Genomic DNA, 72,089 nt, shown 5'->3' with positions numbered 1-72,089 from the left:
TACCAAATGCGGTTTCGTGCAGTCAACGTACAACCAAATCATAGTAACAACTCATATCTCTAGGTTTGAAGAATATAAGATATTATCGTCTCATGATCACTCGTGATAAAATCCATGAAGTGACTCCAATGAGCGTGGGTTGAATCCAATACTCAGAACTTATGAGCACTCATGAGTGTTGTAGCCCTTTGTCCAACACCTTAGACCTCTACAACCCTACCCATGACAGTCTTAATTCATATCTACTTCCAACATATGACCGACTGTGGATGGTTTGAATAACTTAGTCATTCCGGAAGGATAACCCAGTTTATTCGGGAAGTCAAAACATGCAAAGTGAAACACAATAATAATTGAATCCAATATGGTATGAAAACCTATGAACATAAATAAAACACCTTTTATTTATCACCATATGATTACACATTATTCATTGTATACTGTTTCAGCTATCAACTTTATTCTTGAATTTAAAACAATAGTTGTCCCATGCTCCAAGCATGTACACTATGTTTTCTAAACACTAGTCATGCCATACACCAAGTATGCATACTGTGTTTGTCTATGATCTTTACTTTGTGAACTAGATCAATTGAACTTAACTTCAATTATTCTCTTTTCACACTCCCAAATCCTTACTACAAATGCAAGAATTCCAAATTCGTGTCATTTACTGAAATCTGTTAGATTCTAAACTTATATGCATTAATCCTCTTGTAATGATTATGCACAAAGTCATAAAGACTTGACAACAAACATTACAGAGCATTCCAAAGGAGATCAACTCCTTGGAAACATCCTTCTTGCATTAAGTTTCCTTAATCTTACACAGATTGAAAAAATTCTAACTTTGAAATATTTCCAGATTCCATTTTGACTATCACTTCTGAGCAAGAGTTGCCTCCTTACAAATTATTTCAATATGGACCTTCCAGAATTATCACTATACTTCCAACTGTCCTTGAGCAACCAATCTTTGGTAAACCTTAGATTGTCCTCGACAATTGTTTAATCCTTTTAGTCATATCCAGTTCTAAACCTTTTCCCTTCTTAATGCCCCAGGCATTTGGAAACTTTTAGAAAGGATGAATATAGCACATGTAATCGATCCTATATCCGAAGCATATGGGACACGATTCATGATGTCTCACATAAAGACTAAACCAGTCTTTTGCTATAACATTTCCATTTCTATTTGCCAAGTTCTCATAATTCAGATTATGAAAAGGGATGCCGTAATCATAATCGAATTTAAGAACGCAAATAATGGACCCATATACAGAATTTCCTTATGTTGAGCCATTCCAACATGAAATTCATATATATATTTCCTTGACTAAATGATTAAAACCTCACGATCTAAGCTTATAGATTTGAGATGAAGTATAATTTCCTCTCCCTTAATTATAGCAAAACAACTTTTCCCAATTGAAACCTTTTGTTTTCTATAATTAACATTGCTAACTTGCAATCCTTATCATAATTATCATGCTCCCACTAACATGATGATCATTAGCATAACACTTATGCTCCCACTAGCTTTGACATGTACTCAGAAATCAGCTGGACTTCTAGAAATCAATACTTTATTGACTTTCTTACCAAAGTTCAGATTTCTAATACTGGATTGTTTTGATATAACTTTATCAAAATCATACACCTTCCCTTAGATAGCACACTTGTGTGTCTACACAATTATGAAGAGGGATGTCGTAATCATAATGGTTAGACCTTTTTGCCACTTCTCACAAGTCCAGGTTAGTGTGCCGGTAAACCACACACACTCCACTAACGACTTTGAGAATGCAAATATCACAATTGCTATCTAACTAAAATCTACTTAGTGAAAGTGTTTCCTCACCATCATTTTCATGAATCGGAGAGTAACCTTATGACACTTAGATTTAATGGTGTATGTGTTCTTATCCATGTGAATTGTCGAAACCATAGTCACAGGACAAGGATAATGACAAATCCAAACTCATATGGACTGAACTCAATCTTAACTTCTTGCTACCTGGCAGCTCAAGGGCCTACCATTGCTTCCAAGTTGTTGTGCAACCAATTGAGAACTCTAATGTAACGCCCGCAAATCCGGGCTAGTCAATTTAGAGGCAATAGGGGTCGAAAATGAATTTTCGACAAAAGATTATTTAGAATAAATAATCTTAACCAAATTGTAGAATATGTCGCAAGGTTTCCGTACATATAAAGAACGCCGAAATCCGAGTTATAACGAAGAAGTTATGGCCGCCGAAGTTTTACGGCAAAACCGGCACGGCACCGGAAGACGTAAATAGTGAATTTACGATAGAAGACTTTTTATCCTTAGCAATCTAAACAAAAGTCGTAGAATATGTTAAACTAAGAGCGTTGATAAAAAGAATGCCCAAATCTGACTTCGTATGAGGAAGTTATGATTTTTCTAAGATTCGACTTAGCAGTGTAACCCGAAACTCGAATTTTAGTTCGAGCGGTTTTTGGCTTACGTGAAATAAATGAGAGTTGAAGATCTAATTAATAGGAACTCAACGGTAAAAAGACAGACGAAAACGGAGTCCGTATGAAGGAGTTATGAATTCTTCGCGGTCATTTAACAGTCTAAATGCCTCGTACTGTTAAATTTAAGATCGGTCGAGAATTAGCCGACGGAGTCAAAATGAAAGTTGTAGATATTATTTTTACCTACGCGTGGATATAAAGAACGTCAAAATCGGAGGTCGTATGTGAAAGTTACGGAATTTAGAAGTCGGAAGTGTGTTGTGCGAAAATGGGTGATGTGGCACAATCTTAGCCATTGCTTTCTCCCCAAGTCTTGCCACTAGATGGTGACATGTGGCACCAAGTTCAGCCATTTTCACCCTATAAATACCACCTCTCCCACCCTCATTTTCTTCACACCTTTCCCATTCTTTCTTCTCTTTACTCTCTCTCTAGAACCTCTCTCTAGCCCCGAAATCCCCCGAAAAGCCTAGGGAACCTCCCTAGCACGAGGCGGAAGCCCCGGAGTGCTCGACGGCTCCGAGAAGAAGAGCTTTTTGGCTCGGAAACGCTGCTCCAAGCAAAGCCTGGTTTTCTATAAAACCCGCTTAGGTTTCGTCGAAAGAAATTATTTTAAAGTAAACGAAGCGCTGTCCGAGTACCGAGTCACCACCTTCTCAGGTGAGTGCATAGTCCCTTTCATCTTACACATAGATATGAAGTATTTTATATAAACTACGTGCTATGTGTGCATATTATTTGAATACTTGCTGTCTATGCTGGATGAACGTTTTATACATGTTTTAAAGGATTTAAACTGTATACGTATTTTATATATACGAATATGTTGGGTATGATGATGGGTAGATAAATGACGAGAGATAGAAGATGATGTGAGTATACATTGGCAGCTATAGACTTAGTGTCTATGGGACAAACACCGGTAGCTATGGACTTAGTACCTGTTAGACGTTGGTAGCTATGGATTTAGTACCTGTTGAACATTGGTAGCTATGGACTTAGTACCTATTAGATAAAGACTGGTAGCTATGGATTTAGTACCCAATGAATAGACTATAGCAGCTATGGAATTAGTGCTTTATGAACGAACATTGGCAGCTATGGATTTAGTGCCAGTCCTAGAACCCTGGAAGTAAGGGACTTCGGAATAAACGAATGAAGAATAGATGACTCTTAGGATAAATCCTTAAAGAGTAAAAAAAGATAACGGGGATGGGTAATTGGGTTGATTCTTTGATTGAACATAATAATTATATTATTGTGGGTTGAAAACCCTATGTACTCACCAGGTTTCCCAACCTGACCCACTCAGTTTATTTATATCACAGGTGTTGATACGAAGTCACTTTACACTGAGAGATTTAAAGAGATGTAGATCACTAGTGTAAATACATGTAAGTTCTGTTTATGCTTATGTTTCTGTATTAACGATGACATCCCAAACGTTTTAAGATGAATAAAAAATACGTTTCTTCGAAAATGTTTTAATAACATATTTATCGTGTTTTTCTGGGAACAAATTCCGCAACCTTTTTATAAAATGAAGTACTCTGATTTTTATAAAGCATAAACAAAATCGGTCTTTTCTGGCCGTGAAAATGGGGATGTCACATCTAAGAACTCAAGTTTAACTGGAATGGGCACAGATTATGTCAACACGATAGGTTATAAACATCAAGTCGTGTGCTAGTGAAGAACTTTAGGTTTTATTCTTGATTAGTTCTTGAGACTTTCAAGACCTTTAAGACTCCCACTGTCCTCTTGACCTATAAGAGTCCCTTGTCAAACATCCAAGAGATAGTGTGGATTCTAACCAAGACAAACACTTCACATAGTTGGCCTAAGTTGGTCTTTGTTTTATCCAAAACATCACAACTTACCAACTTCAAATGAACACGAGTAGGACACTTTTACTCTTACATTTGACACGTGTTTTAAACCCTCTTAAAGACATATCACTCAAATTACAATCTTGGAGTATGACTCTAAGACTTGTATTGGAACGAAGTATGACTCATCTTCTTGATTTAACCTTTTCAACAATTCAAGATCCCTTCTTCTTAGTCATAAGAATGCACTAAGACTTCCTTAGAGAACTAATTTTGATATGGTTTCTTAATCATTAAGATGATCACAAAATTGATACTAAAGTACTCTTCCATCTTTTCAGATTTGAGGAACTTTTATCCTTCTGCCTAATTTGATTCTTCTTATTCGCTCTGCCATGCATTGGAACTTTTTCCAATGTCTCAGAGTTACACTTAAGCTTGTAAGTATAATCATATTTACTGAGGTTTAGTAAACTATGACGAATAACCTTATATCTTTTGTGGTGGACTTAATCAGTGCACATGACTATGTACTCGATCCCTTAGTCCATTACTTGACTCACACATCCATGTGAACAAGTAATTAGTCTTAATTTTCCAATACTTGAAAGTTCTCATTCATCATGCTATACAACTTGCAAGATTCCAAGTTCCGGTCCAATTGAGACTTGGGTGATGAGAATCTTTCCTTATTTGGTAAGTTTAGACATTTCCACAACTGAAAGAATCAATTTCATATTTCCACTCTTGCTCTTAATGGAATCATATAAGCAACAATTTCTCCTCAAATGCCATTGTAAGGATATTTTAAAATAAATAAAATCAAAAATTTCCTTTTATTTTAAAACTTTGCGGAAAAACTTATCCTTACAATCCATATGAAATCTTGTTGTTATCTATTCCTAAGCAATATCTCATAACTCCTAAGAAGTAGCTCAAGAATCCGATCTTCAAACTACACGATAGAAATCCATCTACTCGATCAGATTCAGCATATTCTTTCTTTAAGTTTCTTCACTTTTATTTCATTCTTAAAACATCACCATGTGACCCAGTCACATCATGTATCAAGAATCTCATAATAGAAACTTAACAGAGTTAGATAGTGGACTTTACCTGAAGTAGAGTCAAACTTATTGACTTTAACATCCTTAGGTAAATTTGGCAACTTCGCAACCAATGCCCCTTCCTTTGGCAATATAAACATATGGACCCTTTTGATAATGGTACACGAGACTATCACAGACTTAGCTTTTCTCTTTACCATTTGGTCAATCCCTTTCCACTGGGAAGAGAGAGCTTTACTAGATATCCAATGTCATCATTTTCAATGTCCATAAAGTTGTAGGAAGTTGATCTTAGCAAATAGATAATATCATTAAGGGTCTTGTCATAGTCTGTTTCATAGGTGTTCCAAAAGAACTCACTATGTAACTTAGAAAGTAGTTAAACCTACAACTTTCTCAAAACTTTGACACCCAACTCTCCCAACTTGTCAATATGTGACTACATCTCCAAGATGTGATCACACCTAGACCTTGCCTTGCCAATAGGGCTTGAGTGACCTTAAACTTTTCAAGAACTTGTGGGTTAAGGAGAATAATCGGAGGAGGTGAAAGAAGTATGATTTCCAAGGGACATCATCTTCATTTAGGAAAGCTTGTTTCAAGAGATTTGGGAAGATCATAAATGTCTAAACCAGACATGTTATGGGAGATATTCAAGATAGTTTATTTATAGTCCTTAATATGACACCCAATATTAAGGCTAGGACCCAACAAACTATTTTATAACTTAGAAGAGGTATGCCGTAATCCAAGCTATAAAATATTTGAAGGTAGGGGAATGACGATTCACCAATTTCCACCAAAATAAACGAAATGTATTATTAGGTTTTAATTGGATTTGAAACTCCTAGATCTTGAGATTCATTGAACTGTTGAATGGCATGTTTCAATCTCGAGTGTGCCCTTCAGGTTTTGTGACTGGGATGCCGAGGATCACAAAACAAGATGTGAAGTAACCATGCAAATTACTTGGTACCCTTAAGTGTTTACCCCTCAATCGATGTGCCGGTTAACCACACACGCTCCATCGATACTATGATAAATATTAAGTCACCCTTTACCTACCTTGTTAAGTCCAAGTTAGTGTGCCAGTTAACCACACACGCTCCACTAACAACTTAGACAAAGTGTAAAGTGTAATTTCATGGATTAGCACCTTATTCACATTTTTCCTAAGTAACTAAGATTGGGAATTATTAAGAGTTCAGTTACTTAGTATTTATCATTAATACTTTTAATGAAGGGAGAATTATAGTCCTATCAAACCCGTTCGGCTAACGACCCTCCACCTGTCAAGCAAGCGGTGGGTGGGAGTGGACACCCATTAAGTTGCCATTTTATAGGCAACAACCTTATACCCACCTTATAGACCGGCTTCGTGAATGAGGCGTACTAGCGGTAAGACTGACTTTACTCTTATACATATATATATTATTAACTTATAATATTATAAAGTATAAGGGTTGAATTTTAACTTTTAAAATTCTAAGGGCTTACTTGGAATTAAAGTATTCATAAGAGAAAACTTTACAAATTCCAAAACTTGAGGGAAAGTTTTGAAACTATTCAAAACTAATTAATTCCATAACTTATGTGTTTAAAGTAGTTTTAATCCAAAAACTCTTCAAGTTCCATAACTTGAGGACAAGTTATGGAAGACTTTAAACTAATAAAAGAATTAACTTTTCTTTATTTTATAACTTATGGAATTAATTAAGGTTACACTTTATTTTATAACTTATCGAGCTAACCCTAGAATTGCTAATATACATAAACTCGTCAGCCTTGGTGCTTTATACCCGTTCCTACTGGAAGAGGACTCACCTCGCAAAGCTGACTGCTGAAATCTCGAGTGAAGAATCTCCGAAGGCTGCTCCCACGATTCCCCGACTATTATTACCATAATAACACATAGTCAAAACCTGATAACTCTTCTTAGGGTAAAATGACCATTTTACCCCTGGTCAAAGTCAACACTTTGGTCAAAGTCAACCTTCTGGTTGACCCAAGTCGCTGATTTGCTCCATCAACTCGTCGAGTCCTAGAACCTAAAATTGTGATCTGACTCATCGAGTTCCCATGCTACTCATCGTCGCGATCTACCGAATCAACTCGTCGAGACCCTTCACCAACCCGTCGAGTTCTAACTTAAGCTACAACGGGACAAAGCAACTCAACTCATCGAGTCCCTCTATGGACTCGCCGAGTTCCTTTGTCTGATTGATCTAACTCAATGGATTAAGCTCTTACCCTTCAGATCCAAACTCCATACTTCATATAAACATTGGGAATACACTTTTAAGGGTAAAGTTTCCAACTTTGCCCACTATTAGTCCTTCTTAAAGGGTTTAGCTCAAACCCTAACTCTCTAGGACATAGATCTTGGCCCACAAGACATAATACTCTAAACCAAAGCACATTATATTAGATCTAGGCCTTGGACATCAGTTGGGCATGTAAAGTTCCTAGCTTTCCTTCCATACATGGCCTTTTAGGGCTAAAAAGGCCATAATAACATTGTTAAGCTTGCATGGGGCTTCCATGGTCATAAATTTTGCACCTTTGTGCCATGGAATCCCCTTCTAGATCCTATATCTGAAATGTAAGTCACTTGGGACGTCCAAATCCCAAGGACCAAGGTTCTTGAACCAAAACCCTCATAAAATGGAAGTAAGTAGATCTAATGACTGAATGATCAAGTTAGAGACTTGATTACTAGAAAGTGATGAGGATGGAAGGAATCTCTAGATCTATAATCTTCTCCTTGAACCTTCTAGCTCCTTCTTCTTCTTATAGCTTCAAGAGCACACAAAATCACTCAAGAATGGCTCACACACTCACAAAATGCTCTATGGTTTCGTGGATTAGGGTTTAGGACTTGGAGGCTGGAAATGAGCTCAAATGTGAGGATTAAGATGCTAAATAGGGTGCAAATCCCCAAAATTAGGGTTTCACTCTGGCAGACCTACTTGCCTAGTCAAGAGCTCTTGACCCGTCGAGTAGATGGTTGAAAACTTGTGTCCAATACTCGATTCTACATGACGAGTCTGGGGCTTCCAATTCGCTGAGTAGCTCTATAAAAATGAATTGTTTATAAATAAATGTGTACCAGCAACCAAGCGTTACATTTTTGGATAAAAATAAACTTAAATATTAAAAAAACTAACAAAATGAAGTGGGTTTTTTTTCGAAAAAAGTTTGTTTTTTATATATCAATGTAGATCTCTATTGAAAGATGATGAAAAATTGGGAACAACCGTATATTTTGTGTTGATGAAAATGTGGCCTAAAAAAATTTTAAACGAAAAAAAGGTGAGTTTTTTTTTTATAAGGAGGTGGATTTTTTGGTATAATCTGATGTGTGTGCGTCTAATGTACAAGTGTACATCAATTTCCTTGGCTATTGATCATTATGATTTCCGACGCTTATGGTTGGTTCCTTGCTTCATTGTTACTTATAGTTCTCTATTGAACCTCACCGTATATATATAAATGACATTTTCCCGAGTTCAGATCACACCAAATGTAATTCTCTATCTTTTTATATTCTATCAGAAATGTGTCGGAAACTTCCAACGAAATACCTACAGAATCCAACTCTTACTTCTTTTCTCACTAACCTAGCTGTTTTTAGATCCGACCAAAAAAAGCACTCGGTAATCGAATATCTATTGCCTAATTTTCGTGAAATTATTGAAAAATAGAGCCTTTTCCAACCCAATTATTTGACGCCTTCTATCTTCTCTTCTTTTTTCTCAACTTAAAATGAAGAGAAAGCCGTAGTTACCATCGTCTTTGCTTACGACCACCACCACCGGAGCAAAATCACTGTCGTTCTCTTTTACGTCGCACCTGCACTTCACTTTCTTGTATCTCACGTTGCTCCTCTGCTTCCACCACCATTTCAATTGCCGTCTTCGATCACCATCAAATATTACTCATTGCTATCATCTACCTACCATCTCCACACCGTTGCTCACACCTTTGGCGTCAATCCCCTCATTCGCTCACACCTCTAGCGTCGCTCCCCTCCGACGCTCACACCTACGATCGATCCCCTCAGGTGATATAATCAGTCACATGGATTCTTTCTTGTAACTTGTCTCGGATTTCAATTTTTTATTATGATTCTTGTAATTTGTCTATGAATCAGTGATTTCATTTGTCTGTGTGATTTCGAATATGAATATGTGAGTTCGATACATGTTATGACGAGTTTGTTACTTTTTTTACAGATTTTTGAGTTTGATACTTTTGTTACAGATTTGTGATTTGGCTCTTGATTCTACTCTGAAATCAGATTGGAAACTTATTTTGGTGTTTCAATTTGTTCATAGTGTTATCCCAAGTACCCTGCTTAGGATTAAATGTTGGATTTTAAATTTTAGGCACCGATATTTCCAAGAGATGTTGAGCGTCCAGCTACGAAGGTGAGACATGTCAAATTATATCTTTTACTTTATTTTCAATTTCTATATGGCTACTTATTACTTTTTTCTAATTAAATATGTTGAAGTATTATTGAATTGGTTGAGCTTCAAGATAAAGAAGTAGTAGATTGCACTACTATATAGTTACCAAAGGTATTGTTCCCTAGTTCATAGATCTTTGTTTTGGAAAATGTATTAGAATCCTGATGTAAAATTCTTATTAATCTATTGTTTTGATAATATTTCAGATAGGAAATGATCTTGTTAAAAACAAGATTCACCCCACATTTGTGATAAACTAAGTGTTATCAATCCTTGGGGAAATTACAGTCAAGTCGAAAATTTTGATGGTATTGGGTTAACTGCAAGATTGAAAATGGGGTCTATGTCTTAGATTCATGTGCAAATCCAATTTTTAATCTAAAACACCACTTTGTTTGTGCAGATCTAATGGTGGAGGTCATTTTGTTCTCCAATTCTAGGAAAGCAATGGGTTATTGGATTTGTTTTTAATAGATAAATGTACTGGATTTTATTTAGAGTATGTAAAGTATTCGACTTGTATTTTTATAGGTTAATGTATTGGATTTGTTTTATTATAAGTGTAACGTATTGGTTTTGTGTTTTTATAGGTTAATATATTAGATTTGTATTTTTATAAGTGTAATGTATTGTATTTTTATTCTTATAGGTTAATATATTTGATTTGTATTATTATAAGTTTAATGTATTGGAAAACCCTGAATTATTTTAATTTTTTTACAATTAAATTGAATATTTTGTTGGAGTTTTGTTGAAAATATTCCATCGGAAATAGGTTGGAAACACGATATGTTGGTATTCCACTGGAAATATTGTGTGAGGAAGCCTTGTTGGACTTTTTCGGAAATGTCCTACCAAATATTCCGTCAGAAATTTGTTAGAAATTTTGTTGGAATTTTCTTGGTACCCAGTTTCCCACGGCCATTTTTCCAACAAACCAGTTTTGTCGGAACTTTGTAGGTAAACCCTGTTTCCTACTTATTACCAACGCAGTTGCTTGTAGGTATTCCTCCAATTTTCTAGTAGCGGTTTTTGAAAATGAATATAATATTCTGGAGTAGTTATGGTCATTCTAGACTTGGGGTCGTTTGAAGATATCGGGTCCAGACTCTGATAATCGTACGTTCCGGACTGATACAATGGATTCTGGAATATGTGTTACAAAATACGATGTTCCGAAGTATTTATGTTTATTCCGGAGCTAGTGGTGGTTGGTATCTGACACTCATACATTCCATACTGGAAAAATGTATTCCGGACTTTACTCCGGAGTATTTGTGCAACGGATCAATAATATATATATGACTTATTTACGAGATCAAATTGTTGAGCAATTAATACAAAATGTAGATAAATGTCTCCAAAAAACTTTGTTATGACAGTTATATGAATCAAATTCAAATACTGTAAAACTAGCATTATTGAAATACCTTTTAAGTTTAAAAAAATAAGTTATTTTCATGTAGCTTGAAGAATTTAAAAAACAAACAGTTTTTCTTATATTCTGCAGACTTCTGATCCACATCTTTTGTTGATAAAAATAAAGACTGCATATCTTTTACCTCTTTAGAAACAAATAATACCTAAATATCTAAGTTGAACATGCACACTTGGATTGATAATTTTTCTACCACCCCTGTAGCGAATTCAAAGTGTGATGCTACTTTTGGTGGGATGATCAAAGGGCATTGCTATTTTTGGTTTACAAGATCATTGACATACTATGCTTGTGGAATGTTTAAAATAAGGGTCTACTATGGTGGTGGATATTCAAATTCAAAATCATTGATCTTTATAGTTCCAGATTGCTAGTATGGTTTCTTCCTCACTATATCAGTCTAGTGCTCGATCTATAATAGAGCTTTGGTGTAGTTTTGTATTTCCTAAGTGTTGATTTTTGTTAGTTTGTTGAGGGGCTTTCCCATGTTTCAACTACATTTGCAACTCTCTAGCCTTTTGCTAGTTTCATTTAATAAATCTTTGTTGTTCCAAAAGTAAAAATGCAACTCAGTTTTTTAGAATTAAACCATCAATTATGTAAGGACTAAGGAGTGAGAGAGATGACGAAAACCTTGAGTTTTATATGTTCCAACTTGCAAGGCGGTGCAAAATGTGCTACTCATTATTTTAACTATAAATCATCACTTTTAGAGAGAGAGAAAGTTGACTAATATTTACGTTTATATAATGTTTGGCTTCAGTGGGCGCAATATCACATCTTTTAAAGCTTTTATTCTTGGAAAGATTTACTATAGTTTTGAATTTGCGATCTGAGTCTCTTAAAGTACAATCAATATCGCTCTGTATTGATTTCTCACAGTATAGTCGACAGATATCTTCTTTTTATTGGGATGATCTATTCAGTTAGTTGTTATGATTGACTGATTTTACTTAAAGGTCTATGACATATCGTGAAGAACTTTAATCTGGTAATTAAGTAGTATTTCTGGTTAGATTGAATCCATGTACTTCGATTAGTGTGTTCTTTACTACTGAAGAATCTGCCATCTGTTTGAACTGCATGCATGCTTGACTTTACGGTATTTGGAGTTTTTTTTTTTTTTTTTTTTTTGCTATATATAGTATCGTTGTAGGAATATGTTTAGCATGTAGATAATGATAATTCCATTTTTGTGCATATTTCTTGCTAAACAAGTTGAAAACTACTGAAAGTAAGTCAGAAGATTTTCCTTGTAAACTTATTCTATATTTGACGTTTGTTGCAGGTTTATAGAAATACCCGAGTCTAGGATATTCAGTCCCTTGTTTGTTACAATGAAACTTGAATGATGAAGGTTAGTATAACTCTTCTGTTCCTCTGTCCTAATCATATGGAATTCGTTGATTTAGTTCTATTCTTTTACTTTGGATTTATTAAAAAATAAAAAGTTAAATACGATTTCATTGATTTAGTTGTATTCTTGTACTCTGGATTTATTAAAAAAAAGTTAAATGCTTGTTTATGTATTGAAACATCATATATATTTTTCTCCATTATGCAACATATTAGTATTTTGGACGAAGTATGCAACTACGTTCATTCTATAGCCTAAATACGCATTTATCTTATGAAAGCCTGTTTTGTTGGGTTAATCAGTTTATCACCAATCAACAATTTTTAGTTCTAGGGGTAAAATATGAAAGTTTCCTTTTGTTTAAGTTTATTCCTAGTTTTTGTATTAGAGTCGAACTTATTATGTGTCTAGTATAAATATAGGTTTTCGTTGCATCTTTATTTGGATGCAAAACTTGTTTTGATTAAATAAGAAAAGTCTTTGGCATCAAGCAACTATCTCTTGGTTCTTTGTTATTCTTTCTTCCTTGTTCTTGTTTTGCTTGAGTTTAAAGAAGATCCTACACTTCTAAACTTACATGTTTAACCAATTCAAACATGCTTGCATAATTTGTAAGAGTTGCATAAATTGGTAAAATTAAGTATGCAAAGTTATTGCGTTACTTGGTACAGGTGTTAAACATAATTGTTAGTTAAATCGCTAAAAAAGTAAAAGATTTTCAAATAAGTATTTAACCATTTTTTGTCTATTAATTAGATTTCTAGAAGAAATATGCAACTATGTTTCTTTCTATGACCACGATATGCAACATTTTACTGTTCATATGTTTTGAAGGTTCAAAACTTCAAATGTAGCTGCCTAATTCATTCAAGTTGCATAAATTGGTAAATAAGGGAAACAATAAATAAATAAACACCGTATAGTTTTGATGATATATATGGGTAGACTTTTTCAATATAAAATGTCTTAATAAGAACTAGAGGGTTTCCTGCGCGTTGCGCAGGGCGGAATGTGTTCATCTTCGGATACAAATAATAAAGTACATTGCATAAATCGGTACCCGTATTAAACTACATTGTTGTTCTGTGTAATTTGCCATCAATCGGATGAGTGGAAATGTAATGATAAATCAAGCTAGTAAAAAGTACAATGCTATATTTGAATAGATTTTCAGGAACAATGAAAATACGATATTATATCCGGATAGTTTTAAATGAAAGTACAATAGAACATATTCATAGTTACCCCAATCCTTACCTGTCTTCTTTGATTTCATTTCCTTGAATGATCAAATCAGGCACCAAACATTAGAATTAAAGTAAAACGTTATATGTTTCAATAAGAAAAAAATAAAGTAAACTTAAAAAGTTTACAGATATAGAAACCAAATGAACATGCTATATTAGAGCTTATTTTGATACAATTGATGGCTTTAACTTTGATGACTTCGAAGATCACCAAACCTTATAGCTTGCAATGTGTTGTAATTAATTCTGCAACAAATTATCTATTATTCATTGTAGATACGTAAATCAATATGAATTTTTTTTGGTATTTATATGCAAGAAGTAGCAATGTACTTTCATTTTACAGTCTAACATGAAACAAAGTATAAAGTGAAAGTACATTGTTATTTCTTGCACTAACATATCATTTTACTTTGAAAAAGCAAGACATATAAATGTATTTTCATTGCAAAGTGAAAGTAAGTTGTTGTATTTGCTATTGAAGTAAATTTAAAAGAATAATAATAGCTAACCCTTTAGATCTATTCCATGAGCGTTTTTAGGACAATCCTTACTCAAATATCATTGTCCTTTACATATAAAGCAAGTTGCATATTTCGTTCCCGGTGCATCATAAAGCTAGGGATAGTTAGGTTAATTTATATTCATCTCAACCATCATAATAACTTTAAACAAACTCTCAGAATTGACATTACAATAACGTTATTATTAAAGCTTGCATCTCATGAGATGCTGTAAAAAATTTATGTATCTACAATGAATGATAGATAATTTGTTGCATAATTAATTATAACACATTAAAATTTTGATAAGGGTTTAAGGCAAAAAATAAATTGATAAAAAAAATGACTCATATATTAAAAATCCAACGTATACATAATAAAGAGAAAATTACAAATCTAGCAAAATATGTTAATGACCTTCTTAAAAATAATCAAAAAATTAGTTTTTTCCATAAATAGTTACTGAAATTGAAATTGCAGTTGGTTAGGCTCACCTGCTATTTAGTACCCTCTAGCTGCGATTTCATATACTTAGGTTGTGATTCGGCCCATTCATATGTTTCTAGTGAACAAACACTAAGTCGACCATCTTGCGGTGTAACTTCTTAGTCTTACGGTCAACAATTGCCTCAGGCTCTTCGATTAGCCTCTTATTCTCATCCATCCTTAACTTTGATATTGGAATTATGTTGGGAATGTATCCCATGAACTTCCTTAAATAACACACATGGAAAGTGTTATGAATACCATCTAGTTCTTTAGGTAATTCTAGCTTGTAAGCTTGGTTCATAATCCTCTGAAGAACTTTCAATGGTTCAATAAATCTTGGACTTAACTTTCCTCGTTTTCCAAATCTTATAAGTCCTTCCACGGTGATACTTTAAGCAAAACTGAATCTCCAACTTCGAATGTCATTGGTCGTCTCTTTTTGTTAGCATAGCTCTTTTGACGATCCTGAGCTGCTAACATCCTTTCCCTAATCACCTTTAGCTTTTCAGCAGTATGATGGACTATCTCGGGGCTCATAAACTGCTTTTCTACAGCCTCAAGCCAACAAGATAGCGTACGACACTTCTGTCCATAAACTAATTTTCTAACTAGCACCGCATACTCCCATGGAAGTCCCTTTGCGTACTTGTCAATTTTTGCCAGCTCGTATAGGACAAGGCACAAGGAAAACTCCATCTTGTTTGTGAAGTTGTTGGTTTATTCATCAATGGACATGCTCCCTTTCTTCAAAGTTAGGAATTGGTTCTCTAGCTTAAGCAGGTTTTAGGTTGAGTCGTACTTGCACTTGATTGCACCAAAAACTATGCCCACGTTAGTTGCAGGGGCTTATTAGGGCTCAAAGTCTTCCCCAAGGTGTTCCGCCAACAAATCATTCCTCCCCTGAACTGGCGTACTGCAAATGTGGTATGTAACTTTCCTCTACAACCACACGTCATGAAGGCCAACTCCATCTACGAGATCCAATCCATAACTCTGATCCAATCTTCTTTCCCAGTGAAGGTCGATGGCTTGCAAGTTAGAAAATCTTTGTACTTGCATACATTCCTTTCATCTCCGCCATCTTAGTTGCTTCATCGAGCTATTGGTGGGTTGACTTGACTAACAGTCCCACTGTAGTTCCCTCCTTCTGACTGCCCATCGTTCAATTTGGGTTGTTCAACTGGCATTGTATGTTTGTCCCTATCATGTAGTAGTAATCGCCTTGTCTCCTCCATTTGACGATCCAACATCATCTGGATCAATGCTTCTACCCCGTCCATTGTGATTGGCTCAGGTGAGGCTGCTACAATAGGTACTTGCTCATTCACATGAGGTTTCGGCTATTGATTCCTATTTCCGTTTGCGTTTCCACTTCGGGTTCTTGCCATCTTGATCTATACACCAAATAGGGTGAATTAATATCTTTATTTAGGATAGAAGTTTAAATCATCCTTATCTCTCTGAAACGTTTACGTGTTAGTTCTAATATCGTAGTCGTACGTTTAGAATCATGAACACATAAGGTTTCCAAATCCGGTCGGCAACAGACCATAGATCTAAACAAATAATAGCATATAGCACATAAAAGCATTTTAGGCATATTTCCTAAAATAAACTAGTGCTTGTGTCTAGAATATAGTAGACACTCATCTCACAATCATCGCTTAGCATTCTAAGTTTAAGTCTAGAAATCCTACAAATTCCGAGTTCGCTTAAACTAATGCTCTAATACCAACTGTCATATCCCCATTTTCACGGCCAGAAAAGTCTGGTTTGTTTATGCTTTGTTTTGAAAATCATAGTAACCTTTTAAAGAAAAGTATTATAGAATTTGTTCCCAAAATATAAATATAATAAAGATTTATCAAGGCATTTCCGAAGAAATGTGTTTCATTATATTAAAACCTCAGGGTGTCATGTTCGATACAGATCAAAAGCATAAACAGAACAACATAGGCCTTAATTTCTTTGTTATAAATCGGATTTCGGCGTTCTTTATATATCTGGAATCCTTGTTTCGACCACTACAACTTTATATATAGATATTGGGTTTATCTAACACTTTATTTTTGACGCTTATTTTTATTATATCTTTACAAACCAATTTATAAGCACATAAAATCACATAATTCACATAATAGTCAAGTAATTCATCTATATTACTTTAAAATAGGTTACAATGGTTGACCGTGACTATTACATCATTATACTAATGCGTAGCCCAGAAACACGGGCGTTACAGTGTAACCCCTTTGCGTCCGCCAGCAGATGTGGTGTAGAGTTTCCTCCAAAACTTTATCTTTGTTCCTTGATAAAAGTAAGCATAACCAAATTGGAAAACGGGTGTTACAACTCTCCCTCACTTAAATATGAGTTCGTCCTTGAAATCATTCCTTACTTTCTTCCAGACACTGCAGATGATTCGGTCCTAAAGTCGGCACATACATACGAAGACCTTCCAATACTACAATCAAAACCCAACCTTAGTACACTCACATTCCCTAGCGAAGAATGTATACTTGACCCACTAACCTTAACCAATGAAGAATAACTATCACCACTCTACCTGAAATCTGGAAATGTAATACCTTGTTTGTCTTCCTAACAGGCAGAAGCATTTTGGAACACATTCAATATGACCTCACTCCGTAACCCGAATCAAACAAAACCCTCCTGAACTTGAATTATCTTTTTGATACCATTGTAAAAAAGAATCCTTGACTATTCAGTACAACTACAAAGCTTTCATTTGAAAACAAGGGTGATTTGCCAATACGAGTCTTACCCTTAAGTGCTAAACCAATATATAACTTACATCCTGATAACCAAATATTTTTATATTCATTCTATCTGAGAAATTTTGATTCCATGGTGGCCTTATACTAAACTATGATATGGAATCCCCAACCGTCCACTGAGACTGACAACTTATGACATCCCAATTTTCGAGGCCAAAAATTTCATTTTAATATAACGATTTAAAAGAACATTTATAAGAAAACATTATCAAGTTACATCATTCACAAGCCATAATCTTACGTCTAAAAAACCATATCATAAAAAATAGTATCAATGTCAGAGTACAATCCCAAGAATCTCATAATGCGGAAATCTTATGTGTGTGATGCGTTCCTACCATGCCGGCTCCTTCCCCTTCGATGAAGAGGTACCTGAAAACAAAACTGAAAACTAAAAGCACGAAGCTTAGTGAGTTCCCTCATCATACCACATACCATACATAACACATACTTCCAGCCATATCTGGGTGCCTGACCTACCCTGCTGAGCATATCGAGGTGCTCAACCTACCCCTGCTAGGCATACCGGGGTGCCTAACCTACCCCTTTCAGACATATCGGGGTGTCTGACCTACCCCTCCGGTTTATCTCAACCGGTTATGGTGACTATTTCACCCCTACTACTACCACATAAAAACATAACATAATTATACTGTCAGGCATACCGGGGTGCCCAACCTACCCCTTGGCCCTATTGACCAAATATGGGGACTATTCCCACCTACGACCACTATCATGTAATGTCATATCAGTCTAGTACATAATCATAATAGATAAAAACATACCAGAAAATTATCACGAAGACAGTTGTCTCTACTATAACTCTTACTAGTGGGCCAGTCTTGGTATCTTTGACCCACTTCTACTGGAAGGTAACTCACCTCAATGTCATGTAGTAACTAAATTGTCCTTGATGCTAGGATCAACTCCTCTCAAGCTCTTACACATAACAACCTTCCTTAATTACCATTTCATACTCTTACCCCTTTCAAGGGTCAACTCAGGTCAAAGTCAAAGTTAAGGTCAACACTTTGGTTAAAGTCAACTTTTGGTCAAAGTCAGCATCTGGTTGACTCAACTCGCCGAGTTGATCCACCAACTCGTCGAGTTCCATAATCCTTAAAAAGCTAAAAGCTTTGACCCTACTCGTCGAGTCTTTCAAAAAATCGCCAAGTTTAACTCGTCGAGTTCGGCTTCATACTAGGTGGGACGTTTAGCCCTTGACTTGTCGAGTTCTCCATGAACTCATTGAGTTCTTCTTCATACAGTTGGGACATTGCCTTGAACTCGCCGAGTTCCATGATCTTTAAGTCCATAAACGAGCCCAACTTCTTGTGTCCTCTTCAAACTCAACAAATTGCTCACTATCAGAAAAGCATGGGGAAATTGCAACCTGACTCACCGAGTCATATGAGCGACTCGCCGAGTTCTTCCATGTCCAAAACTATCCAATCGGTTTCAGTCGGGCTTAAGGCATCCAGAACATAAATCTAACCTCCTAGAGTCCATATTACACATAAAGTCATGAACTTTACGTCCATGCATTGGTCTTCAAGCTCAAAAGACCCAAAAATGAAGTCCACAATGTGCATGGGACTACCATGACCATAAAGTTGGCACCTTTTTTCCATGGGAACCCTCAAAAGTTCAAGATCTGAAGTTACACCCCCCTTTAATTCACCAAATCCCAAAAATGGCTTCACTAAGATTTAGAAAATTAGAAACTAGCCCTAACTAGAGATCTAAGAGGTAAATGGTCTAGGTTGAAGCTTTTTACCTCAAACAAGCTAGAAATGTGACAAAACCTCTAGATCTACTTGCTTTCTCTTGATCTCCCAAGCTTCCTCTTTCTTCTCAAGCTTCAAAGACAAACAAAATGGCACAAAAAGCTCAAGAACACTCTATATTCAATTGGGGTTTCATGAAGAGGGTCTGAGGGTGATGGAGGTTGGAGTGGAGACCCTATAAGTTGTTTAAATAGGGTGCAAACCCTCAACTTTAGGGTTTCATCCAGATAGGTCTACTCGTTGAGTCGGGGCTTCCAACTCGGCGAGTAGATCCTTCTACCCGCGTCCATGCTTTGCCTTGACTCGATGAGTTGGGGCCTCCAACTCGTCGAGTCCCAGAGTAAAAGTGCAAGAATTCATATTTAGAATACGTACCAGGAACTGGGCGCTTCACAACCTTACGCTTGGTCGCACCACAAGACTCCACCAAAGAGTCTAATTGATAAAGGTTATCCTGGCCTAATTACCATATGGATTTAATTCATTGATCACATAATCTCTCTACTCTAATTGTGATCTAAGTCCTTCACTAAGCCAACTACTACTGGATTCCACCCTTAGGAGTCATGCACTTACTGCTTCACGAGCAACCGAGATACCATCTACTTCACTAGTACGCTAAAGCTCGCAGTTCACCCTGATCTCGCCATCATTCTATTACTAGTCGAGAGGCTTAAAACCATCACTACTTATCCTATACATATCCTTAAATGTTTGAAGGGCCTGCTCACCCAATTTACCTAACCAACTAGGCCTTGCCTATGGGTTCCACCCATATTGTTATAACCAACTGGGCGTCACCCATGAATTTCAATCAATCTATCATACCTAAACAAGCCTCGCCCACCGGTCTAACATAATCTACATAATCGAACATGCATCACCCACGAGTCTCACCCATTTAAGGCTATATAAGACTAAAACACTGACGCAACTGCAAAAATCATCATCCCATCAAAGAGTGCTTATCCAACAATAGTGGTCCAACCTGACCCACACATGTATTGTGATCCTCCTACAGTTCATCAACCACTCCTGCAATGGTTTACTTCATCCTGGTGTGTAACAACGTAAATCATTCAAAACAATTTTTCATTTCAAACATAACATTTCTCATAAAATAATCTCAAAATTCAAATATATCAAATGTTAACTTAGTAAAACATATCCCAGAATCTCAAATACATAATACTCCATCAGTGTGTACAGACCATGCCTGCGCCTTCCCACGATCCTCACTAGTACCTGAAATACATAACACATAACACGGTAAGCATAAATGCTTAGTGAGTTCCCAAAATACCACATACAGCACATAAACCACTCGAGGCTATAACTCGGTATGACCCTCCGGTCAATGTGTCTCAGTGGGACCCTCCAGTCCCGTAGCTCGTTGGACCATCCGATCTGGTCTATATCCTTGGACCCTCCGGTCCGGTCTATATCGTTGGACCCTTAGGTTCGGTCTATATCGTTGGACCTTCTAGTCCGGTCTATATAACACATAGCATACATATAACACAATGCACATAAATCTCAAACATACACATACACATAAGACCCTCCGGTATTCACATATATACCACTCTAGGTAGTGTATAGTGAGAAGACTCACCTCAGGTAATATCGGAAAGTCTCAAACTCGAAATCCTGATCTAGCCTCCGCCTATTCACATAAAGTAATTTACCTCTAATTAACAACGATTCTCAAAGGCTAGACTAATCCCTTCCTTTAGTCTCTCAGAAGGGGAAAATACCATTTTACCCCTATAATGGTCCAAATGTCCAATTGTTGACCAAAGCCTAAAAGTCAACGAAAGTAAACTCTAGTCAACGGTCCCACTTTGACCAGACTCGTCGAGTGCACTCGGGTGACTCGGCGAGTCCATGCTTGTCCTCTGAATCCTTATAAGGCCTCACTCGACTCATCGAGTTAACCTTTCACTCGACGAGTTACCACTAATCACGAATCGCAGGGCAACCCGGTCCGACTCGTCGAGTTCTTTTATGGACTCCGCAAGTTTCCTCCATGGCAACACTCATATGACCTTCTGAGGTCAGGTCTGTTTCTCTAACTTATAGATCTAACCTTCTAGCACCCAAAAGTCACGTAAAGGTTCAATCTTTATGTCCATGCACCACATAACAAGCTCCATTTGATGAAATAACTCTTGAAATGACAACCTAGATTCAAAACTCCAATGGGACTACTTAAAGCTGGATGATTGGGACTCTTTGGACCTAGAAGGGTCCAGATCTATAACAAAACTTGCAAGAGGGGTTTGAGGCATCCAAAATCCCAAAAATGAAATGATTCAAGCCCTAACCCCAAAAATGAAATCTACACAATAGGGAAGACAAGGGTTCGATTTGGTACCTCATGAAGAAGCTCTTTGCTTGAATAACTTCGAACCACAACCTCCTCTAGTCCTTCTTGCTGGATCTCTTCTCATCTCTTGCAAAACCACACCAAAAAGCTCAAGATGGCTCTTTCTCTCACTCTACACACTCAAGCTCATTAGGGTTCTCTCTTCTGGAAAGGTAGCCGCAAATGAAGGCCATAAGTGCCTTTAAATATGGATCAGGCCCAAAGATTTAGGGTTTCTGTCAACAACGCGGACTTGTCGAGTTGACTCACCGACTCTTCAAGTCCATTCATTAATCCGAGTCATCAGTCGCGATCCTACTCGACGAGTTTAGGCATCAACTCGTCGAGTCCCTCTTCTTAACTCAAAAGCAAATACTTAAACTATGATACCTGGAAATCCGGATGTTACATGGTGAATGCTATGACTCCATCACAAACTTATAACACTTCCACGAATGACTATTAACCTTGTGTATGCTATGGATACATGTAGTCTTCCAACACTTTCATAACAACCATCCTTCTACCATACCAAGCCATAATCAAGCATGAGTCAAAACCTCATCCAACTATACTTCAATCATGTATTCAGATCATGCTTTGAACCCCAAAGCCTTTATCATACATAAACAGGCAGAGAGGATCTATTACAACCCTCAACTTGAACCTAAACACATATCCATCATGTGCTACTATTGATTCCATATAAATTCGGCAAGATAAACTGAATCCTTATTCCTTATGCAATACTCAATCCATACTGCAACTAGAATTGGCCCTCCACCTGCCTAGGGTATGAAACTTCTTCTTGTTTCACGCCTGGAATTATTCCTAATAATCTAAAAAATTATCCTCCACTTGGTTTTAACTGCAGTTTGTCAACCTTATATTTGATGGATGTCCGAACCATGTAACAACCTTACTAATCCATTCCTATCATCATAAGATTACAGGAACTAAGATTCCAATACCATACAAGCTAGGATACTTACACCCTCATACCAGATTAAATGCTTCGCTACCCAAGTAGGAAGACATTGAAACATCCAAAGCATTTCCCGGAAAATAATTCCAAATCTTTGAGCCACTTTAGCTGATACAAGGAATAATAAACCCTTAATCGGAAAAAATAGATCACCAATTCAACAATATAATTGCCAAAAAATCTATGTATAGAAAACATCAACAACCAGATACAGTTTGAATCCTTTTGACAATCCCAATGGGTGATCAAACTCATGCAGACAATGCATCACCCACGCCCAGGAGTGATAGGTCACTATCGCTCTTACCCCTACTAATGATAGTGAGTGCATCAAAGAGCTAATTATCAATCAACTTACATCCACCCTGAGCGACACAAGCACCCATGTACTCTAACTTCGTTATCACAGTGGGGAAAACCACTTACCATGAGATCTTTCCTAAAATCTCCTGATACGAGAACCACACTTACATCTATGAAATCAAGAATCTAGAAGTAACTTACCCAACATCACATTCTAACTAATCCCTTACACCTCTCAATCATGGAAGATCTTCTCCATCTCGAGTTTCAATAATCACATGAACTTACTTACAACTCTCTCTGACCCATTGTGTTGAATCTAACACATCAATCTGGCTGTTGTTCCTCCGACAGGACACTCAGTTCGCTTCCACCTAAGGCTCGTACTAACAATGACTGACGTCCTAAGACCAACTCATCTAAATACATTCCAACCATGGCTCTTGATATGTAAAATGACATATAACAATAATTTGATAATAATAATAACCAGGCAATCATAAAGAACTACGATCCTTGATGGGTTTTGATCCTAAGAACATCCTATGTGCTCATACAAACCCTAATGCTTGGATCTAGGTTTCTCTATTGTACATGCAATTTATACAAGACTATAAACCCTAGATCTAGCATATGATAATCAATATAACATATAATTAGGGTTTAGATCATACCTTGATTGTTATGTAGCAACAACAATCACAATTCCTTCTTGTAATGACTTTAGAAAGCTTAGAGTCACAAATGTCACTCCTCTAATGGTTCACAAACACCAAGAGCAAGAGGATGAATAGGATAAGAGAAGGAGGCTGCCCAAAATCATCCAAAACCCTAGAAGGAAGCTTGTCCGCGTTTTTGAGGCATAATGGTTCTATATATAGAGAGGCTATCAGGGTTATCTAACAAGGAAACCCTAATTTGGATGCTTAAGCCCTAAGCAACCCATGGACTCCTTTAATTAAAGGCTTTGGACGATTTCTTATGGGTTTCCCGATAGAATTCGTCCAACCTTATAATATAAGGTAATCCATAGCCCAATTGCAATTATCTTATAATTACAATTTCAGTCCCTTAAGTTTAATTAATCTCTTTTAGTCACAAACTTAATTCTTATTAATTCTTGACTAATATTAATTAAATAATATGATTTCTCTTTTAATATATTATTCCCATAATATATTAATAAATCATATTTAATCTTTTCTCTCCATAATTCATCCTATCAAGTTGCTTTGGTGAAGGCAACCCAAAAGGACCATGCACCATTGAGTCAAGTACATACCAAAATAGTTATGGACTTAGACACTAATCCAACAGTTTCCCACTTGGATAAGTCTAATAACTATTCCACGTATGACTTCAGATCCTGATCTGCAATCGTAGCTTTCCAAAGCCGTTGTCAACTCTGATCCTATCAGATACGCGTGTCCTTAGATAAGGGATCATATATTCCTCCATTCTAGATATCGTATAAGACATGATTCCTAATCATTCTCTTTGTACTATTTCCTGACTTTCGATTTATGATGACTGACTAATTGAACAAATGAAATTAGCCCTAGCCCGGCCGAGCATTTACGTTTGTCATCACTAAATCATCGAGGGGCCCAAAGATATCGCTTTTATCCTACTTTGGATAAAAGGAACGGATAAACTTTGACTCAAAGTTCGCTTGCACTCACTTACCGAATCACACACAACAATATGTTTTATGACACCGAGTTACTGGTGTGTTTACATATTATCAATGTGCAACCGACTCGCAAGATACAACTCACACATCTCAGTTTCAAGAACATAAGATGTTATCGTCTCACCAATCACTCGTGATAAAATCCATGGAGTGATCCAAGTGAGTGTGGGTTTAATCCAATGCTCAAATCATATTCATAAGCACTCATGAATGTTGCAGCAAACATTTGCTTATGTCTAATACTCTTTTAGATAATCCACACACCAATTCATGACAGGCTTCACTCATACCTACTTCCAACATATGAACGACTGTGACTCGTTTGAATAATTTGACCGTTCTTAACCAATTGAAATTATTCAGGAAGTCAAAACATTCAAGGTGAAACACAAGAATAATACTAATCCCATATGGCCTCAAACCTTTTGAGTATAAATAAAACACCTTTTATTTATCACCATATCAATTTCTCATTATTTGTTGTTTCGGGTAATCAACTTGTTACTTGAATTATTACTACACTTGTCCCATGCTCTTAGCGTGCACACAATGTTTACCTATGGTTCTTACTTTGTGAAATAGATCAAATGAACACATTTCCAATCATACTCATTTCACAACTCCTAATCTTTTCCACAAGTGATAGAATATCAAATTCTTGCCACTTATAAAATATGTTAGATTCTAATATTTTATGCAATGATCCTTTCGTAATGTCACTGCACTAAAGTCACAATGACTATCGCCAATGAAATTACAAAGTCCTCTATCGGGGATTGTTACAACACAACTCCATATATGTGATGTCTCTCACTCAAAGTACATTTCTTTGAACATCCATTTGCATAAAGTTTCTAATCTAGACATAGATTCTCAATATCTAACTCCCAATATGGAAACCTTTCCATACTTACCATATGACAACGTATTCTTAATATAATCTTATCTATTCATAATAATGTCGATATACTCCATCCAATACTATACTTCCAACTACTCACAAGCAACCAATCCTCGGTGAACTTTGGATTGTCCTTTGATAGTTGTTTAATTATCTTAGTCAAAACCGATTCTTGTCCTTTTTCCCTCTAAATGCGCTAGACATTTGGAAAAATTTTAGAATGGTAAAATACCATAGCATTTACAATCAATCCTATACCCGAAGCGTATGGGATACGATACGATACTTTATCAATCTTTTGCCATAATTTTTTATGTGTCACGTTCTCACAATTCGAACTATGAAGAGAGATGCCACAATCATAATCGAAATTTTGAGAATGTACTATGTACTCTTGACTAAATCTCTTAACATTTCACAACCTAAGCCTTTAGATTTGAAAATGAAGCATAATATTCTCTCCCTTAATTATAGCAAAACAACTATTCAACCCTTACAACTTTGCAAAGTATGACTATTGTTTTCTATAATTAATATTGCTAACTTGAAATACTTGCCTTAATAATCATACAATCATAACATTTATGCTCCCACTATCATGATGATTATTATAAACATAACGCTTATGCTCCCACTAGCTTTGACATGTATTCCGAAAACAGCTTAACTTACAGAAAAAAAACAATACGTATTGAATTTCTTAAGCTCATGTTTCTAATACTTAATGCTTTGATAATCCTTTATCAAGGCTTCTTCATCTCATACACCTTTATCCAAGATAGCTCATATGTGTCTTAAACAATTAAGACTAATTGCCAAATCTCACAATTCGAATCATGGAGAGGGATACCGTAACCACAATCAAATTTGAGAATGCAATTTTACAATTGTTATCTTCTTAAAATCTATCTTAGTGAAAGCATTTTCTCACAATCATTTCCATGAAGGAAAAAATCTTATGACACTTAGATTTTAATGGTGTATGTGTGTGTTCCTATCCATGTGAATTTGTCAAAACCAAAGTTTGCGACAAATCCAAACTCATATGGACCGAACATTCTCAATCTTGATTTCATGCCTTATGGTAACACGGCTGCCCACCATGTCTTCCAAGTAGTTAAGCAGCTCACCTTTTCCTATCAATATACTTTTCATTGATTAAGGTCTTTGTCTTTTATGCATTCAAATGAGAGCTCATAGAACTCACATGCATAATTAACTCAATTGGAATGGCACAGAAACAAAATAACATCAACACGATAGGTTATAAACCTCAAGTCGTGTGCTAGTGATGATCAATAAGGTCTATTTTGATTTGTTCTTGAAACCTTTCAAGACCATTAAGACTCCCACTGACTCTTTGACATATGAGATTCTTTTTGACAAATATTCAAGAGTTAGTGTAGTTTTTATCAAAACACTTCATAAATTGGTCCTACTTGGTCTTTGTCTTATCCAAGACATCACAACTTTCCACATTGGATGAATGTTATAAACCTTCTTATCACTCAATGTCACAATCTTAACTCTAAGACTTGTTTTGTAATGAAGTATGATTGACTTCTTGATTTAACCATTTCTTCAATTCTTGATTCCTCTTCTTAGACATACAATTGTACTAAGACTTACTTAGAGGATCAATTGAGATATGGTTCTTAATCATTGAGACCTATGATAAGGCATAATAAAAGGTACTCTCCCTTCTTCTTAGAATAGAGAAACTTTTATCTTTCTGCCTACTCGATTCTTCTTATTCGTTCTGCTTGTTGATTTAAAACTTTTACAATCAATTCAAAATTACAATTAATCTTATAAGTGTAATCATATTTGCTAAACTTTTAGGTGTTGTTTGTTTTTTCGAAGCGAAAATTCATGAAGTCTACAGACCACCTTTGCAATCATCTATAGCAGAAGATGTGGAACAAATGGCTGCAGCTTATAATAAGAAGCATGTTTGTTTTTTAACATCTGCAGACTGCTGCAGTAAACTAAAATTTAAATAAACTAATTTCACTGAAACTTAATAATTTTAGTCTTAAACATTGAAATAATAATAACAAGAACATGTAAAAAAAACAAAAATATAAAACTTAAAAAAAAAAAAAAAAAAAAAAACCTTAAAAAAATGTAAAAGAAGCTAATAGTTTTCTTCTAGAAAAAAAACTAATTTTAAAAAACATTAAAAAAGAAAATAATAATAAAATTAAGAAAGTATTGCAAACGTTGTCTACAAAATTCGTAAAAAATTACACACGTTAAAAAAAATGCAACTGAAATTGAAAATATTATTAATAAAACTGTAAAAAAAATTAAAAAAAAATCAAGTTAAAAAAAATCATGGAAATTATAAAAATAAATTGTATCACATCCGTAAATAAAAAATTTAAGAAAATCAAAGTTTAAAAAAAAAAATTTAAAAAGTTATACAAAAATTCTTAAAGAAACACTTAGAAAAAAATGAAAAGTAAAGAGGTTAGAAGAGGCAAGTCAAGTGCTGCGCCACGCAGCACACGCGCAGAGGTTTTGTAGTCTGAAATCTTCCAAAAACAAACTGCTGCAAGAGGGAAAGTGTTGCGCATGTGCTGCGCCGAGCAGCAATAAGTGGTTTGAAGAGGTTTTTATAGAAAAACAAACAGCACCTTAGTAAATCATGATGAATATCTTTGTTACTCTTGTGGTGGACTTGATCGACACATAACCTTGTGTACTCGATCTCCTAGTCCTTCACTTGATACTTTGTCAACGAATTAGTCTAATTTCAAAATATGAAAGTTTATTCATTCATCATACAATTCTTGTTGTACGATTCCAAATCTCTATCCAATTGAAACTTGGGCGATGAGAAACTTTTCCTATTTGGTAAATTCTCGACATTTCCACAAACAACATAATTAAGAATCACATCCATTTGTTGTAAATATACGAACATCAATTTTTCATACACACCAATGCAAGGATAAATAAATAATATAAAGTCAAAATGTATTTTATTGCGGAAAAATTTTGTCCTTACAATGCAATTCATTGAAAAACTATGCTAATACATATTTCTTAGCAATCTAATTTTAACTCTAAGTAGTAGCTCAAGAATCTAATCTTCAAGTAATGCGATCGAAATCCATTTCTTCACGGTTAGATTCTGCTCACTTCTTCCCTTAAGCTTCCTCTCCTTTCTTTGATCCTACAAAACATCAATTGTAATCTTATCACATTATGTATTAAGAAGCTAGAATAGGAGCTTAAAAGAGTTAGTCAATGGATTTTACCTAAAGTAGAGCCATGCGTTTTGACTCTCCCATCTCTTAGATCTCTTAGGTAAATAGGGCAGCTTCGTCTCCAATGCCCCTTCTCTTGGCAATAAAAGCAAATTGACTCTTTTGAAACATGACATGGAACTACTTCAGACATTGCCTTTCTCTTATGATCGAACTTTTCGATCATAGCATGTCTTTCATTGCCATTGTCTATATCCATAGAGGCCATGAAGGCAGATTCACCAATCAACTTTGCTTTTCTATTACGCCAAACCATTGCTGACTCAGCAGCAATAAGCATATAGGTGAGATCTATAAGGGTCACGTCACAGTTCATCATATAGTACTCTCTTACGAACTCACTATACGAGTTAGGAAGTGACTGAAGAACCCAATCAACATCCATCTCCTCATAGACAACGGATCCCAACATTCTTAATCTATCAATGTGTAACTTCATCCCTAGGACGTGTGCACACACCGACTTTCCATCTTCATGTTTACTTGCCAAAAGGGCTTGAGTGAGCTTGAACTTTTCAAGCCTTCGAACATGTGGGTTAGGGAGAATAATTGGAGGAGGTGGAGGAAGTGAAGCATGATTTCTTGTTCCTCGATCGAATCGTGGAATATCATCTTCATGTGGAAAGCTTGTTCCACGGGATTTGGTAAGACCATAGTTGTCGAACTTTGACATCTACAAAACGGGAGAAAACAAATTCAAGTTAGTTGATAGATTGAGTCCTTAATAAATCACCCAAATGAGATATTAAGGCTAGGACCCAACACAATACGCTACAACCTAGAAAAGGGATGTCGTAATCTAGTTGCATAATATTTGAAGGTAAGTGAATGACGATTCACTAATTTCCACCACGAAAAACGAAAAAGAAATTTAAGTTTTAAATCTATGAAAACTCCTAGATCCTTTGAGATTCATTGAACATTTCAATGGCATGTTTAAATCTCGATATGCCCCTCTTGTTTGTGACTGGGATGCCGAGGATCAGAAAGCGGGTGTAAATAACCATGCAAACTTACATGGTGCCCTCACATGTTACGGTCACCTATTCGATGTGTCGGTAAACCACACACGCTCCACTGAACTATGACAAACATTAAGTCACCCTTTGCTACCTTTTCTTAGATCCATTTAGTGTGCCGGTAAACCACACACGCTCCACTAACGTCTTCGCAAGGGCACAAAGTGTAATTTCATGGAATTGCATCAATTCACTTTTGCCTAAGTAACTAAGACTGAGAATTTTTTTTTAAATATTTAGTTACTTTTGTACTTCATTATACGTATAAAGGAAGGTTTTGTCCTATCCTACCCGTTCGACTAACGACCCTCCACTAGTCAAGAGTGCGGTGGGTAAGAGTGGATACCCATTCAATCGCCATTTTATAGGCAATTTCCTTAAACACCCCTTATAGACCAGCTTCGTGAATGAGGCCTACTAACGGTAAGACTGACTTTTACTCATACGTATATATATATATATATATATATATATATATATATATATATATATATATATATATATATATATATATATATATATATATAATGTTAGACCTTTAATGTTATATATAGTATAGGGTGTATTTTACACTTTTAAAATACTAGGTGGTCAAATTTAACAATTATACTTTTAATTCAATTAAATGTAAACCAAAACTTTTATGGATTTATTAAACCTCTTTTAATTATACGCTTTAATTAATTGATAAAACCATAAGTGTGTGATTTGAACTTTTCAAAACAATACTAGGGTTAAAGAATTTAACATTTCCAAATTAAACTTTTAATCAACTTTTAAATTCCAAAAACTTGAGGATAAGTTTTGAAACATTTCAAAACATTAGGGTTTTAACTATTTAAATTTCAAAACCAAAACTTTTGAGTTCAAATTTAAACTATAAAACCTAAAGGGGAAAATTGAAACTTTTCATAATACAAGGATCAAATAACAAATAATATAAATTAAACAATTAATTTCATCAGTATCTATATTTGACCTAATTTCAATTTCTTGCAAAATAAGTTACCCAATTAATACAAATAATTCAATCTTTATCATATAAGGAGTTATTATCTAATCAATTGGTAATTATCTTGTGTTTTGGCAAGGATATTCATTAAGAAACAATAAAATTCGTATTTTATAGGTTTAAAACGAATATGGTAATTATCCTTAAGCAAAATAGCAACAAAATCCGAAAATCCCTCTGTCTGACGCTCCGACTCGCCGAGTCACACTCTGGAACTCGCCGAGTAGGGCTGACTCGCCGAGTCCAGGTAGTGACTCGCCGAGTCAGGTCAAACAGAAGGCCAGAAAACGATTTTCAGCAACATATAGCATCAATACAATAGAAACCAATCTAGGCTCTGATACCACTGATGGGTTTTGATCATAAGAACATCATATGTGCTCATACAAACCCTAATGGTTGGATCTAGGTTTCTCTATTGTACATGCAATTTATACAAGACTATAAACCCTAGATCTAGCATATGATAATCAATATAACATATAATTAGGGTTTAGATCATACCTTGATTGTTATGTAGCAATAACAATCACAATTCCTTCTTGTAATGACTTTAGAAAGCTTAGAGTCACAAATGTCACTCCTCTAATGGTTCACAAACACCAAGAGCAAGAGGATGAATAGGATAAGAGAAGGAGGCTGCCCAAAATCGTCCAAAACCCTAGAAGGAAGCTTGTCCGCGTTTTTGAGGGATAAGGGTTCTATATATAGAGAGGCTATCAGGGTTATCTAACAAGGAAACCCTAATTTGGATGCTTAAGCCCTAAGCAACCCATGGACTCCTTTAATTAAAGGCCTTGGACGATTTCTTATGGGTTTCCCCATAGAATTCGTCCAACCTTATAATATAAGGTAATCCATAGCCCAATTACAATTATCTTATAATTACAATTCCAGTCCCTTAAGTTTAATTAATCTCTTTTAGTCACAAACTTAATTCTTATTAATTCTTGACTAATATTAATTAAACAATATGATTTCTCCTTTAATATATTATTCCCATAATATATTAATAAACCATATTTAATCCTTTCTCTCCATAATTCATCATGTCAAGTTGCTTTGGTGAAGGCAACCCAAAAGGACCATGTACCATCGGGTCAAGTACATACCAAAATAGTTATGGACTTAGACACTAATCCAACAATCCTTAGGTGGGGATCTAACTAAATCGAACTTAACGTCTTACACATACAAACATATGATCAAAAGCAAAAATAAATTAAGGCATGAAGAAAATAAAAATGAAACATACCCGTAACAGCATTCAGTGGAACTTTGGTCTCTTCGGCCTACAGTTGAAATGCTCGTCTCCTCACCACTGGAGCCTCTGTCCTACCCTCACAACAATTGGTAATCCTTAATGTAGTTGGAACATGTGTTCTCACTTCTCCACCCATTAGTCTCAGATAGTCGGCCTTCTTGTGGCCCACTTGATTGCAATGAAAACATATCGAAATCAAGCCTCAAGGAAAATCGTTGCTAAAACGATCAGTCTGACCGCAATTGAAAAAACCCTTCCTTTATCACGAAAACTCCCCTTGTAAGTCCTCCCACACTTGGCATAACGACCCCGAACCTGATAGCCTCCCAATCACGAATCCTGAGTCTTGAGCATCTTCTCCTGACCCACTGTGGTCGGAACCTGCTCTGGCCCATGCTTCAATCCTGATAGCCTCCCAATCACGAATCCTGAGTCTTGAGCATCTTCTCCTGACCCACTGTGGTCGGAACCTGCTATGGCTCACGCTTCAATCGAGGTTGCAACTCAATCTCCCGTTCCTAGGCTCTAGCAATCATGTCCTCTAGGGTCTTGCAGATGGACATGCTCATAATTTACCTAATATCATCTCACAACATATCATGATACCTTTTCTTCTTCATCTCCTTATCCGCAACTGCGGAACCAATGAGGCCCTCTCCCTAAATTTTAGGTGATCTACGCCATAGTCTCAGTCATTTGGTGAAGGTCTTGGAACTCCTTCGTCAACTGTTGCACCTCGATAGCTGGTGCAAACTACTCTCTGAACCAGTTCACAAACTCATCCCAAGTCATCGTCTCAATGGCCTCGCCTACCGAAGTGAAATCTACCTCCTCCCACCAATCATGAGCTATGTTTTTTAGAAGACCCCTCGAGGTAGAAGCTTATCCGAAAAGCATTCATCATATCCTCTAACCACCACCTACTAGCAATGGGGTCCTTCTCCCTGAAGAACTCGGGATCCCCATAAGCACAAAACTCGTGGAAAGAAAAAAGAGTGCGAGCTCCCATAATAACTATGATCTTAGTGTAGAACATGTCCAATGCTCGTATAAAATCTCCATAACCCCCTTGATTGTACCAAACATCACAGGAGTCTGCTCCAAATACCGTGGGTGATCTCTGATGAGATGAACTCCCGCATCTGCTCATCAATCGGCTCAGCATCAACACTTGAGCCTGAACCAGAATTTGAACCTCCTCCATGAGTGCTCATCATCATTCTGAAAAGAAACCATACAATAATCAAAACATACCCACAAAATTCCTCATCCTACAGGCTTCCTAGAATCTCCGTGACTTTCCTTGATTTGAGTATAGATCCTATGCTTTCACTAGTACGAGCCCAATACTACCTTCCACACCTATCTATAATTTCCTTAAGAATTATCCCGAACCATCTAAGTCACCTTCTCAAACTGGTACTCCAAGTACCTGCTAAACAGTGCATACAACCCACTAAAACACTTCCTAGGCTCACTTAGGTTCCTAACCTCACCATACCATCAGTTGCTAAAGGACTCCCACTTATGTATGCTAACTACTTCATGAACATAATTACATGCAACAAAGCTTAGATAATCCTTTGACTAAAAGACACAACCTTACAACGGTTAGACTCAGACGAGAGTTGCGTAATAGGGCCAAATCAATCACTCTGATATTATTGAACCTTTATAACATGTAACTTAACGTATTCACTTAATAACTAACTCATATCAATAAGATTATAGTAAAGCACAAAGAAAGCAACATTCATGTAGTAACACTCAGAAGCCACAAACAATCAAACAACATCCCTTACTCACTTGTTGCTATGATGTTAGAAACTTCCACTAACACTGTCAGTTGCCTTATGCATGCAAATTATACACAATATAGGATCAGATAGTCTGTAGAATAAAAGATTCTACCCTAAGACCACAACCAGACAAGGAACATAAAATAAGACTAAATCAGTCATTATAGGGCTACATGGTTCTAATCGTATACGATTTTTAAAGCATACACTTAGCAAACACTTCCACTAATATAGATTCCAAATCTAACATAGCATCCAATTCCTCCTAAGCTACAAGGAATCATAAATCAGGCTAATCTATCATGAAATTCCTGAAGGTATCCTTAGCCTTATCCTACCATGCAAACATTCCATATCATATAACATATCAACATGTATGGGTATTCTGGAAATCACTTACTTGAGCTCGGTTGATTACACGCATCATACCCCCTTTTTCTTTATTAAAATCTTTTTAGAAAACTTACCTTCTTTCAAAAAGATTACCAATCCCTCAGTTTGAGTCCAGACACACCCGGGAGTGTGCCTGAATCCCTCAAACCAAAGCTTTGATACCAACTTGTAACATTCCAAAAATTCATAGTAAAAATTTCATTTTAAAAACCATAAACAATACAAACAAGTTGTTCCAAAACCAATCCAAGTGAATATATCATTTAAATATCTGAGTAAAGATCAATAATAGCTAATGCGAAAAACTCTAGTCAATGTTGTGCAGTCATGTAGGGCCCTTCCCTTTGGAACCAGAAGTACATGAAACCATAAACATAAAACCGTAAGCATAAAGCTTAGTGAGTTCCCCAAAAACCCACAAACCATACATAACATCTGCCCTGGCCCGTACATTAGGACTAACCCGACATATAAGTGGCCCAACCCACTCCTGCAAATGGGCCCATCCCTACATGCATGCCAATAGGCCCAACCCAACACAATAATGTAAGAGTCACAAAGACAGCTAGCATCCTACATAACACATTCCAGTGGGCCGGTATTGGTGCCTTCGACCTATGAGTATAGTGAAGAGACTTACGTGACTCACGAATAAGCTAAACCACAACTCAAAGCCTCACAATTGCTGCTACAACATCCTATCACATCATACAAGGTCTAACCTTAATCTAGATACTAAAACTAATTATCTTACCCAAAAGTCAATGGTCAATGTTGACTTAAGTCACTGGCCACGTCGTGGCCCTCATACGATTGAACAAATGGGAAAATTCCCAGTCGCCACACCGTTGAGATCTATGGCCATGCCATAGGCGCTAAGTTTCCAACAACTTAATGGATTAGGCCGCTTTCATTGATTCCAAGAGCCCTAATGCTTATATCTGGTCTATTCTTTGGTCTAAATGGATAAACTTTCCAACTTTATTCATTAAGACACCCAAAGACATCAAAATCTCCAACCCTAGGTCCAATAAAGCTAACTACCATAATGTCTTAACCATTAGGCCCTTATTCTGAAAAAGGTTTTAACCCAACCACTCAAGAAGGGTTTTTAATACCAAATCTATCATAAAGGCAGAATGATTATAAACATAGATATCCAAAATATGTTTAGAATACATTTTAGGTCATAATAAGCTAAAAATGCCCAAAAATTCATGCAATGATAAGAATTCCAACCAAAGTCTAGATCTATAACATATGTTGCTCATGGGAGAGTCATAAAGTCGCCAACTTTATGTGTTCCTACCTTTCAAACTTGCTCAAACAGGAAGATTACAGGACAATATTCTAGATCTAACCACTTTAATCCATAAAGTTTGAGCCTTTGACACTTACAAAGGTCCAAAAGCTATGTGAGATGCTAATGAAATTGGTTTCTTGCAAGTTCCACCAATAGAGGATATTCCTCTCCTTTTTCTCTTCTTTTTAAAGCCAACAATGCTCCACAAAGGCCACAAATTACCAAGGGAATGAGAGATAGGGTTTGTCTAAGGTATAAGAGTGTTGGACGCGGGTAATGAACCCTAGAAATGTCTTAGAGGGGTTTAAATATGAAGCAACCCCTAAAAGAATCATGAGCTTGGGCAAGAACAACTTCCAAGCCATGGAAATCATTGGCCACATCATGGTGGCCACTACGTGACACAATCCTTCTAATCATTTCCACGTCGTGGGCATCCTTGCAGCACATAGTTTCCTCTAGAACTTTATCTTTGGTCCTTGATAAATGTAAGGTTAACCAATTTGGAATACGAGTGTTACATTATTTGTTCTATTAAAACCACCATAAGTTTGAAAAATTTTACTACAACCCTTGTGATTCGACTCTCTATTATCAGTTCAACATGTTACTATGATAATATGGCATTTTGTTTTTCAATAAAGTCATATAACTTTAAGATATTTTTTTAGATTCGCTCACTATAACCTGTTTTTGTATTTTTTTTTTCATTTTTTGTTAAAATGTGGCATTTTTTTTGTAAATTTTTGTTAAAAACATTCTTTTTTTGTATTTTTTTTATTAGTATTAGAAAAAGAAAAAAATGTTTTGGTTAGACTTAGGGTATGTTAGTATCGTTAGTATCTTAGTATCGCTTAATGAATTCTTTTGGTGGTATATAGCTAGATCTAAGTGTGTAGTATGCCAATGTACAATTATTAATATGAGAGCCCTTACTTTCTGTTTGTTTATTTAAGGTGAATTCTCATTTGTTTGAATTTGTTTGTTTATGAAGCTATGAAACTAAAAAAAAGTTTAATATGTAATTCATCTTCAACATGGATGAGAAAAAAGAACCAGAAGAAGGATTTGAAAATATTTATTACACAGTGGACCCCACAATAAAACAATGTTTTAGAATTATCAAATCATTTAAAATTTTACACGTTGTCTTAAAATAATGAGTAAGCTACGGGTTAGGTTAGTATCATCATACAATGAGTGAGATGGAAAACGGAAAACAAGTTGCACAACTAAACTTTTTTGTGTGGTAAAATTAATTCTTTTGAAGATTACTTTTTTAAACCTAAGGGATATAACATTGTTATGGATGATCCATTGTACTTTATTAAGAAGCTCCATTGCATCTGGCACGAGGAAACAAAACGTATCAAATGCAAATGGTATGAACACGTGTGATTTTCCTTGCACGATTTCTCATGTTTGGTGATTTTTCCTGTAACAGCTTTTAAAGAAGCCTATCCCTCCGTGAACTGCCAACCCTTAAGCCTACGAGAGGGGATACCCCTGTAAGGTCCATACATACGTATTTCCATCCAACCCATCTAAAAATCAAAATGTCAGTCGGTTTAAGGGTTAACATTCATTCTGCTGGGTCAATAAAGAAATTCACATGTGCATTTTTCTTGGTGGAAACCCTGACACGCTTAAGTATGTCGAACGAAACATCCATAACCATATTGTGCCTGTATTTGAACCCTAGGAGTTCTTTACAGTGAACTGCATACTCTCCAAAAGAGTATAAACATGCATTGCAACACATCTGACATATATCGTCAGTTGGGGTTTCCTGAAAAAACATAAACTGAAAATCCTAAAAACATGTTATTATGTTAAAATGTTCAAATCACAAATTAGTTGTTATTATGAAAATATAACCATTCCTAAAAAAATACAAAAATAAAGAAAATACAAAAAAACTGAAAAAAAATATAAACACACCCCTAATCTCACTAATTTATTTTTTTAACTCGGAAGATCCCTACTGTTGTTTTTATTATGCGCTTGGTCCCTGTCTTACGTAAAAAGTCTATTTTTCCCTTTATTTTTTTAATTTATTTAAATAAACACACCCCTAATCTCACCCTTCTCACCTTACCTTACATACTACATCATTTTTTCCTATTTAAATAATAATCTTTTTAGGTATGATAGGGATGAAGCGCGTAACAAAAACAAACAATATGGACCAAACACGTAATAAAAATAATCAGTAGGGATCTTCCAAGTTAAAAAAATAACTTAGGTACCAAATGCACAAATTATCCCAAACCATAGGGATCATTCGTGTAATTTACTCAAATTCTATGTAATGATTTTCAAACAAAATATCGTTTTTAACAAAAAATTACAAAATAAAAAAAGTTATAGTCGTCAAATCATATATATATATATATATATATATATATATATATATATATATATATATATATATATATATATATATATATTAAACACATTAATAAGTTAACCCACATTATAAGATCGCAAAAGTAGTAGTGGTAATATATATATTTTTTCTTTTAAATTAATGACTTTATTGAAACATTTCAATAAAATGTAGGAAATCACTGGAAAAGTCATAATATTTCACCTTAATTTACGAAAAAAAACTAAGATTTGTTTATAAAAAGTCTCAATTACCGGTAAAAATTACGATTTGATCCTTTTTTTTCCCTAGTTACCGGTTTCATTACCTATCCGATTTCATTAAAGTTCTATTATTTTACTATAATTTATGAATATGTCTCAAACTAACATTAATTAATAATTTAGTCATTTTCCCCGTATAGTAATTACTGACTTGGATGCATAGTAATTAAGTAAACTGATGAGATGGATATGTTGAGTTATATAATATTATGTTTATCATAAAAAATGATATAATTATCTACTGTATATTTTTTGAAATATAAAACGCACCAACAAAAACAACAATAATTACATAAACTCCATGTTTTGAAAGCCGGACCAGACCGGCCGGTTCGATCGGTTCAACCGGGAACCGGTTCCGGATCCGGTTCTTAAAGGCTAAAAAACCGGTATTCATGTGAACCGGATAAAACTGGTAAAAACCTGTCGAACCGGTAAAAACTGCTCTGGTTGAACCGGTCAAAACCGAAATTTTTAAAAAATATTTGTTTTTTTTTTTCATTTTTTGTATTTTTTATATAATTAAATATAATTATGACATCATCTGGTTTTTTCTGGATTTTGAGACCGATCCGACTGGTTGGACCACCTGAACCATCGAACCAGTAAGACGATCGGTTCGGTTTTCAAAACCTTGCATAAACTAGCAACAAATTCGTCATTTTGAAGTTTATAAGAAATTTCAAATTGCCTGTATCATTTTATGTAACCTAGTATATCTATGTCATCAGCTTATTTCTTGCATTTTTTTTTTCCTAAAAACACAAAATTTACCGGTTTCATGCTAATCTAGATACATAATCATCAATGAACCGATTAGATGTACATAAATTTTACGATAAACGTATGATTATATAACCATATTATATCCATCTTATCAGCTAATTTAATGACTAGATGTCCAGATCAACAGTGAACCCAGTAAAATGTATGTTAGATGGAGAAAATAGCTAAATCATTACTTAATTTTATTTTGGAATTTATTTGTAAATTATATTAAAATAATGAGACTTTAATAAAACCGGGGGTAATGAAACCAATAAATCGAAAAAAATAAATCAAATCGTCATTTTTACGGGTAATTGAGATTTTTTCATAAACAAATTTCAATTTGAAATTTATTCATAATTTAGGATAAATTATTAGGATTTTTAGCAAGGTTGTCAAGATCGGGATCCTACCTAGGATCGTTTTTGGGTTTGCAAAATCGGAATCATAAGATCGGGATCGAGATCCTAAGATCCCACAAAATAGAATATAATTCTAATTTATAATATTAATAATAAAAAATATTTCAAACATTTAATTTTTCGTTCAAAAGTTATAAAAATTTTTAAATATTAATCATAAGTCACAATAAAAATGATAAATGGTAGATTGGTAAAGGGTAAAAGACATAAAATGGTAAAAAAATTTCATTTGAAAAAAAAAAATTTAAAGGAAGGTAGGATCGGATCGGATCTCGATCCTACGAACCTACCTACGATTTTACGATCCTACCTGCGATCCTACCAAAAATACGATCCTTTTACGATCCGGATCGTTTTTCATACATAGGATCGTAGGATCGTACGATCCTACGATCAGGATCGCGATTTTGACAACTATGATTTTTAGTAAATATTTAATTTTAACGTGTTCAACAACGATCTATGGATGTTTTTTTTTTTTTTTTTTTTTTTTTACCCGTAACAAAGTACATTGTCATTTGATGTCATTCTTCATCGATAGGAAAAGAAAGAAAGAAAGTCCACAACTCCACATCACCGTAATTTGGCCTGCTCAGCCGAACAGGGGTTTAACCACCGTTGTTTAGAGTACGGGTTGACCTCCGCAAGAAAAAGCATGCTTCTCTCGCCGGCGCCGCCGCCACGATCGATCATTAACCCACCGATGCTTCTCCTCTCACCACGTCCAACTTTCCTCTACACCACCACTTCCGCCACCAAAATTCCAACCCTTCGTCAGCCATGGAAACCATTACCCATCCTTTCGCATTTCCCTACTTCACGAAAACCCCCACAGAAATTACTCCCAACTGTACCCTATTTTTCTCTCCTCGCTGGAAGTACCGGTGGCGGTTCCAGTGGCGGCGGCGGTTTAAGTAATTGGTGGGGGCGGTGGTCTGGTGACGGTGATGACGATGATAACAACGAAAATGAAAATGAAGATGAAAACTCACATATAAAGCGTGCTCTCTTCTATGTATTACTCTCTTCACTATGCTTCACTTTCCTCTTTCAATCCGCTTCTCGAGCATACGCAATTGCTTCCGGGACCGAAAACAGTACTACCGATGAAGAAGTTATCTGGGAAGTGAAAGGAGGTAAACGAACAAAACTCATTCCAGATCATTTCAGAGACGTGTTTGTTGTTCCGCCTGTAACATGGGCTTGGTGGCCATCGCCATCATCTTCGAAAGCTTCATCGACATTGTCCTTTGGAGACATAATTCCGAATATGTGGGTTCAATGCAGGGAGCTCTTCATGCGTTTGATGCTCCCTGAAGGGTTTCCAAACAGTGTTACTAGCGATTACCTGGAGTATTCTCTCTGGAGAGGCGTTCAGGGCATCGCCGCTCAAGTCAGTGGTGTTCTTGCCACACAAGTAAGTTTAATTTATTCGGTTTCCCTTATTGATTCTTTAATTTTGCATCAATTTTGGATTAGGGTTTGCTTAACTAGATGACGATTGTCTGTTGTAGTCGCTGTTATACGCTGTTGGATTGGGGAAAGGAGCGATTCCAACTGCTGCAGCTGTGAATTGGGTGCTCAAAGATGGAATTGGATACCTAAGCAAAATCTTTTTGTCAAAATTTGGGCGACATTTTGATGTGAATCCAAAGGGATGGAGATTGTTTGCTGATTTCATGGAAAACGCTGCTTTTGGTATGGAAATCTTGACTCCTGCTTTCCCTCATCTTTTTGTCCCCATTGGTGCTGCTGCTGGAGCAGGGAGATCTGCAGCTGCACTTATTCAGGTATTTTCTTGAATTCATCAAAAACTTTCAGACAATTTGTTCTTTGTAGAAAGACTATATTATAAAGTTGAATTCTTTACATGATAGGCTGCTACAAGGAGCTGTTTTTATGCAGGATTTGCTGCTCAAAGGAACTTTGCTGAGGTAATTTCTAATTACATATTGATAAGAGAAAAAGGGATTTGATTAATGTTTGTCAATATGATTATATGAATAATGAATCTCTGTATGATGATTTTGAATATAATTATGAAAGGTAATTGCAAAGGGAGAAGCTCAGGGAATGGTGAGCAAATCTATTGGAATAATGCTTGGAATTGCATTAGCTAATTGCATACAATCTTCAACGCCTTTGGCTCTTGCTACTTTTAGTGTAGTAACTGGGGTCCACATGTTCTGCAATCTCAAATCTTATCAATCCATTCAACTAAGGACTTTGAATCCTTATCGTGCAAGTACTTTTTTTTTCCATATTCTTTTTAATCTTTTCAGCTTTTTTCTTTATATAATTCAAGTTCCTTTACACGATTAGTAAAAAGGGTATGCAAGAAATTACACTTTACTTCTTTTTATTTCTCCATTATAGCATTCAAGAAAGTTACCCCTTTTATGCTAAATTTGTGTTTTTGTGACTGATATGAAGGCTTGGTTTTTGGTGAATATCTGCTAAGTGGTCTTATTCCTTCGGTCAAAGAAGTCAATGATGAAGAACCCTTTTTCCCTGCTTTCCCACTTCTCAGTCTGAAGCCAGCTGGCAAAGTAAGTCAAACTTTAAATGTCTTTTGTTTTTACTTTTTATAACATATATGTAAGTTTCTTACTTTCTTAATTACTGAATATCTTTTGGCTTTCGAACTATAGAAGTGTAAGATATAGTATAAGTTTTCATATATACTTAGTGTCACTTTTATAGTTTCATGAATTAGGTATGGTTTGATGTGTACACAATAATATTTCTCGTAACTTTTTCCTCTTATTTTGGTCCTGTATTTGTGATTTTTCATAAAAATTATTGCATAAATAAGAATTTATGGAAAACCTGTTTTGCATATTTCGTACTTTGTTTCAAAATTTGGGGAAAAAAAACCCGAATTTTGTTGCATAAATTCATACTTAACTCTCTTATTATGCAAGAAAAGATAAACGATTTGATTTTTATCCAAAAAAAGGCTTCTACAAAACTAAATTGAAGTTAGTAAAGTCTACTAAGTAGTAAATAAATAGTGACATAAACAAAAAAGCCACTATTTTTTCACCATTCTTGATGTTTAAGTTTAACCACTATACTTTTGTTTGGTTAATAAAATCCACCCAAGTTTGAGCATTTTTTCTATGTTGACCACTTTGACCTTCTATAGAAGGTTAAAATGGCCACAATAGAAAAAGAGGTCAAAGTTGAGTAGCTTTAAAGTTTAAACCTTTAGTGGATCTCTTTGGACTAAAATTTGAACACTAAACATTCCACTAAAGCCACCGAACTTTGACAACTTTTTATTGTGACCACTTCAATCAAAGTGATGGACATAGAAAAAAGACAAAATTGCAAAAATAGTCCTTGTGGTTTGTCGAAAGTTGTCACTTTGGTCCACAAAGTTTTGTTGTGAGTTTGGACCAATTTGTTTTGCATTTTCTTAAAATGACAAGTTTGCCTTTGTATCTTCATTTTCCATCTAGTTTATTTAGTCTAACAATTTTCTAAATTAAAAAAGAAAAGAATCACCCCACTCCCTGGCCCCCTACCTAATTACTCTTAATAACAAAAAAATAAAAATACGAAGGGCAAATCCGTCATTATAAAAAGTTTCAAAGTTTTTCGACTAAACTCGCAACAAAATCAAATTTTCGGACCGGTAGTGCTACTCCAAAACTTTTTGGACCAAAGTTGCAATTTTCGACAAAGCACAGGGACCATTTTTGCAATTTTGTTTGTCTAGAAAAAATGTCAAACTTGGGTTTATGGTTTAGGGTCAAACTGTAAAAATGGCCAAAATTAGTGGCTTTTCTGCATATATATTCCCAAATATTAAATGATTTGTTTTGAGTTTGGACCAATTTGTTTTGAATTTTCTTAAAATGACAAATTTACCCTTTGTATTTTCGTTTTCCATCTAGTTTATTTAGTTTAACAATAAGGGCAAATCCGTCATTATAAAAAGTTTCAAAGTTTTTCAACAACCCACAACAAAATCAAAATTTCGGACCGGTAGTACTACTCAAACTTTTTAGACCAAAGTGGTAATTTTCGACAAACCACAGGGACCTTTTTGCAATTTTGTTTTTGTCTAGAAAAAATCTCAAACTTGGGTTTAGGGTTTAGGATCAAACCGTAAAAATGACCAAAATATAGGGGGTTTTACGTAAATATTAAATGATTTTGTTTTGATTTTGTGTGATTAGGCAGAAGAGCATAGAGTACTCTCAACCGATGCTAAAGATGCTGCTGCTACAATCGAGCAACGTCTAGTGCTCGGATCAAAGCTCTCAGATATTGTGAAAAACAGAGCCGATGCTCATTCATTGCTTCATTTGTATACAAACCAAGGCTACATTTTGACTCACCATAATGGCAAATTTTGTGTAAGTAAATAAATTCCAATCATTAATAAACAAAATTTCATTCATTAACATAACTTAATTTGCTATTTCTTGCATCTAGAGTCTAGACCTTAGCCCTTCTAATTTTGCTTTTGGAAATAATGATGAAATGTTGAATATAGGTGATACTGAAAGATATATGTACACCACAAGATATGCTAAAGTCAATGTTCCATGTGAGTTACCTCTACTGGTTGGAGAAAAACGTTGGTTTGAAGTCTATAAGCACCAATGACGATTGTACACCTGGCGGATTGCTACAAATATCCTTAGAATATGTAGAAAGAGAATTCAATCATGCTAAACATGATGGGGAAGTTGCGGGTTGGGTAACCGATAGCCTTGTAGCTAGGCCTTTACCTCATAGAATTCGTGTACATTCTTGATTCTTGATTCAATGTCTTCTTATAACGTATAGAAAAAAAAAAGATAGTTGTTGAAAAATGTGTAGAGGATTTGAAGAGAAAGATTGTAGAGGGATTGTGCAAGTTGAAACGATTAATCATGTTGTGTTATTTGCTAGGCAGATTATAACATGTTTTACTGTGTTTGACTTGCAATCTGACATGATTACCCTTTTTGTTATCCGAAAAGATGGTATAAAGTTTGTACTTTGTATGTGCAAAAAGCGTGAACATCCTTATCTTTATTATGAAAATAGCCATAGAAAGCTTGTCTGATTGTAGTCCAAAAGATGTACATGCTAACATTAGAACTATTTGAATGAGCAAAATTAAACGGAAATTGAGGTTAATCATTTATTTGGTTTGGTTGACTTTAGGTTTCATACTTCAAAAAAAATGGTCAACCTACATTAAAATCCCCATTAAGATTTCTTTACTCTTCTTTGGTTACTTTAGATGTGACATCAATCTTGCCCAAGGGTGTATTCGTGGGTAATATACTTTCCTCAACGGTTTGGGGCTTAGCATTTGTAGTTGTAGTTTATTATGCTTTGATTCAATGTTGATCGGGCTTCTTGTGGATGCTCTACCCCTTTATATGAGATAGAAACTAGTCATTGTGCACGTGCCTTACATCTTACCCAGGTTATATTGTTATAGAACAAATAGAGATGTCAATTCTTTATGTTTTTACCTGTAGAGGTTAAACATTATCAAGGGTGAAGGTTAATCGAAAAATTAGGTTAGGTTGAGGGCCGAATTGCATGTGAAGTTAGATTCGAAATTTTGGCAAAAAAAAAAAAAAAAAAAAAAAAAAAGAGATCAAGTTAATCACCAACATCTTAATATGTGTGTTGTTATAAAACTTTTATTGTGGCAACGAAACATGGGTTAAAATTGAATTGTCCCGTTCCATTTTGTCCTGAAGCTCGAAGGGGCTCGCATATGAAACAAAAGATGTCGGCCATTAGTATGAAGTATTATGTTAATTATTAGTATGAATTATCATGAGGGGTCAATGTAATATAATAAAATAATGGTCGAAGAATATTTCCTGGCATATGCTATGGTTTATTCATATATGCTATGGTTTATTCATATATGCTTTGGCATATTCCACATGCTATTTCTTTGTGTTTTGCCTATATAAAGGCCTTTGTATCAGTTGTAAAAGATCATCGAAAAACCCATTATCACCATCATTTTATAATCAAGCTTCCGCAATATTTTAATAAAAAAGTGTGTTTTTATAATACTAGTACTTTATAATTTTGTACTTGTACTTCAAAGTTTTAGTTTTTGAGCTTTGGTACAAGATAAAAATTCCTAGCAATATAATTTTCATCTTGGATAAATAGAGATGCCAAATTTTTATGTTTTTACCAATAGAGATTTAACATTATCAGGGTTGAAGGTTAATCGAAAAATAAGGTTAGGTTGAGGTCGAATTGCATGTGAAGTTAGATTCAAAATTTTTGCAAAAAAAGATGAGATCAGCTTAATCGTGAACATCTTAATATGCGTGTGATTATAGGACTTTTATCGTGGCAAGAAAACATGGGTTCTCGACTTAACTAGACTTATGCAAAAGACATTCTCTTCCTTGTAAGATGCAAATAGGACACACGACTAAAGAGCACCCCTCTTAAATATTGTAAATTGAAATTTCCGTTAAAAAGTAAATGAATTGAAAACAATATTGGGGGCATTTGGATTTGTCAAATTCGGTGAGATTTCGCTGGATTTGGAATTCAATTCCATTAGGTATCGGTGTTTGATTGCAAAAGAGTATGAAACCAGACTCCTTTTTTCCATTAGTGAAGGAATTCAACTTTCATTCCATACACGAATGTCAATTCCAATCCTTCCATATTCATGTAAATGATTGAAATCCTCCCTAATAGATATATATATATTTTTTGTCACATGTCCCCTTCTCTTTCATTTTGACACATGTTATTTTCTAAATTTTTGAATTTTCTATTTTTCACTTGTTATTTTATTGTATTTTTTTATTTTATTAAATCAGAATTCCATATTTAATATGTAAGGTAATATATATAGGACTGACAATTGTCGTCACGGCACAAATTAAATTGGTTTGGGTTGAGTTTTTCAATCCGCTAACCCGCCAACCAATTTATTAAACGGGTTATATATGAGTTTCTTAAAAAATAAACGGGTTGACCCGCCAACCCGTTTATATTCTTAATAAAAAAAATTATTTTATTTTTAAATGTATTTTTATGTATGAAGTATTAATATTCAATTAGTATTATATAATATATACCATTGATTCATAAACCATTTGACTGTTTTGACATTTTGACTTGTGGTGGATGGTCTAGGGTCGTAAGTCAGTCGTAACCTAATAGGTTAAGTATGTAACATGTTTCTATGAATGTTTCTAATTTTCATTTGGATATTTAACACTTAAAAGTCTAAAATTCTGACCTACGAACCCAAATCTGACCCACGAACCCACCAACATGTGAACCCGTATAAATAAATGGGTTTGTAGGTCATATATGGGTTTATATTTCAAACTCGCCAACCTGTAACCCATCAAGGGTTATTGTCGTAAAAAGCCTTAGCAATTTTACTTTACATTGTAATTTAGGTTCATTGATACCGAAAAAACTAAAATGTCGTTAACATATCCCGTTGGAGACGTTAGACGCCCTGAACACTCGGACATCGCCTCTTGCACAAAAGTGAGAGAAAATCTTGTGTAAACCGAGGGAAACATCACGAAAGCAGGGTAATTGAACAACATTAGGGCAAGTTTATTTGTAATCTTGTTCACGTACAAAGAATTTTAGGTGATCATTGTTGAGTTGTTCAAGCAGTAAGTTTCTCCATTCCATTATCAAATTAAGTAGTTATCTACGTATACTTCTTGTAATCGGTTTGTAAAATGTGTGATTTTGTAGGTATTTGTAATGGCTTCATCAAATGATGTTTATAAAGACACGTTTGTTGGTTTATACAAGCCCTTCTCTAGACTAAACAAGATGGGTGTTTGTAACGACCAAAAATTTCAACACAATTTAAACTTTTCAAAGACAACCCATTTTAATAATATTGTTACAAAAAGGTTTTCAATACATTTATTATTAGAGTATTCCCAGAACCAGGTCATAAACATAAACACGAGGAGCGGTACGATCACGCCTTCGCCTTGCCACGGTCTCCTGAAGAACCTGAAAAACATTTAAACCACAACTGTAAGCCCGAAAGCTTAGTGAGATACCCCCAAAATACCAACCACATATACGCCCTTCCAGGCTACGACCTTCCGGTCCAAAACATATTGCCTTCCGGCCCATAACATATTGCCTTCCGGCCCATAACATAAATAGCATACATAACATAACAGAACATACAACAACCATGCATATCGGGTCTACTGTGTGACTGGTCCTCCGTATCGGCCTTCAGGCCACCCTCCGTATCTAGCCATGTCCTTCGAGTCTGCAGTGTGGTTGGTCCACCCGTACCGGGCCTTCAACCCACCTGGTCCACTCTCTGAGTCTACAGTATGACTGGTCCACCCGCATTGGGCCTTCAGTCGGCCTGGTCCACTTTCCGAGCCTCGACACGTCTGGTCCGCCCTCGTGGGGCCTACAGCCTATCCGGACCGCTCGCTGGGCCTTCGGAACATCCGGTCCTCCCTGGGTATCTTGGCCTACAGCACAAAGTAGGACCCGCCTCAACCCAACTCCAGTCCAAACAACCATGTGCACATAACATACAATCACATAACAGTTCATAGTCAACAAACTGATCAAGCAGATCACATAACATATCATTACCCTAACCAGGATACCGACCTAACCGGTCACTAGCATAGCATCACTCTACATATCGGGAAACCGACCTTAACCAGGTCTCTAGCAAATACCATCCGAGCTACCAGGATGCAGACATATCAAAGCAATATCATAACAAGAGTATCCGAATTTCAATCCAATAAAGGGCCGGCCTTGGTGCCTTAGACCCTGTCGATATAGTGAGGATAACTCACCTCGCGAATGCCGATACTCTGAACCGAAGAAGCAGACTCTCGAATCACCAACTCACCGCAAATCCCGAACTGACCATCATAACAAAATAAACATTAGGTTAATCATACTTCCACTTATTGTGCCAAGACCAAAGTCCAAATCTCATACAAAGTCCAACATTGGCCCATTTTACCAAATTGGGCCCACTTCACCAAATGGGCCTAGAACCAATGTCCATAATTAGGCCCAAAATACTCTATCCATAAATTCCCAGACCTTGCCCAATACCAACTGCCCACCAACGGCCCAAACTCAAAAGCCCAAAATGAAAGTCCAACAGGAGGAGTACCCTCCTTGGTACACGGGGCGTACAACATTGTTCACAAAAGGAAACGGGGCACTGGCCCGCTACGCGAGGCATACACAGGGGTTACGCGGGGCGTAACTGCGAGATTCATTAAGTCCTTCTAACCTCTTAATGGCTTAAGCTCTTAAGCCCAAACTTCAGATCCCTATGCCAAATATGATTAGAATCCATAAAGTCTCAAACTTTATCACTTGGGACGTCCATAAGCTCTTAATCCAAGGAATTAATCCATTAAGACCTATATATCTCACACATGGAACAACTACAGCCCTTGGGACCTCATTTTTCTTACTCAAGACCTCTCCAAAGGTCTGAAAGGACAGGTAATCTTGACCAATTCGATACATGCAACAAGGTGAGGACTTTTGGGACAAGATTGGTGTCAAAGTTTCAAAATACATAGATCTACACAATATGAAGGTCAAGCAAGAAGCTTTATACCTCAAACAAGCTCCAAAGGATGGTATCTCTTCAGATCTAAAAGCTCCAAACGTTCTTCTTCTTCTTTGACAACTTCTCTTTTCTCCTTCAAGCCTTTCTTTTGCCAACAAGAGCTTTCCAAGGTCAAACACACCCAATAATGGAGAGAATACGAGATCTAGGGTTTTTCTGAGGTTGAGGATGAGCATAAGGAGGCTGAGGGGTGAACCAACATGTTCCTTATATAGTGGTTGACCCTAAATTAAGGTTTGAAGTTTCTGAGAGTACGCTGGGCGTACTCACCCGGCCAACCCGCATCATTCTCGCCATTACGCTGGGCGTACGTCCAGCTTATGTTGGGCGTACCCAGCCAACCTTCAAAAATACATGCATGCAATGCATGCATGGGACCTTTTTTTCCACTTATACCACAAAGAGCTATAAACAATGATCAACTTCAAAACACCGCAACTCCTCTAATATAAACCCGCTCCCAAATAACTTTACATTCATACGAGGGTGACGAGAAGCCCAATGCTTCTAACACATACACCATCCCGAAACCTTCTCGGATGAAACTCATTTCTCGAGAAAGGTCCAGAATTACCCTTCCTCATAAATCTCGGGGATTCATAATTAAACACTTAAAGAACGAGGTGTTACAATTCTCCCCCACTTAAATTAGGCTTCGTCCTCGAAGCCTGTGACAACTCTACTCCGAAACTATCCCTGCAATGCACCGCCTGGCATTCACCGGACCAGGCTACCCAAGACTCGACCATCGAAATCCGAAACCTAACTTACCTTTCTTGCTATCAAGATGACACATGATTCAGCCCCAGAGCAACTCCCACGAGTTCTCTACCGCAAATCTCATAACCACACCGAACTAGTCCTAGAGTCCTCGGGTTAGGAAAACCCCGATACACTGATGACACTTCCAAACAACCTACCGGATGAATTGTCACCACATAAACACATCTATTTGGAATTCCGAAATTCCATCCATGCATTCCTGCCGAGCCTCCGCAACCATCCAACCCGGATGTGATCCCATACCACTGCCGCAGTCACGCTGCTCGATGACCATAATTGGACCATTCCCATCATAACCCTGTGCTGCTACTTCCACTTCCATGAGTTTACATTCCCCTATATCATAACTGCTATCCATGCAACACATATGACCTGAATATGCTCGCAAGGACTCTCGAGTCCATGCACCATCTCCACTTATCACAATCAATACCCGGGGCCAGACCTTCAAATGCTAACACATCACCACATGCCCAACCTAATTCCTTGAACCGATCCAATAATACCTGCAGATTCTTCAGCATGACTGGATCACCTCACCAGGTCTTCAGCTAATTTGGACCACTCTCAATACCTTCAGCCAATCTGGACCGCCCTCCAGGGCCTTCAGTCTGGCTGGACCGTCCCCTGAGCCTTCGGCCTGACTGGTACGCCTACCGGTCTTCAGTCTATCCGGACCGCTCGACTAACATCCATCGTTCTGAGTTATCTCTCCGGGAAATCCTCCCATGCATATTGTTCTAGCCAACTAGGGGTTCCGAACTCTATCTCCATCATACATACTCGATCCCAGCCTGATCCCAGGTCTTCCACAATCAATGTCATAGGTCTGTATCCCGCCCCGCATGCCTGCTACTCACCCATACCAGTCTGCTCTCGGTTGACAGAAATACCGCTGAATCCCAAGCAGCTACACAATCTCTCAAGCATATCGACTATCCGGAGAATTTTCAATTCTCCCCCACTTAGGGCACTGACTATCAACCACCGGTCGCTATCACCGACCTCCCAAAATAACCTTGCACCAGACCCAACACTTACACGCGGACTGATTCCCACTAGCTCTAGCAACCTTCGCAAAAATACATTCTCACACTGATCATCCCACTCGAAAGAAACTCAATCTTCAACTATTCCCTCCTCAGACTGCAGATGCTATTCGACATTCAAACCAACGCCATTATTCCACTAATAATCCTCACAAATGATAATCAGCGAAAACCCGAAACACTAACCCATAACCATACCAAACCCTCAAGGAACAATGGATACAAAAACGAAAAACCCACACAATGAGACTAGAAGATAATAATACTTCCACAATAATCACAAGATAACAAGGTATCAAGAAAGGTACATACCCGCAGCTGCATCCAGCACTGCTCTGACCTCCTCTGCTGTAAGCTGAAAAGCACGACCCTAAGCCCTTGGGGGCTCCGCTCCACCCTGACCTCCACCTATGATCCTCAAAGTGGCTGGTGCTGGAGCCTGCACCGCTCCTGGAACAAGCTGTGGGCAGTTTTCCCTCAAGTGCCCAACCTGATGACAATGATAGCTAATCCTCAAACCCCGAACCGGCACTGACCGCCGACAATCCCTCACATAGTGCCCTTCCTTTCCGCACTTGCGGCATGCACCACTGGACCGACAAACTCCGGTGTGACCCCTCCCACACTTCCCAAAAACGTGGCTGCCCTGATCTCCCATCCTGGAATCAACGGTCTTAGAACGTTTCGTTGCCGGCTGCGACTGCACCGGAGCTTGCCTCTGCTCACGCAACTGCAACTCAATCTCTAACTCACGCCGCCTGGCGGTCTCCTGCAACTCCAACAAAGTCCCGCACCTCTGTGCGGACACAAACTGTCTGATATCTCTCTTTAGCATACTCAGATATCGGGACATCTGAGCCTACTCCAAATCGAACTCAGGGCAAAACATTGCCCTCTCAGTAAACATCCTGTTGATCTCCGTCACCGATTCCGAATCCTGCTTCATCTCAAGGAACTCTTGAGCCAACCTCTCCCTCTCGACCTGCGGAACATAACGAGTGTTGAACATCTCTCTGAACTGATCCCATGAAACCGCAGCTCTCTGGGCAGACGAGTATGACCCCATGGTCAATCTCCACCAATCCTTTACCCCAAGCCTTAGCAGGTTCAGAGCACACCTCACCCTCTGATCAGCAGGGCATGAACATGTGATGAAACACCCCTCCATGTCCGATAACCATCTCATAGCAACGATCGGGTCCTGAACTCCATCAAAGGTGATGTGTGTAAAACTCACTTAGTTTTAATCCTACTTTAATTATCAAATAACACACAAAAGGCAGTGAACCTATCAATTGTGGTATAGCTAAATAAGCAGGGTATCGAACACAGGGAACGGCAAATTAAATTAAAAACTAATTCTATCTAAGTTAATTAAGCAAATAAGGGTTTTTTCTGTAGTTTTACAAGACTAGAAACTTACTAACTAAAACTAATGCAAGACTAGAAAAGAAAAAATTAACTAGATTCAATAATGGGAAAGAAACTTCTGTTTAGTTCAACTCGGTTAACTTTATGGTTGATTTTAAGATAATAGTGCAATGGATTAATTCTTTCGTTGGTTACCGATTCAAGTGATTAGGTTTGTGTTCACTACCCTAATCCTTAGCAAATAAACTAATTCAAACAGTGGCCAATTGATTAATTTAATTATATTTACTAGATTAATTATTCGGGTTAAGTTAGACTTGCAATAGCTAATTAATTTGTTATTCTTAATTAACCTCTCGTTTGATGGTCATCTTACAAGCTTGCACATGAGTTTACTCAATTTCCTTATTAATCCTAGTTTCATATTCATTAATCCTAGACATATGGTATAGTGGTCACATATCATATGAGGTTGATAATCAATAGATGTTCATGCTAATCAATTATCTTCCTATTAACAGAAAATTAATTATCATTCATACACAAGGTTCTTTAGCAAGCTAAAATAACAATTAATCACCAACTTGGAATTAATCCTATCAATCAATCAAACCATATTGTCAACTTTGTATTCCCAAACAGAAGTCTAAAGAAATTAGTTCATAACTAAGGTAAATAACAGCAAACAAATAAGTTCAAGTTGCTTAATCATGTTGACAAAACAAAAGAATTAAGTAGAATGGTGAAATTACGCCTTAATTACTCCCGGGATTGGATTCTAGCTTCTTTGGTCGACTTCTAGGGTTCTTCTGGCTTCTTATTCGCAGCTAAGCACTTCTGAAACTTCCCATAATTCTCCCTTCTCGAATTGTAGAGTTATCTTTATATATGCGTTCCGACTCGTCGAGTCATATGGTGACTCGTCGAGTCCCTCTCACATTAGTCGTAATCCGATAACTATCTTGACTTCCGAATGCTTATCTTTCTGAATCCGCGACCGGACTCGTCGAGTCAAGGAGCAACTCGACGAGTAGAAGCCTTTTATGGGTGTTTTCTTTCTTCTTTCCACTCTTGAGCTCCCAACCGCTTCTCTTGCTTCCTTTCGCTTCCGAGCTTCACCTTTGGACTGAAAAACATAATTTAACACTTTTAAGTACCTTTTGTCCATAATATGCAACAATTTAGCTAATATATGAATAAATATTACACTTAATACACACTAAATATGCACATATCAAAATACCCCACACTTGTCTTTTGCTTGCCCTCAAGCAAAACTGAATTTTAAACACATTAGAATCACATTAATAACTCCAATCCAACCCAGCCATTATGCCAAGACCGCAACGCATGCATTTGTGTCTAAAATTCCTAAAAACCCCCCATACTCCAAATACTCACAATCCTCATAAACATTCGCCCACTCACCCCGAACTATGCTCATTTTATGCAACCCTCCGAATCCATCCTCAGAAAACCTCTTTACCCTCAAGGTATTTTTAATTGAGCAACCCAAGCATAAATAATCTAGAATTACAACTTTTCGATACCACTATGGAGCTCTTTGGAATTCTTCACTCGCTTGATAATTTGATCTTTGATTTCTTTGAATTCACCACCTTTGTTGTTTGATTTTTGGTATCTTCAACTTTTTGGATTTCTTGGAATTTTCGATCTTCATATTTGATATTTGACTTTGATGCTCCAAAAATTCTTCAAACTTTTTCTTGTAATTCTCTCTCTTTTTTTTTTACATGTATACCTCACTTTTTTCACTCAAATCCCTACATGCTTAAGCAGGGGCGCTCAATCTCAACCTTTATTGGCTAATGATAAAAATCTTCCTGGATACATTTCAGGTTTAGGCTGCTAAACATATTGCATCCCTCAGGCTGAGCAAGGTCGTATTTTTGTCTCATGATTTCACTGAAATAAGGAAGCCACAAATGCACTAGAACGTATATAGGCTCAACTAAACATTTGGGTCTTCATACAATTATTAACATAATTCTAACATGGAATCCTAATTTTTTACCAAAATTTTCTAAATTAGTATCCTAAATAATCCTTTTGGTATGCAAAATTTTTAAAATTGACTAATATGTAACCAACCCCCTACCCCACACTTATGTGATGCAATGCCCTCATTGCATATTATGCATAAAAACAGAAAAATAAAGAGGGAATTGGAACAAACTCCCCTGGGATAGCAGTGGATAGGTTGATCACTCTCATTTAAGCTCCATCTTCAATAAACGTTATACATGGAAAAATCTCATCCATGTCTCGTGTGGGTCGCTCTAAATATGCGAAAATCGGCATAAGATCTTCAAGAATGGATATGGAAGTAGAAGGATGCAAGTGGTATAAGTATTAACATCAAATCAGCAGTCGTTCGGCTCAAAAAATGAATGATTCGTCGAGTCGGATGATGGACTCGCCGAGTACCAGCGCGCCGTCTCAAAATTTCTAGAAATACAAAGCGACTCGTCGAGTCAGCTTAGTGCACTCGACGAGTTGGCCACTGAATGAAAATTCTTGGTATGTGGCAACTGTTTTAGCCTCTAACAACTTCGTTAACCCTTCCTCACATGCGGACTCAATCGCTCATACCCCTAAGACCGGACTTGACACTTTGACGTTAAAAACTCGCTTCCTTGACTCGCTCTCACACGCAAAAACATCCATGCTTTACATCTCTATACCATCCTAAGCAAGCAATCAAAATGCAATCCTGAAAATAACTAAAGCAAACAACTATTAAACATAATAATATCTCAAAGCATACACACCAAAAACAAAACAAAATAAAAATTGAAATTGTTTGATTAAAAACACAAAAACACAAATATCAATCTTCATCTTCCTCCTCATCATCATTGGCTCCACTTCCCCCAGCTCCGCTTTGTCGTGCACCAATCCTCTCGTCCCACGATGGAATGTATGGATAATTTCCACCATCAATATGTGGAATATTGAAGTGGTCAAAAAGTCGTATGTGGGATTGGTTGCTAAAATTTAGCCCCCTTGCCATTTGGTCTTGCATCCGCCTCATCTCTATATTGTACCAATCCAATGGTACGTCTTCAGTCTCTACCGGAATCACTGGCGGCTCATCCTCCACATCCCTTTCCCTTCGCGATCTCACCCTCCTTCCCTGTGCTTCGGGACCTACGACTGGGTCATCATTTGGGATGGCATAATGGCCACCACCATAGTCTTCAATGATTCGTGCTCTGCGGAAAAGAATGGGATTAAATGGGGGTGTCGGGATCAATGTCAGGAGGTTCCAGGCACCACGGTTCATCAACCCGAATGAATTAGCCAATCGAGTGACAAACATGCCTCCATTGATACGCGATGTTTTGCGATCTTTGACCGCACCCGCTGAGAGGTATGAAGCAATGCACCACGGGATGTTGCAAAAGACGCCGGGCGTGATAATGCTCCATAGGTGGAAAACATCAAGGTTGGAAACCTTGTCATCGTCCTTCCTTTGGTTGATGGTGGTGGAAATAAGGCGGTGAATGAGGCGGTGAGTCGGGGATCGGATGCTCCCTTCTTGTGCTGACTTCGGGATATAAACTTTATTCCCTATAGTATTCCACCAACCCATGCTTGTGACTCCATCGGGGAACACCATGTGAGTGGTTGCCAAAAAGGCCCGAAAGAGGTTCGTTGAAACCAAAGGTTGATCATAAATCCCTAGCCGACAAGCAAGATCCACCACCGAACATTGATGATACTCGCCCCCAAGACAAAACGTGAAGCTCGCCGGATGATATAAATCCACTCCACCGGTAAAAGATACCGTGGAGAAAAACTCCAAGCACAGCTCCAAATATACCGGCTCTTGTATGCGGAAGACCCGGCTCCAACCATCACATATCATCGACTCGCCGTCATGTTGGAACTCCTTTAGAAGGTACGGAGCTAATTCTTCTTCATATCGCACATTTTGCAACCATTCCCAATCAATTCTGTTCGGTACATAGACCTCCTTCTTTTTGATATCGGAAAGCTTCTTCTTCCACTTCCGCATCGTTGAAGCGGATTCGATTTGTGGGAAATTCAACCATGGAAATTCCCCTTGGCTACCACTTGAAGATTGTCCTCTTCTAAACATGATTCCTGCAAAACATATAAACCAGACCCAGAAAACACAGAATATAATTTAAAAAAAACGAACTGTTTATGCAAATCGACTGGACTCATCGAGTCCATGCCCGACTCGGCGAGTCGCGCGACCTGTACGAGTCGGTCGACGGGTCTCACAAAATTGAACCATGAAAACTTTAAATTCTTGCAAGGGTTTTGTTCAGGGACTTCCTACTAAGTAATAAGGCCACAATAAACGTTCAAAATAACAATATTCATGAAAAAATCGAAAACCTAGAATTTAATTACTTTTCAAAAACGGGTTTTTTCATGAAATTACAAGTATAGATGACCTTATAATCACATTCTATCTAGAAATCAAGAAGAAATTTGTTACCTTTTTAGTTTAAACCTTGAGAATTTGGAAGAAAAGTTGAAGAACACTTGAATGCTTGAGAGAGAGTTGTAGAGAGAGGCACCCGGCGAGTGTGGTTGTGAAAACTGAATTTTTAGGGTTAAAACCCTATTTGATGTAAATGTAATTTCGAAATGATTATTTTTTTTTCTGTAAATAAAATCGACTCGTCGAGTCAGGGTCAGACTCGGCGAGTCCAATCGCGCAGTCAAAGTTTTTTTCTGAAATCAGTATATACTCGTCGAGTCAGGGTCAGACTCGGCGAGTCTCTTGTAAAACATTACTAATTTTTAAAATTTTGCTATTTATTCAAAATCTTTTCACCCCACTCTTAAGCTAGGCACTCCCTTAAGCAGACAAGTCCGATGATTTGGAAGATTAAAATTGAGACACAAAACAAAAACAATAAAAAAAAACTAAAGAGTGAAAGAAAGCAAACTCTAACGACGGGTTGCCTCCCGCCAAGCGCTTCTTTTTGAGGAGTCATTAGCTAGACTCCTTCCCATTTACGTTTTGTCATCTTCAAGCATCAGGAATGTACGCCTCACTTTTTGTGGTTTATACTTGGTCTTGTAGACGTGAATCTTTTTCTTGTAAGCCCTTTTCAATTCGTCTCTTCTCTTTTTCTCAGTATCTTCCTCAGCTGTTTGGGCTTCTCTTTTCCTCTTCTTCTTTTTCAACCCATGCTTTTTCACCAACTCTTGAACCTCCTTTTCTTTAAATTTGATAACTTCATATTTCATAGCGGTCCGTGCTCTAGGTTTAGTAGTGAATTGGTGATCAGCTTCCGCTCTGCTTCCATTTATGTCTTCATCCTCTTTTGTGCTCAACTTTTCTCCAAATGGCATCGTATCAAGGCATGCCACATCGGCGTGTTGGACCTCCATTCCTTTTACTTCTTCTGCCGATTGTTCTTCCAAAGAATTAATAACAGTAGCTGAACCCAGTGTATGTGAAGAACTGTCAACAAACAAATCATCTTTGGTCAAGTTTTTATCCAAATCGACTGGACTTGTCGAGTCCATTATGGTGACTCGGCGAGTCGGGTCGGGTTCCATCAATTCTGGAGTGTTGTCTGAGTTGGCTCCTTCCAGTACCTTTTCTAGCTCCTCCAAGTCTTTGTTAGCATCTTCAACTTCTTCTGAGTGTAGCATGAACTTACTTGGGTCTTCTTTTAATAAAATTTCAAGCTCTTTTTGTAATACTTCATCATCCAATTGGATAAATGAGATTTCTTCTCTCTTTTCTTCTTCTTGCTTGACCTCTGGATTAGCTTTAAACATCACCGACTCATCACCCACTCTTAATGTCAAAGTAGACTCACATATGTCAATTAGGGCACATGCGGTGTTTAAGAATGTTCTTCCCAAAATAATTGGTATTTCGGGGTCTTCTTTCATCTCCACCACCACGAAGTCTACTGGGAAAATAAACTTGTCCACCTTGATAAGGAGATTTTCACATATGCCTTGTGGATGAATTATTGTTTTATTTGCCAAATGGATTCTCATATTTACCGGCTTTGGTGCTGGTAAATTCAGCTTCTTAAAGAATGAATAGGGCATCAAATTAATGCTCGCCCTTGAATCAGCCAATGCTCGTGTAGAAACTTCATTACCAAATTGGCACGGAATTACTATGTTACCCGGATCACCCTTCTTCTCAGGCAGCTCACTCATCAATATCTCCGCGACTTCAGCAAGATCTTTCCTAGCAGCAAACAGACCTTTAAGCAAGTTAAAGTATTTAGGAGTTTGGAGCATTGTGTCCACAAATGGCATATTGACTTGTAAAGCTTTAACATGCTCCATGAAGGTTCTATAGGCTTGAACTTTTTCTGAAGGCATGGCTCTGGTTGGGTATGGCAAAGGAGGATTGTATGGCTTCAGAAAACTGGCATTTTCTTCATTCCCGACTGGACTCGTCGAGTCCATTATGGTGACTCGGCGAGTCGGATTGAGTTTTTCTTGTTCTGGTTTTTCTTCCTTTTCTGCCTTCTTCTTGGAGACATTTAATGTTTCTGTCAATTCTTCTTCACTGCTGGAGATTATTACGCTCACGTTCTCATTTCTTAGATTGGGTTGGGTGTCGCTCGGAAGTTGGCCCGGTCTTCTTTCGTTTACTTGATGTGCAAGTTGGCCCAGCTGTTTCTCAATGTTGAGAATAGAAGCTTGCTGATTCCTCAACATGTTTCTGGTTTCTTGCATTGCCACATCATGATCATTATGTCTTTTCTCGGACGCGGTTATGAATTTTGTAAGTATTTCTTCTAAATTCGTCTTCTTGTCCGTCACCGGTTCTTCCTTTTGATAATATCCCCTCTCCCTCTGTTTATATTTCTCTTCCTTAGCCTTTCTGTACTCTTCGTATGGGAGCCATTCCTTCTTCGGTTTCCTCCAGTCTTCATCGTATCTATCGCCGCTGGAGTAGAATACTTGAGCCTTTTTATTTCCATTCTCGTCTCGATCACATTCCTTGGTAAGATGGGGACCGCCACAATTTTCACATCCAACTCTAATAGCATGGATCGTTTGATCCATTTTCGTCATTCTTCGGTCTAGGCTATCGAGTTTAGCTATCACCGCCGCCATACCATCGTTTACCGAATTTACTGCTCCGCGACTCACTTCATTCCTCGGGTTGTGGTATTCTCTAGAGTGCCTAGAGAATTCTTCAATTAACTCCTTTATTTCCGGAGGTGGCTTTCGGGTGAGTGGGCCTTGTGAATCGAGTAGTTGCCTCGTGGTGACATTTACTCCATCATAAAAGATAGAGACCTCTTGTTGGCTATTAAGATCGTGGTGGGGGCAATTTCGAAGTAGGCTCTTGTATCTTTCCCAAGCTTCATAAAGGGATTCGTCGGGTTGTTGCTCGAAGTTGGCAATGGCTTTCTTTAGCTTGGCTATCTTGGAAGGTGGGCAGAAGTGATCTATGAACTCTTCTTTCATTTTGGCCCATGTGGTAACTGATCCGGGAGGGAGTGACTTCAACCAATCCTTTGCAGCTCCTTTAAATGTGACAGGAAGCATGCGTAGTAGCTGGATCTCGCGGGGCACATTAGGTACATTGAAGTAATCCGCCACATCATTTACTTCATCTAAGTGCTTATAGGCGTCTTCATGATCTCTCCCATGAAAAGGTATCTCCTTGAGTTGAGCGAGAATATGGCCCTTTAGTTCAAACGTAGCGGTAACGGGGATTGCGGGTTGCACAAGTTCCGGGCCGGTGTCATCACGCATCCTTTTCTTCCACTCCCCCATGGGGATTTCGTCAATATTAGCCATAGCGGTGGCTAAGTCGTCTTCAAACTCGGATGTGTGCTCGCTTTCTTCTTCGGTCTCGTAGTCGGTGTCTTTTGGGATCGGATCTTCGGTGGTCAACGATGCACTGGATGCTCCTGCTTTGCTGCTCCTTTTCTTGCTAAAAACGGATTTGAGGTTTTTGAGTGGTGAGTTCTTTGAAGAAGCGGTTTCTCCAACGGTTTTGCCCTTGTTTCTTCTTAATGTGGTTTCCGGATCTTCAAGAGGGGGAACTAGAGGCGTAGCAGATCCTCGGGTCATGAACCAACTGCAAACAAAAACAAAACGAAACGTGTAAAAAAGAACAAAAATTAAATCTGATTCAACGTCAGACTCGCCGAGTCGGGGCGAATGCACTCGGCGAGTTCAACTTAAAATCAGCGAATAATTTAATTTTTTTTTTTATTTTTTTTTAACTAAAAAAAACTTAAACAAAAATGAAACAAAAATTAACTTTGTATAAGATAATTCTTACACAAAGGATCGGTTGAATTAGAATTTTAATGCTAATTTTAGAACCGTTCCCTGGCAACGACGCCAAAAACTTGATGTGTGTAAAACTCACTTAGTTTTAATCCTACTTTAATTATCAAATAACACACAAAAGACAGTGAACCTATCAATTGTGGTATAGCTAAATAAGCAGGGTATCGAACACAGGGAACGGCAAATTAAATTAAAAACTAATTCTATCTAAGTTAATTAAGCAAATAAGGGTTTTTTCTCTAGTTTTACAAGACTAGAAACTTACTAACTAAACCTAATGCAAGACTAGAAAAGAACAAATTAACTAGATTCAATAATGGGAAAGAAACTTCTGTTTAGTTCAACTCGGTTAACTTTATGGTTGATTTTAAGATAATAGTGCAATGGATTAATTCTTTCGTTGGTTACCGATTCAAGTGATTAGGTTTGTGTTCACTACCCTAATCCTTAGCAAATAAACTAATTCAAACAGTGGCCAATTGATTAATTTAATTATATTTACTAGATTAATTATTCGGGTTAAGTTAGACTTGCAATAGCTAATTAATTTGTTATTCTTAATTAACCTCTCGTTTGATGGTCATCTTACAAGCTTGCACATGAGTTTACTCAATTTCCTTATTAATCCTAGTTTCATATTCATTAATCCTAGACATATGGTATAGTGGTCACATATCATATGAGGTTGATAATCAATAGATGTTCATGCTAATCAATTATCTTCCTATTAACAGAAAATTAATTATCATTCATACACAAGGTTCTTTAGCAAGCTAAAATAACAATTAATCACCAACTTGGAATTAATCCTATCAATCAATCAAACCATATTGTCAACTTTGTATTCCCAAACAGAAGTCTAAAGAAATTAGTTCATAACTAAGGTAAATAACAGCAAACAAATAAGTTCAAGTTGCTTAATCATGTTGACAAAACAAAAGAATTAAGTAGAATGGTGAAATTACGCCTTAATTACTCCCGGGATTGGATTCTAGCTTCTTTGGTCGACTTCTAGGGTTCTTCTGGCTTCTTATTCGCAGCTAAGCACTTCTGAAACTTCCCAGAATTCTCCCTTCTCGAATTGTAGAGTTATCTTTATATATGCGTTCCGACTCGTCGAGTCATATGGTGACTCGTCGAGTCCCTCTCACATTAGTCGTAATCCGATAACTATCTTGACTTCCGAATGCTTATCTTTCTGAATCCGCGACCGGACTCGTCGAGTTAAGGAGCAACTCGACGAGTAGAAGCCTTTTATGGGTGTTTTCTTTCTTCTTTCCACTCTTGAGCTCCTAAACGCTTCTCTTGCTTCCTTTCGCTTCCGAGCTTCACCTTTGGACTGAAAAACATAATTTAACACTTTTAAGTACCTTTTGTCCATAATATGCAACAATTTAGCTAATATATGAATAAATATTACACTTAATACACACTAAATATGCACATATCAAAAGGTGGGAGGCTTCGTATTATCGAAGTCCCGATACTGAAAAATTCTACTAGCTCCTCCTCCTGCCGTTGTTACAGCCGCTGTAGCCGCCACGGCAGCCGTCTCAGTGAGAGCCGCATAGCGCTCATCAAAATACTCCACCATGGCGGCCTTGATCGATCCAAACAGTTCCGACAGCTCGGCCCGGAAGAACGTAGCAACCTCATCATGCAGGATCTCACGAATCCTCGCATCCAACTCGCACATACTCATCTGTCCGATAACCTCGGGCGGTACCGACCCACCCGAAACTCCCTCTCCTGCTCCCGATCCTGACCCGGATCCCCTCCCAGCATGCCTCGAAATCTCCAAACTGAAAATAAACCACAAAATCTCAAACACTTCCCACTAACTCGGGAACCAACTATCAACCCAACCCTAGAGGTCATGGTTTCCCTGATACGCATATGGGTCCTGTGCTTTCAGTAGTACGGGCCCATACTACCTTCCGCACCTACCCATATTTGTATGAAGTACTACCACAACACCTTAGTGACAAATATACATAGCAAGCGCTCGATCCTCACTCCTAGAGGAACACTGGAAATCTCATACAGAGGGAAACCCTAGGCTAGCAGGCATCATAAAACAGGCAACATTATAATGAAATCCTGAAGATCCCTAGCCTAGTACTAGCATGCTGTTCTATCAAAGCTCAAAAACAAATATCATGTATGGTATTTGGGGGTTACTTACTGGCTCCGGTTGATCGTACCTCTGCGTCCTCTTTTACTTAATTTGAAAACCATTTTAATTTCTCCTTTAAAACTCTCCTTGATTTGAGACTAGATTCACACGAATGTTCCACCAATTCACTAAAACCAAGGCTCTGATACCAACTTGTAACGACCAAAAATTTCAACACAATTTAAACTTTTCAAAAACAACCCATTTTAATAATATTGTTACAAAAAGGTTTTAATATATTTATTATTAGAGTATTCCCAGAAACATGTCATAAACATAAACACGAGGAGCGGTACGATCACGCCTTCACCTTGCCACGGTCTCCTGAAGAACCTGAAAAACATTTAAACCACAACTGTAAGCCCGAAAGCTTAGTGATATACCCCCAAAATACCAACCACATATACGCCCTTCCAGGCTACGACCTTTCGGTCCAAAACATATTGCCTTCCGGCCCATAACATAAATAGCATACATAACATAACAGAACATAGAACAACCATGCATATTGGGTCTACTGTGTGACTGGTCTGCCGTATCGGCCTACAGTCCACCCTCCGTGTCTAGTCTTGTCCTTCGAGTTTGCAGTGTGGTTGGTCCGCCCGCACCGGGCCTTCAACCCACCTGGTCCACTCTCTGAGTCTATAGTATGACTGGTCCGCCTGCATTGGGCCTTCAGTCGGCCTGGTCCACTCTCCGAGCCTCGGCACGTCTGGTCCTCCCTCGTGGGGCCTACAGCCTATCCGGACCACTCGCTGGGCCTTCGGCACAACCAGTCCTCCCTGGGTATCTTGGCCTACAGCACAAAGTAGGACCCACCTCAACCCAACTCCAGTCCAAACAACCATGTGCACATAACATACAATCACATAACAGTTCATAGTCAACAAACCGATCAAGCAGATCACATAACATATCATTACCCTAACCAGGATACCGACCTAACCGGTTACTAACATAGCATCACTCTACATATCGGGAAACCGACCTTAACCAGGTCTGTAGCAAATACCATCCGAGCTACCAGGATGCAGACATATCAAAGCAATATCATAACAACAGTATCCGAATCTCAATTTAATAAAGGGCCGACCTTGGTGCCTTAGACCCTATCAATATAGTGAGGATAACTCACCTCGCGAATGCCGATACTCTGAACCGAAGAAGCAGACTCTCGAATCACCAACTCACCGCAAATCCCGAACTGACCATCATAACAAAATAAACATTAGGTCAATCATACTTCCGCTTATTGTGCCAAGAACAAAGTCCAAATCTCATACAAAGTCCAACATTGGCCCAATTTACCAAATTGGGCCCACTTCACCAAATGGGCCCAGAACCAATATCCATAATTAGGCCCAAAATACTCTATCCATAAATTCCCAGACCTGGCCCAATACCAACTGCCCACCAACGGCCCAAACTCAAAAGCCCAAAATGAAAGTCCAACAGGAGGAGTACCCTCCTTGGTACACGAGGCGTACAACATTGTTCACAAAAGGAAACGGGGCACTGGCCCGCTACGCGGGGGGTACACAGGGGTTACGCGGGGCGTAACTGCGAGATTCATTAAGTCCTTCTAACCTCTTAATAGCTTAAGCTCTTAAGCCCAAACTTCAGATCCCTATGCTAAATATGATTAGAATCCATAAAGTCTCAAACTTTATCACTTGGGACGTCCATAAGCTCTTAATCCAAGGTCTTAATCCATTAAGACCTATATATCTCACACATGGAACAACTACAGCCCTTGGAACCTCATTTTTCTTACCCAAGACCTCTCCAAAAGGTCTGAAAGGATAGGTAATCTTGACCAATTCGATACATGCAACAAGGTGAGGACTTTTGGGACAAGAATGGTGTCAAAGTTTCAAAATACATAGATCTACACAATATGAAGGTCAAGCAAGAAGCTTTATACCTGAAACAAGCTTCAAAGGATGGTATCTCTTCAGATCTACAAGCTCCAAACGTTCTTCTTCTTCTTTGACAACTTCTCTTTTCTCCTTCAATCCTTTCTTTCGCCAACAAGAGCTATCCAAGGTCAAACACACCCAATAATGGAGAGAATACGAGATCTAGGGTTTCTCTGAGGTTGAGGATGAGCATAAGGAGGCTGAGGGGTGAACCAATGTGTTCCTTATATAGTGGCTGACCCTAAATTAGGGTTTGAAGTTTCTGAGAGTACGTTGGGCGTACCTCTAGTACGCTGGGCATACTCACCCGACCAACCCGCATCATTCTCGCCATTACGTTGGGCGTACGTCCAGCTTACACTGGGCATACCCAGCTAACCTTCAAAAATACATGCATGCATGGGACCTTTTATTCCACTTATACCACAAAGAGCTATAAACAATGATCAACTTCAAAACACTGAAACTCTTCTAATCTAAACCCGCTCCCAAATAACTTTACATTCATACGAGGGTGACGAGAAGCCCAATGCTTCTAACACATACACCATCCCGAAACCTTCTCAGATGAAACTCATTTCTCGAAAAAGGTCCAGAATTACCCTTCCTCTTAAATCTCGGGGATTCATAATTAAACACTTAAAGAACGGAGTGTTACAGTGTTAAGCTAACTAGAGGAAGAGTTCAGAGTTCATGACTTCACTTGATTGGGGATCATGTCTTTCCTAGGAATCTTCAAGTTTGGATCTATTGTTTCCCCTGAATGGATAAGTAGGCATTACATTAATGAAATTGCAAACAAACCTAAAATGAAACTTAAGGAGGTGATTGATGACATCTAACAAAGGTTGAGATGTGTAGTGTCTATTGGTCAAGTTTATAGGGTAAAAAAATAGGCATTGAGTTGATTGAAGGAAAATTAATAGAGCATTATGCAATTGTATTAGATTATGCAGATGAATTTTTCAGGTCCCATCAATGTTCTACATGCAAAGTTTGTGTCATAAGCAATCCAGATGGGAAGTTTAAAGAAACGTAATCAACAAAAAAATCTTCCAAACATCATCATTTCATTCACTATGAAACAAATGTTTTACATCAACAGATTACAACTCAAAACTCACTATAAAATCACTCACACTCATATTTCAAACATGAACATGATATATGAACAAACCCTAAACTGAAACCCTAAGATGAAGATGAGAGAGAATTGATGATACATATGAAAATATCTCGACTACTTTATCAGATGAATCCAGCTAACACATTATATACATCGGGTCTCTTAACATCGGGTATAACCCACAACCCGCTTGTATACCCGTCACCTACACACACAATTCACAATACGCCCCCACAAATATACAATAGTATACTTTTTACCCAATAATCAATACATAATGTTTAAGTTTGGAAACAATTACTAATACTTTTTTCAACAGGAAGAACCACTTCCATAAATTTTTACATAGGTTATAAAGCTTTAAGTGATGAATGGAAAAATAGGTATAAAAGCATAATTAGGTTAGATAGATGCCTTCCAAAGGGACATGTTAAGGGCGAGTTTTTGATAACCATTGGTAGAGATGCAAATAACCAGGTGTACCCATGAAGGGGATGATATTTTTCATTTAGGTGATTATGAAGGTACTGAGGAAATTACTTGTTTATGCAGTGTACTTTCCATTATGTCATGTTGGTGGTGTTTTACTTGTTTATGCGATGCACTTTGCATTATTGTTAATTTGGATTACCATTCACACAATGACACAAAACCACTGAATGGATGAAATTAGTTGTTTATGCAATCTATTTTCCATTCTTTCATGTTGTTTGTGTTTTACTTGTTTATGAAATATACTTTCCATTTGCTTTTTTGTACAATACATACAATTCACATGCAACCATTGGATGAATGAAATTTCACTATAAACTTCAATACCATTAGAAATTCAAATTTCAATACCACTACAATTCAAACTTCAATACAATCTGTCATAAAGTAGAACATGACAAGGAATGAAATTACATAACTAACTTGTGAAGATTACAACCACATTATATTTTTTTAACAACTAGAAAATGACATAACAATATAACCACTAGTAGCCCAAACTGAGCAACCTACCGTCTCTCTATGTTGGAGGTTTCAATTCCTTCTTAGAAACCCTAACGTATTCTTCAACATCAACCCATTTAAAACATCCACAACCACCTTAAGGATCATATAAGATGAATTATAAGAACAAATGATACTAAGAGAGATTAAAATTATCCATTTACTTGATAATTATGGTAGTCACGAAACCTTCTTCCTGGGCTGTCCAGAGTACATGAAACAAAAATAGGGCTAACATCACCACATCTGATTATGTAACATCCCAAAATACGAGCCAAAAATTTCATTTTTGAAAAACATATGTTTAGCAAAACATTCGAATTAAAACATTTACTGATCATAGTATTTTAATAAGATATCACATGTAAGGAAAACATTTCATAAACATAATAATGTCAGAGTTCAAATCCCCAGGAAGTTCTCATGATGTGGAATACGAAGCATGTGTGTGATGGGCCGCTACCGCGCCAGCTCCTTCCCCTTCGAAGAAGAGGTACCTGAAACCAGAACTGAAAACTGTAAGCACGAAGCTTAGTGAGTTCCCCCAACCTACCACATATCATACAATCATATAACATGCATATATCGTCAGGCATATGTGGGTGCCCGACCTACCCCTTCGGTCCTCTCGACCGGATACTATCTAGCATAACTGGGAGCTTGCCTCCCCTTCGGCCCTCTCGACCGGATATTGGCTAGCATATCTGGGTGCTGGTCTCCCCCTTTGGTCCTCTCGACCGGATACTGGGGACTATTTCACCCCTACTACTACCACATAACACATATATCTCGTAATCTATCTAGCATGGCTGGGCATGACCGCCCCTTCGGCCCTATCAACCGGTAATCTGGAGACTATCTCCCCCTACTGTCACTAGCACATAGCAGCATATCATACTAGCACATAAACATATCACCGGTAGTAGCAACCTTAGATGAATATCACAGAGATAATCATCCATCATACAACTCCTACTGGTGGGCCGACATTGTGGCCGTAAACCTACCGCTACTAGAAGGTAACTCACCTCGCTAGTAGCTGCTGATCTGTGTGGGAATAGTCTGTCTATCTGCTGCTGCTGCTCCGAAAATCCTCTGGCTGTAATTCCCACCAAACACTTAGTCAAATACTGCTAACCACCCTCAGGGTAAATTGCCCATTTACCCTTAACAAGTCATGAGTCAAGTCACAGTCAACTGCCAGTTGACCAGACTCGCCAAGTTGGCTTGCCGACTCGCCGAGTCCCTTTCTCTATACCCAAGTCTAATAGTCCTTCATCCTACTCGCCGAGTTGTATGAACAACTCGCCGAGTTCGCCTTCATCCGAAGAACACTCTAAGCTGTGACTCGCTGAGTTGTATGAATAATTCGTTGAGTTGTTCTTGAGACAAGAAGATTTCCATGAACTCGCCGAGTCATGGCATTGTCTCACCGAGTTACTTCATGTGTGAGTCTAGCTTCCAACTCACTGAGTCATACCCTATGACTCACTACTCCAACTCACAGACACAAAAGGGAACAACCCTGGGACTCGCGAACCGACTCGCTGAGTCAGATGAACAACTCGTCGAGTCGGCCACATGCAAAAACCATACACATGATTTTGTTTGGATCCAGCTCATTCCATTCATAGATCTGGGTTCCTAGGGCCTGGTTTACACGTAAAGTTTCCAACTTTACATGTAGAAATGGATAGAATGGGGATTAGGGGCGAAATACTGGCTAAGAAGGTAGATCTAGGACATTCCAGCAATTTACTCCCATAAAGGTTATAGATCTGAGCTTCTGAAGCTCAAAAATGACTAGTTCTAGCGGATACTCAACCTATTACGAATTCTACTTCATGCACAAGCTTGGAAAAGGTTCAAGAAGAGCTCAAAAGGTGCTCTAATGGGGTTTTAAGCATGCAAATAGAATAGAGTAGAGATATACCTCAGAGAACTCTGAAATAGCACCAAGATATCTGGTCTCCTTCTCCTCTTCTTGCTCCACTCTCCTTCTTCTCCCAAAAACTTCAAGGAATCACTCTAATTACTTCAATCTCACAAGAAACGAGTTAGGGTTTGATGTAGGACGCTCTGAGGGTGAAAGGGGGCGAGCTTGGGTCGCACAAGCTAGCTTAAATAGGGGGCAAACCCTTGGAATTAGGGTTTCATCAAACAGCGGTGACTCGCCGAGTCCAAGATATGGATTCGCCGAGTCGCCAACTTAAGCGTGCCCCCGGACCGCGTCCCTACTCGGCGAGTCGGACCTACAACTCGGCGAGTCGAAGGCTAAAATGAAAATTACTTAGATAATTTTTTACATACCAGGAACCACGTGATACAAATCTCCCCCGCTTATTTTAGACTTCGTCCTCGAAGTCTGCTGCTTGATCCTGAAGCAACTCGAGGTAATGCTCCATCATTTCTTCCACCGGCTCCCACGTCCACTCGGACCCTTTTCGGTGTTGCCACTGCACTTTCACTAACTTCATCCTCTTGTTCCTCACATCCTTCAAATTCCGGTCGAGGATTGCTACTGGGCGCTCAATATAATTCAGGTTGTCATCAACCTAAGTATCCTCTAATGGCACCACCGCAGAATCATCCACGAGACACTTCTGCAGCTGGGAGAAATGGAAGGTGTTGTGGATCTGGCTGAGCTCGGCTGGCAGATCCCGCCTATATGCCACCTTGCCCACCCGGGCTACAACCCTGAACAGACCAATGTATCTCGGGCCCAGCTTGCCCCGCTTCCTAAATTGAATGGCGCCTTTCCACGGAGACACTTTCAGGAGGACCATATCCCCGACCTGGAACTCCAGGTCTGATCGATGCTTGTCGGCATAACTTTTTTGCCGACTCTGCGTAGTCTGAAGCTTGCTCCGAACCTGCTGGATTCTCTCGGTCATCCTGAGCACCACCTCGATGCTCCTCATGACCCTCTGGCCAACTTCACCCCAGCATATCGGGGTCCTGCACCTCCGACCGTACAACATCTCGAATGGGGGACGGTCAATACTCGCGTGGTAGTTGTTTTTGTACGAGAACTCAGCCAAGGGAAGATAGGTATCCCAGCTACCACCAAAATCGAATACGCATGCCCGCAACATATCCTCCAAGGTCTGGATGGTCCGCTCACTCTGACCATCCATCTTCGGGTGAAAGGCGGTGCTAAAATGTAGACGAGTGCCCAACTTATCATGAAACCTCTTCCAAAACCTGGAAGTGAACTGCACATCTCGATCTGATATCACTGACACTAGCACCCCGTGCCGCGCCACTATCTCCCTGATATAAATATCGGCTAACTTTTCGGCCGAGATACTCTCCGGAATCGGAATAAAATGGGCACTCTTGGTCAACCGATCCACGATGACCCAAATCGAATCTACTACTCGCACCGTTCGTGGAAGCTTTGTGATAAAATCCATCGTAATATCCTCCCATTTCCACAACGGGATATCTAACGGCTGCATCTTGTCGTGCGGTCTCTGATGCTCGGCCTTGACCTTCCTGCAAGTCAAGCACCACTCGACGTACCATGCCACATCCCACTTCACGCAAGGCCACCAATAGTCCAGGCGAAGATCCCGATACATCTTCGTCGCCCTTGGATGAATAGAAAATCGGGATTTGTGTGCCTCCTCCATCAAGATTTGGCGCACGCCTCCATGATACGACACCCACACCCTACGATGTAGTGTCAATAACCCCTGACTATCATAATCGAAGGAGGTGACTTGTCCCACTATTCGCTCATTCTTCCAATGCTCCTCCTTCATAGCCTCCTGTTGAGCCTCCCGAATCTGCTTCAACAGGGGAGTCACCACAGTCATCCTCATGCAAACATCCCTGATCGGCGCCGCCTTGCGGCTAAGCGCATCGACCACCACATTGGCCTTCCCGGGGTGGTACAGGACCTCGCAATCATAATCCTTCACCACGTCCAACCACCGATGCTGTCTCATGTTCAGATTCAGCTGATCCATGAGGTACCTCAAACTCTTGTGGTCCGTGTAAATGGTACATGGAAACCCGTAGACGTAATGCCGCCATATCTTGAGGGCGAAGACCACCGCCCCTAACTCCAAATTATGCGTTGGGTAGTTCACTTCGTGAGGTTTTAGCTGCCTCGAGGCATAAGCAATGACATGCCCCATCTGCATCAATACAACGCCTAAGCCTGAGATCGACGCATTGCAATATACCACAAAATCCTCCACACCCTCGGGCAGGGCTAGGATCGGCGCCTCGCACAATCTCTGCCTCAGAGTCTCGAATGCTGCCTGTTGCTCAGGCCCCCATCGAAAGACCACGACTTTCCTAGTCAACCGTGTCAGGGGTACGACTATCTTGGAGAAATCCCGAATGAACCTCCGATAGTAGCCTGCTAATTCTAGGAAACTCCGAATCTCAGATGGAGACTTCGGAACCTCCCACCTCATCACGGCCTCCACCTTGGCCGGGTCTACTGAAATCCCGTTCTGGTTGACGAGATGCCCAAGAAACTGTACCTAGTGCAACCAAAACTCATATTTGGAGAACTTGGCATACAAGCTCTCCATCCTCAGGGTCTCCAAAACCTCTCTCAGATGCTCCTCGTGCTCCTCATGAGTCTTGGAATAAATCAAGATGTCATTAATGAAAACTATCACAGACCAATCCAACATTGGTCTACACACGCAATTCATGAGGTCCATGAACGCGGCAGGAGCATTGGTGAGCCTAAACGACATCACCACGAACTCATAATGGCCATAACGCCTCCGAAACGCGGTCTTCTGAATATCCTCCTCTCTAACCCTCATCTGATGGTAGCCTGAACGCAAATCGATCTTAGAAAACCAAGATGCTCCCTGCAACTGATCGAAGAGGTCATCAATCCTCGGGAGTGGGTAACGGTTCTTCACCGTTACCTTATTCATCTCTCGATAATCTATACACATCCGATGCGACCCGTCCTTCTTCCTCACAAACTGGATCGAGGCTCCCTAGGGTGAACTACTTGGTCGAATAAACCCCTTGTCTAGCAGCTCCTGCAGCTGCGTAGACAACTCCTACATCTCAGGAGGAGCCAACCAATAGGGTGCCTTACTCACCAGGAACTAGATCGATCCTGAACTC

The 72,089-nt window shown here is 37.9% G+C and overlaps 1 protein-coding gene and 1 long non-coding RNA gene across 4 annotated transcripts; both read left to right on the top strand.

The window, feature by feature from the left end:
* Positions 1 to 8,965: 8,965 nt before the first annotated feature.
* On the top strand, positions 8,966 to 10,465 carry LOC144997261 (uncharacterized). 3 transcript variants are annotated; one of them, XR_013659753.1, is made up of 5 exons: positions 8,966 to 9,461; positions 9,634 to 9,828; positions 9,915 to 9,981; positions 10,077 to 10,178; positions 10,274 to 10,465. It is a non-coding gene; the product is annotated as an uncharacterized LOC144997261 (long non-coding RNA). The 3 variants fall into 3 exon arrangements; XR_013659752.1 differs by having other exon boundaries at positions 8,969 to 9,461; positions 9,662 to 9,828; XR_013659754.1 differs by having other exon boundaries at positions 8,970 to 9,461; positions 9,736 to 9,828.
* Positions 10,466 to 12,600: 2,135 nt separating this feature from the next.
* Positions 12,601 to 44,567, top strand: RUS1 (root UVB sensitive-like protein (Protein of unknown function, DUF647)). Its single transcript, XM_078957206.1, has 8 exons — positions 12,601 to 12,665; positions 40,188 to 41,063; positions 41,161 to 41,436; positions 41,524 to 41,580; positions 41,693 to 41,891; positions 42,080 to 42,195; positions 43,834 to 44,013; positions 44,154 to 44,567. Exons 1-8 carry the CDS (start codon positions 12,657 to 12,659, stop codon positions 44,415 to 44,417), a joined length of 1,977 nt encoding a protein of 658 aa, XP_078813332.1. The 5' UTR covers positions 12,601 to 12,656; the 3' UTR covers positions 44,418 to 44,567.
* The last annotated feature ends 27,522 nt before the right edge of the window (positions 44,568 to 72,089 follow it).

The sequence above is a fragment of the Lactuca saligna genome, chromosome 5 (assembly GCF_052625555.1).
Source record: "Lactuca saligna cultivar CGN05327 chromosome 5, ASM5262555v1, whole genome shotgun sequence".
Taxonomy (NCBI): domain Eukaryota; kingdom Viridiplantae; phylum Streptophyta; class Magnoliopsida; order Asterales; family Asteraceae; genus Lactuca; species Lactuca saligna.
This window is presented reverse-complemented; position numbering and strand designations above follow the sequence as displayed.

Bases quoted from the DNA above. Each gene is read 5' to 3' on its own strand.
- RUS1 (XM_078957206.1), top strand. The intron at 42,196-43,833 runs GTAAGTCAAACT...TTGTGTGATTAG, and splicing joins GTCTGAAGCCAGCTGGCAAA to GCAGAAGAGCATAGAGTACT. The intron at 44,014-44,153 runs GTAAGTAAATAA...TGTTGAATATAG, and splicing joins ACCATAATGGCAAATTTTGT to GTGATACTGAAAGATATATG.